This window comes from Cetorhinus maximus, chromosome 2, assembly GCF_964194155.1.
Source record: "Cetorhinus maximus chromosome 2, sCetMax3.hap1.1, whole genome shotgun sequence".
Classification (NCBI taxonomy): Eukaryota; Metazoa; Chordata; class Chondrichthyes; order Lamniformes; family Cetorhinidae; genus Cetorhinus; species Cetorhinus maximus.
Genome location: NC_135880.1, coordinates 5281050 through 5353138, shown reverse-complemented (window position 1 = coordinate 5353138; position 72089 = coordinate 5281050). Strand labels below are relative to the sequence as shown.

At 47.1% G+C, this 72089-nt stretch overlaps 1 protein-coding gene across 1 annotated transcript; it reads right to left on the bottom strand.

Moving 5' to 3' along the window:
* Positions 1–26867: 26867 nt before the first annotated feature.
* Positions 26868–65544, bottom strand: c9 (complement component 9). The gene is made up of 12 exons (XM_078560447.1): positions 65386–65544; positions 63550–63676; positions 62699–62843; positions 56111–56252; positions 52770–52908; positions 51909–52115; positions 49951–50191; positions 41808–41960; positions 37966–38144; positions 30063–30294; positions 29199–29345; positions 26868–27003 (listed from the first exon to the last, which is right to left on the bottom strand). The coding sequence occupies exons 1-11, from the start codon at positions 65460–65462 to the stop codon at positions 29200–29202; spliced, it is 1788 nt and encodes a 595-aa protein (XP_078416573.1). The 5' UTR covers positions 65463–65544; the 3' UTR covers positions 26868–27003; position 29199.
* Between the last annotated feature and the right edge of the window lie 6545 nt (positions 65545–72089).

Here is a 72089-nt window from a genome sequence, read left to right as displayed (position 1 = left end):
ATGGGAACACCACCATCTGCAAGTTCCCCTCCAAACCACTCACCATCCTGACTTGGAAATACATCGCCATTCCTTCACTGTCATTGGGTCAAAATCCTGGAACTCTCTCCCTAACAGCACTGTGGGTGTACCTACACCTCATGGACCGTAGCGGTTCAAGAAGACGGCTTACCACCACCTTCTCACGGGCGATTAGGGATTGGCAATAAATGCTGGCCCAGCTAGCGACCCCCACATCCCATGAATGAATTAAAAAAAGCAAAAACATTTAATGAAAGGAGACCTAATTTCAGTAAGGTGAAAAGTTGACTGGAATCAAAAATTGTTATTGCTGAATAAAGAGACAAGCTGTCAGAGCTTTTCATCTTGCACTCATCAGGACAGTTCGCAAGAATACCAATAGTAAGGGAAACAATAATTTACACTGCATGAGAAGAGAATGTTGATTGGTTGGCAAGTGGACTCTGATTAGTAGAGGTGTTGCCATGGAGAATGCACCAGGGAATAGTTAACTGCCAAGCTTTTGTTCAAATTTAAACCAGGCAGGTCGACTCTGATTTGTCAGGGCATTGCAAAACTCAAAACATAGTGTTCAATATTAGATGTAATTCCACAATTGGACAACAATTACTAAACAATCCCAACTGTGCTAGGAATTCCACTGAAAACCAATTTAAGATTATCAGTCAGGTACACAGTGTGGCTCCTTTCGCATGCCAGAAGCTACATATACTCACACACAGGGCCCTGTCCTTTTCAGACAGAAGAAGAACGTCCAGGCATTGGGCCTTTTTCAACTAAATGAAAGCTCAGGGGACAGCCATTCCTTGTTCATTCCACATGGCAATGCCTTGACCAATCAAAGCTGACTTGCCTAGTTTGAATTTGAATCAAAGCTTGGCAGTTAACTGTTCCATGATGCATTCTCCCTGCCAACACCTCAACCAGAGTCCACTTGTCAACCAATAAACACTCTCTTCTCATGAAGTATAAATTGTTGTTCCCTTTACTACTGATATTCTTGTGAGTACAAGACAAAAAGCTTCGACAGCGTGTCTCCATTTTCAGCGATACTCAGGTTCTGTCCTGCCAAAAATTGTTAGGCAGTACAATAATTGATCAACGGGAGGCCTTCAAAGAGGATACAGAATAGACACATTCCCATGAGGGAGAAATGAAGGACATCCAAAGCTAGAGATCCTGGGATGACTAAAGATACGGAGTGAAACAGAAATAGAAGCCATGTGATTAATTGGAGGAGAGACAACTTCAATGGGGTAAAAATGGACCTGGCCCGGGTAAATTAGAAGCAAAGATCAGCAGTTAAAACTGTAACTGAACAATGGGCTGCCTTTAAAGAGGAGATAGTCCAACTACAATCAAGGGGAGGTGATGGTGTAGTGGTATTGCTGCTGGGCTAGTAATCCAGGGACACAGAATAATGCCCTGAGGACCGGGGTTTGAATCCCACCATGGCAGATGGTGGAATTTGAATTCAATAAAAACCTGGAATTAAAAGTCCCCCTCTAATGATGGCCATCATCGATTGTTGTAAAAGCCCATCTGGTTCACTAATGCCCTTTAGGGAAGGAAATCTGCTGTCCTGACCTGGTCTGGCCTGGCCTACATGTGACTTCAGACCCACAGCAATGTTGTTGGCTCTTAAATGCCCTCTGAACAAGGGCATTTAGGGATGGGCAATAAATGCTGGCCTAGCCAGGAATGCCCACATCCCATGAATGAATTTTTAAAAATTCCCTCGAGAGGGAAAGATGGGGCAAACAAATTCAGACGGTCCTGGATGGTGAAAAAGATAGAGATTAAGTTGAAGCAGAAAGAGCATGCTTATATCAGGTGGATAATAAAATGGTGAACAAAGCCAAATATAGAAGGTTCAGAGGGAAATTGAATAAAAACAAAGCAAAGAGAGATTATGAGAAGAGACTGGTAGCTAACATAGGAGGGAATCCAAAATTCTTCTATGGGTATATAAATAGCAAAATGGTGGCAAAAAGAGGAGTGGGACTGATTATGGACCAGAAAGGGAATCTATGCATGGAAGTGAGGAATGGCTGAGGTATTAAATGAATTCTTTGTATCTGTCTTTACCAAGGAAGATACTGCATAGGTCATGATGAAACAAAAGGTAGTTCAGATACTTAGGTTGGTTTTAAATTGATAAGGAGGTGGTATTGGATAGTTTGCCTGTAATTATAGTTGGTAAGGAACCAGGACCGGATGAGATGCATCCAAGGATATTGAGGAAAGTGAGAGTGGAAATTGCAGAGGCAACGGCCATAATTTTCCAACATCCCTTAGACTCAGGGGCGATGCCAGAGGACTGGAGAATTCCAAACATTACACCCTTGTTCAAAAAAGGCTTTAAGGATAAGCCCAGCAACTGCGGACCTGTCAGCTTAGCATCAGTGGTGGGGAAAGTTTTAGAAATGGTGATTCAGAATGAAATTAATATACACTTGAGCAAATGCAGGTTTATTAAGGAAAGCCAGCATAGATTTGTTAAGGGCAAACTGTGTTTAACTAACTTGCTGGAGTTTTTTGAAGAGGTAACAGGGAAGATGGATAAGGTTGATACTGTTAATGTGGTGTACATGGTCTTCCAAAAGGCATTCGATATGGTGCCGCACAAAGGACTTGTGAACAAAGTTAGAATTCATGAAATAAAAGGGACAGGAGCAACATGGATACAAAATTGACTGAGTGACAGGAAACAGGGTATTTTATTTTTCAGACTGGGAGATGTTTTATAGTGGAGTTCCTCATGGGTCAGTCTTAGGACCCTTACTTTTTATCATATGCATTAATGATCTTGACCTTAGTGTACGGGCACAATTCCAAATTTGTGAACGACACAAAACTTAAAAGCATTGTAAACTGTGAGGAGGATAGTGTAGAACTTCAAAATGACATAGACAGGTTGGTGGAACGGGCAGACAGTTGGCAGATGAAGTTCAGTGCAGGCAAATGTGAAGTGATTCATTCTGGTAGGAAGAGAATAGAGACACAATATAAAAAAAGGGGTACAATTTTAAATGGGGTGCAGGTGAGGAGGGACCTGGGTGTATATGTGCATAAGTAATTGAACGGGGTAGGACAGGTTGAGAAAGTGGTTAATAAGGCATACAGTATCCTAGGCTTTATTAATAGAGGCATAGAACACAAAAGCAAGGAGATTAAATTAAACTTTAAAAAACATTTTTTTAATTCTTTCACGGGGATGTGGACATCACTGGCAAGGCCAGCAATTGTCATCCTTCGCTAATTGCCTTTGAATGAGTGGCTTGTTTGGCCATTTCATAGGGCATCAAGAGTCAACCACATTGCTGTGGGTCTGGAGTCAAATGTAGGCCAGACCAGGTAAGGACGGCAGATTTCCTTCCCTAAAAGAGCATTAGTGAACCAGATGGGCTTTTACAACAACCAAAGATAGTTTCATGGCCCCATTGCTGAGACTGGCTTTCAATTCCTGATTTTTCAATTGAATTTAAATTCCACCAGCTGTAGTGCTGGGGTTTGAACCTGTGCCTCCAGAGCGTTAGCCTGGGTCCCTGGATAACTAGGCCAGTGGCATTACCACTACGCCACCATTTACTCTACTCAACTGGTGCGTTGCACCCAATCCTGGGTGCCACACTTTAGGGAGACTATGAAGGCATTGGAGAGTGTGCAGAAAAGATTCACGAGAATGGTTCCTGGGATGAGGGATTTCAGTACATGGATAGATTGGAGAAGCTGGGGCTGTTCTCCTTAGAGAAGGTTGAAAGGAGATTGATAGAGGTGTTCAAAATCATGAGGGGTATGGACAGAATCAATAGGGGGAAACTGTTCCCATTGGTGGAAGGATCGAAAATGAGAGAGCACAGATTTAAGATGTGTGAGCGATACTAGGTGAGTTGTTCTTGCAGGGAGCTAGCACGGACATGACTGGCTGAATGGCTTCCTTCTTTGCTGTAACAATTCTATGGCTTTGTTTTATGTCTTAGGTAAATGAGTTCGTTGGCCAACCGAACACTAACTGCCCGCCCTCCTATGTTCTCACCAGTTGCTGCTTGCAATCAATAACGGGGAGAGACTGATATAAGAATAAACAATGATGGTTTATTGAGACATAGGGCAGAGCACCAGGTCATACGTGCTCACTCAGAAACCTCCATAACTTGACTTACAGTTCCCAGTTGCCTGTGCTGTACAGAGATTTTTCAGCACTGTCGCATGTTCAGTACACTTGCATTCTCTTAAAGGGACAGAGTGCCTCACTTTACCACATTTTGCTAATCATAAGGTTGGTCATGCAGGAGAGAATCAAGCTGAATAGAAACATAGAAACTAGGAGCAGGAGTAGGCCATTTGGCCCTTCGAGCCTGCTCCGCCATTCACTATGATCATGGCTGATCATCCAACTCAAAAGCCTGCTCCCGCTTTCTCCCCATATCTTTTGATCCCTTTCGCCCCAAGAGCTATATCTAACTCCTGCTTGAAAACTCTAACTCCATCTTGAAAACAATATAGAATATAGAAAGTACAAAGACCTTCAAAAGGAAATGAGAATGACAGTGAGAGGTTATAAGAATAGTTTCATGGCTAACATAAGAGGAAATCCAGAAACTTTTCATAAAGATATAAATAGTAAAAGGGTAGTCAAAGGATGTGTAGGGTCACATAGGAGAATTTCCTGTGCAGGCAGAGGAAGTGTAGAGTGGTCCTGGCAGAACCCTAACTGGGCATCAGTGAGCAGGTTATTGCTAAACAAGTACCACTTGATAGCACTGTTAATGACCCCTTCCATCACTTTACTGATGATCAAGAGTAGACTGATGGGGCAGTAATTGGCTGGGTTGGATTTGTCCTGCTTTTTGTGTACAGGACATACCTGGGCAATTTTCCACATAGCTGGGTAGATGCCAGCGTTGTAGCTGTACTGGAACAGCTAGCGGCACAGCAAGTTCTGGAGCACAAGCCTTCAGTACTATTGCCAGAATATTGTCAGGGCCCATAGCCTTTGCAGTATCCAGTGCCTTCAGCTGTTTCTTGATAAAATGTGGAGTGAATCGAATTGGCTATTCTAATGTACTCCTAACATTCTCCCACATTCTATCCTCCATAAACTTGAGGCCACCCAAAACTCTACTGCTCATATCTCAACTCTTACCAAATCCTGTTCCCCTATCACCCCTGTGCCTACTGATCTCCATTGGCCCCCAGTACAGTAATGTCTTGATTTAAGGGCAGAATTTTTCACTCGGTGGGCGTGCGAGCGCCCGACCTCATCAAGCGTGAAATAATACATGAAGATGTCTGCCGAGCGTGCTGATGTTAATGCGCACTAATGCGATATTTCGTTAGGCGGGCACGCGATGCAGATGGAGGCACGCCTGCCATTAATTAAGAGGCTGTTTAAGGCCCTTCACACACCAATTGTCTCCGATGAACGGCCATCGCATTGGGAAAAACGGGCAGGCTACAATTAACAAAAGCTCATCCACGTGCAGGATAAGAAGGGTCAGTGACATTGTCAATGCGGGTAGTGAGGAGTTTTGGATCTAACTTGCTGCTGGTTGCTTTTGTGGACTGGACATCTTCTTCTCGCTTCACAGTTGCATTCCAAGCATTTCTAGGCTTCATTTCAGGACTCATTGGTGTCTTCCAGGCCCCTGGATGATTCGGACCGTGTGGACATTTCCAGGTATCAGGCAGCCTTCCCTTACCCTGGGAATGGGGATTGGGGTCTCCGCTGGAGGCACCTCCTCTGAGGAGGGAGAGAGGGGCAGAAGGGAGAGGAGGCCATGTGTCCCAGTGCAGCCTCCAGGGGGGTGACCTGTGGGGGGAGAGGCGCAGGCACAAGGGGCGCAGGGCCAGCAGGTGGTCCAAGGCGGAAGGGGCTACAGAAGACGTCATTATCCTGCTGCCAGGGTTTACAGGCAGCGATGCAGCTACCTCAATATGTCTGAGGTGTAATGCCCCCGTCTCTCAAGGGAAACAGTGACTGCCATCTGTCAGATGCTCGGGCCTGAGATCACTCCAACTATATGGGTGGATACCCCATGCCATTGGCTCTGAAGGTCATAGTGGCCCTTAGCTTCTATGCCTCCGGCTCTCTTCAGGGCTCAGTGGGGAATCTGTGTGGAGTCTCCCAATCAGCTGTCCACAGTTGTGTCGAGCTGGTGACAGAAGCACTGTTCAGCCGGGTACTGACCTTTATTCATTACTGTACGGACGAGGCCAGCCAGGCTGAGCGAGCCAGAGGCTTTGCAGCGATTGCTGGCTTCCCCCGTGTCCAGGGTGCTATAGACTGTACACATGTGGCCATCAAGGCGCCAGCAGGTGAGCCCAGTGCATTCGTCAACAGGAAGGGCTTCCACTCCATGAACGTGCAGATAGTGTGTGATCACAGGATGCAGATTCTACAAGTCTGTGCAAGGTACCCAGGCAGCTCCCACGACGCCTACATCCTCAGACACTCCCAGGTGCCGGGGCTCTTCAGTGCTCCAGCCCAGCTGGATGGATGGCTGCTGGGTGACAAGAGCTATCTCCTCAGAAAGTGGCTCATGACACCTCTCTGCCATCCAGGAACAGAGGCTGAGCAGCAGTACAATAGGAGCTACACCTCCACAAGGGCTGTAGTAGAGAGAACCATAGCGCTTTCGTTGCCTGGACTGTTCAGGGGGTGCTCTCCAGTACCCCCCAGAGCGGGTGCCTCTGATAGTGGTTGCATGCTGTGCTCTCCACAATCTGGCCCTGGCAAGGGAGGTGCCCAATGCAGGAAGATGATCTTAACACAGCTGCACAGGCAACAGATCATGAGTCCAGTAGTGAGTCCGAGGACGAGCATGGTGTGGAGAACGCTGAGGGTGTGGACGCTGACCTGGGCAACCTCCAGGGAGGCAGGGACACCAATGCCACTTTTGATCCAACGCTCCTTCAGCTAGGCTACCAAACAAGAACCACCACCACATGCCAGGGCTGCAGGCTCCAGACTCGATCCCTGGCAGGCCCAGTTCCTTGGCCAAAAACATATGCTCTGTGCCAGTGCAATAAAATTTCAGGAGACACACGTCCATCATTACATAATGGCCTACACTGCACCAACAGAAGAAATGAAGCATACAGAAGCCAATAGCACAAAATAACATCTAATTTAATTGTGAATATGAAACAGAGCTGAAATAAACATTAACCAGTGTTTTTAATCACACTGTGAAAATATTCAAACCAAAATGGGGAAACAAGATATCATCAGTGATAAGCCCGTCTTGTGCTTTAAGTTTATGTTTGCGGGTGCGACATTTTGGTGCACCCCCCTCGCTGGCACTGGCATTGGAGACAGCCTGCTCACTCTGCTGTCCTGTTGGCCTCAATGACCTTGGCGGGCGTCCTCTGGCCAGTGGAGCCTATGCTGGCCCCACCTGGGAGGGAATGGCCAGTGCCATGCCTGGCATCTCCCCAGTCACCGCAGCCTCATCGAATGCCACAGTCACTGGCAGATGGGCGGAGGAGCTGCTACCCTCATCCGGAGCGCCCTGAGAGGAGCCCGCAGAGACGACAGGCAGCTCGTGCGCCAACGCGAGGTTGCTTTGGGCCTCCCTGCTCACCACTGATGGCTGGGCACCTAGCTAGGATACAGGGTGCCCAATCCATCTCTCACACTGACAGTGACCACCTGAGGTCATTGCCGGTGTGAGGACTTGCAGGTCCGAGTGCATCCCCAGGAACCCCTGCTTGTGTCCCTGGAGCAGCCTCTCCATAAGAGTCACCACTCTCTCCATGGAGGGGACAGTGCGCTCGGCCATGAGGGTTGCTGCATTTCTCATTCTCCGCATGGACTCCCCCACAATGGAGACCATGGCATGCATTCCCTCATGCATCTCTGCCAGATCCTCCCGCACATCCCGCTGGACATCCAGCAGCTGCTGCCTAATGGACGACTCCAGAGGCCCATCATCAGCCATTGGCTGAGCATTGTGCTCATCCCCAGCAGCCCTCCGACTGCCGGCACCCTGGGCACTCTCTGCCTCCGCCTGCACCTCAAGTGAGTGTGAAGTGCCCTCACCAATATGAACCGAGGCACTAGGTGCTGGTATCTGCGCTGGTGCCTGCTTGGCAGAGGGGGTATGACGCATGTGCGTGCTCAGCATGGTGGTCCTCCGGGGTCAGGGGTGGGCCTTCAGGCTCCTCCTAGCGACCGCCTGCTATTGAGCCTAAAAAGGACAAGAAGGACATGTCATTAGTTTAAGTCATGACCCTGTTACTGTGCATGCCAGACACCCTGCTGAGACAGAGATATACATCATGGTGCCCTCGTCTTTCCATTCTCAATGGGGATTCCAGGTTCGAGGCTCACATCAATATGCAGACTGCACTAGAACAACTGCAATAGTCGACATTCTCACCTCAATGCACTGCACCCTTACCTTCATCTGGCACTCCCACCTCACCGTGGCTGCTTGACCGAGGTGCATGGTGCCTCTCGAACTCCAGTGCCTCCTGCTCGTACTGCGTGAGGGTTAGGAGGTGTGGGGATCCCCTGCCAGGACCTCTCAATATTGTTATGGGATGTTTTCTCCTGAAAGGACAGAGGAGCATTGATCAGTCCACCCTCTACCTGCAGCGCCATTGCAGGCTGGCCAACCCCACCTGAGGAATATCTCACAGGGCTCAGCTGATCCGTGACCCTGGAGCCACAGGACACTCAGTCCCAGCAGCCAGGGCTCACCCCCTGGGCCAGTTCCTGCCTCATTGACATGTGCCACTCACACTCTAACACCCCTGAAGTCCACAGGGGGATGGGCAGCTCTTAACTGTTCTGGAAAGTGACCTATGCCAACACGATGCTCACCCTTCCCAATCGCAGCACATTGTTGAAGCGCTTCCGGCCCCGGGAGCACCTCAACATGTCGTGGCTGCTGACCCTGGATGCCACCTCCTCCCAGGTCTTTTTGTTGAGGTGTTGGGGGGGGGGGGCTCCTCTTCATGTCTCTGAGGACAAGGGTGGAACCTCCTCCAGGAGGGCTGCGAGGCATTCAGCCAAGAAACGTGGGGCTGAGTGCCCCAATGTCCTGCCCTCCCACCTGCCATGTCCACCCGCAACGGAATCCATCTTCAGTTCAGCTCCCTTCTGTGACAGACTTCCAGAGGCTGCCTGGGCTGCTTTTGAATTGGCCGCCAGGTTGCCATTGAACCCAGTGGACATCATGCCCCTGCTCCTGACCAGCGCCGCTGCCCGCCCCAGCTGAGCCCACATGCCAAGAGTAAAATTCTGCCCTAAGTTTTTCTTCCTTGTTTTCAAATCTCTCCATGGTCTTGCCCCCTCCCCATCTCTGAGCACCACTACCCTCTGAGATATCTGCCCTCCTCTAACGTTGGCCTCCCTGAACATCCCTGAATTTAATTACCTCACTATTGGTGGTCATGCCTTCAATTGCCTGGGATCAAAGATCTATAATTCGTCCACTACACCTCTCGACCTCTTTACCTCTCTCTTGTTCCGTCTCCTATAACCTCCTTAAAATGCCCCTGGAATCCATCCACTGGCAAGGTTTTGGCTATCTTCCCTAATATCTCCTCAAATGTAGTAATCTCAGGATTACTCCCAGTTCCAAGTGCTAGTGAGAGCAGGAATAAGAGGATAGACCAAATGAACACGTGGCTGGAGAGATGGTGTAGCCGGGAGGGATTCAGATTCTTGAGGCACTGGGACCGGTTCTGGGGAAGGTGGGACCTGTACAAACCGGACGGGCTGCACCCAGGCAGAGCTGGGACCAGTGTCCTTGTGGGGCTTTTGCTAGTTCTGTTGAGGAGTATTTAAACTAGTGTGGCAGGGGGATGGGATCCCAGGAGTAGGATCAGATAGGTCAGATTCAGATCAGAAAAATGGAGGTAGAACATTAGCTAGGGACGTTGTGATAGACATGGAGTTACAGGAGAAGCAAAGTTTACACAGTGTCCAGTAAGGGAAATTGACGGGGTTAAACTGTTTATACTTCAACGCAAGGAGTATTACAAACAAGGTAGATGAGTTAAGGGTGCAGGTAGACACATGGCAGCAGAATGTCATTGCTATAACGGAGACCTGGCTAAAGGAGGGACAAAACTGACATCCCAATATCCCTGGTTATAGAGTCTTCAGACGCGATAGAGTAGGAGATAAAAAAGGAGGTGGGGGTAGCACTAATGGCTAAAGAGTCAATTCCAGTTGTGAGAAGGGATGATATACTAAATGGGTCAACAAACGAGGCTTTATGGATTGAGCTTAGAAATAAAAAAGGGGCAGTCACACTACTGGGACTATACTACAGACCCCCAAACAGTGAAAGGGAGATAGAAGAACAAATATGTAGGCAAATTTCTGCTTGTAAGAACAAGAGGGCAATAATAGTAGGAGACTTCAACTATCCCAATATCAACTGGGATTCAAACAATATAAGGGGCACTGAGGGAGAAAAATTCATGCAGTGTGTCCAGGAAACTTTTTTCAACCAATTAGTAACAAACCCAACGAAAGGAGATGCAATTCTAGACCTAATCTTGGGGAACGAAGAAGGGCAAATGGGTGAAGTGACATATCGGGGACAGTGATCACAATTCAGTCAGATTTAGCATTACCATGGAAAAGGACAGAGATAAGGCAGGAGTAAAAGTCTTGAACTGGGGGAAGGCAAATTTTGCAGAAATGAGAAGGGACTTGGCTGAGGTGGACTGGACAGCACTGCTGGAGGATAAAACAGTGAAAAACCAGTGGGAAGCACTAAAAAGCGAGATCCTAATTGTACAAAGTAGACATGTCCCCTACAAAAATAAGAGTGGTACTGCCAAATTTAGGACTGTCTGGCTGTCTAGAGGAATACAGGGGAAGATCAAACAGAAAAAGAAAGCGTACAATAGGCACAAAGAACTAAGCACTGCAGATAGCCTAGATGAATATAGGAAGTGCAGGGAGGAAGTAAAAAAGAAAATAAGGAAATCAAAGAGAGGGCATGAAAAAAGATTAGCAAGTAAAGTTAAAGATAACACAAAGATGTTTTACCAATATATTAATGCTAAAAGGTTATTTAAGGAAAAAGTGGGACCTATCAGAGATGAAGATGGAAACTTGTGTGTAGATGCAGAGGCTGTGGGAAGGGTTTTAAATGAGTATTTTGTCTCCATGTTTACAAAGGAAAGGGAGGATGTAGATGTAGTAGTCCAGGAGGAACACTATGAGATATTGGATGGGATAGTCATAAAGAGAGAGGAAGTACTCGAAGGGTTGAAATCCTTGAAAGTTGATAAGTCACCAGGGCTAGATGGATTGTTTCTGAGGCTGCTGAAGGAAGTCAGGGAGGAGATAGCAGATGGTCTGAGGATGATTTTCCAATCTTCACTAGATACAGGGGACTGGAGAAATGTAAATGTCGTTCCATTGTTTAAAAAGGGATCAAAGGAAATGCCAAACAATTATAGGCCAGTTAGTCTTACATCGGTGGTGAGCAAATTAGTAGAATCAATCCTGAGAGATAGGATTAACTGTCATGTGGAAAGGCATGGACTAGTCAGGGATGGTCAGCATGGATTTGTTAAAGGAAGGTCTTGCCTCACAAATTTGATTGAATTCTTTGAGGAAGTGACAAGAAGGGTTGATGAAGGTAGTGCAGTGGATGTTGTGTACATGGATTTTAGCAAGGCATTTGACAAGGTCCCACATGGCAGATTAGTCAGGAAAGAAAAAGCCTATGTGATTCAGGGTAATGTGGCAAACTGGATAAAAAGTTGGCTTTGTAACAGGAAACAAAGGGTAACAGTTGATGGATGCCCTTGCGAATGGAAAGTTGTCTCAAGTGGTGTTCCACAGGGCTCGGCGTTGGGACCCTTGCTGTTTGTGTTATATATTAACGATTTGGACGTGAACGTGGGGGGCACGATTGGGAAATTTGCAGATGACACAAAGATTGGCCGCGTAGTGGATAGTGTAGAGGATATCCATAATCTCCAAAACGATATAGATGGGTTGGTGAAGTGGGTGGTAAAGTGGCAGATGGATTTTAACATAGAGAAGTGTGAGGTCATACATTTAGGGAGGTCAAACAGTTACAGGGATTACACAATAAATGGGAATATACTAAGAGGGGTAGATGAAGTGAGAGATCTTGGCATACAAGTACACAGGTCCCTGAAGGCAGCAGTTCAAGTAGACAAGGTTGTGAAGAAGGCATATGGAATGCTCTCCTTCATTGGCAGAGGTATAGAATATAAAAATAAGGATATAATGTTGGAATTGTATAAAACACTGGTGAGGCCACAACTGGAGTATTGTGTGCAGTTCTGGTCACCACATTACAGGAAGGATGTAATAGCTCTGGAGAGAGTGCAGAGGAGGTTTACAAGAATGTTGCCAGAGTTAGAAAAGTGTAGCTATGAGGAGAGATTGGATAGGTTGGGGTTAATTTCCTTGGAACAAAGAAGGCTGAGAGGTGACTTGATTGAGGTGAACAAAATTATGAAGGGAATAGATAGAGTAGACAGGATAAAATTGTTTCCCTTGGTGGAGAATTTTAGAACCAGGGGACATAGATTCAAGATAAGTGGCAGAAGGTGTAGGGGGGACATGAGGAAGAACTTTTTTACGCAGAGGGTAGTGGATGTCTGGAATTCACTGCCCAAGTTGGTGGTAGAGGCAGAAACTTTAAACTCTTTTAAAAAGTACCTGGATCTGCACCTTAAGTGCTGTAAGCTGCAGGGCTATGGGTCGGGTGCAGGAAGATGGGATTAGAAAAGGCACCTGGGTGTCCTCGGGCTGTCATGGACAAGATGGGCCGAATGGCCTCCTTCTGTGCTGTAACTTTTCTACCGTTCTATCTCCCATGTGGCTCGATATTAAATTTAGTTTCATTACACTCCTGTGAAGTGCCTTTGGCATATTTTGTTTTGTTAAATTAGCTATATAAATAAAAATTGTTGTCGACAGCAAAAAGATTGCAGGGAACTGGAAATAAATCATTCCTGAAATAAATCGTCTCAGACTATGGCCCTTCCAGATAAGCTCCTATTTATAAACTTTCACTTCCCTCCTCAGACCCGGTCCTCTGCTTGTGATTCCTCTTTGAAACTCTTCTCTTTCCACCACCAGAATTTGATCAATGTTTTCACACTCAGCACTTCCTCAGTTCAACATTATGAACAGGTTCTCCGATTGTGACACCACTAACACACCCTCTGTAATGACTGGGATGGGAGGACTGCCTGAATCATCAAGTATATTACTTGATATCGCTGCTCCACAGGCCATACCATTCATTTAAAGGTTTAATTTTTCTCGCCGAAATGGCCAATTCTGTACCTATATCTCTAGTACCCAGAAGAAAAGAGACTCTGACCAGGCTTTTTTCAAAATACTCAATGATTCATTTATTTTAAAACAAATCTTCTTTCAACAGGTTGCAAGTGCTGGTTAACACACAATTGTAGTCAGGAAGTATAACTATCCATCTCTTCCTAAAGAATACCCCCTACTGGATGGATGGCTGCTGGATACCAAGGGCTATCTGTTGAAAAGGTGGCTCATGACTCCTCTCTGCCAGCCAAGAACAGAGGCAGACTAGTGTTATATTAGGAGTCATGCCTCCACAAGGGCAGTGATAGAGAGGAACATAGGTCTTCTGAAGATGTGCTCCCAATGCCTGGACTGTTCAGGGGGAGCACTGTAACACTCCCCAGAGCGGGTGTCACTGATAGTGGTTGCATGCTGCACTCTCCACAATCTGGCTCTGTCAAGGGGGTGCCCACTGGAGGACAAGGATCTTGACACAGCTCCACAGGCCACTGACAAAGAATACAGTGGTGAGTCAGGAGGGGAGCCTGGTGAGGAGAACACTGAGGGCGTGGAGGCCGACCTCTGGATCTTTCGCGGAGGCAGGGATGCTTGGATCCAGCGCTCCTTCAGCTAGGCTGCCAACGCTTCCACCTCATGCCAGGGCTGCTGCCTCCATCCTGGATGTCGGAAATGACCCTTTCATTTGAATCCAAAATCCACTCAGTGCCTGTGCAATAAAGTTCAGAGCCACTCACGTCCAGCATTAGATACTGGCGTGCCCTACACCAGAAAAAAAAAGATGAAGCATACTCAGGCCATTAAGACAAAAGCAAAATTTATCTCATTTTGACACTCACAACAAATGAACATAAATATATCTGGTGTCAATGGTCACACTAGTAAACATATAAACAAAACATTACAGAACAGAAGATCACCCGTGAACAGTCCCTTTAGTGCTCATGGTGCCTTAAACTTACATTTGCGAGTGCTACGTCTTGGTACCCCCCAAGTCACTGGCAGCGTCACTGGAGACAGCTGCTGACCCTGCTGTCATTTTGGCCTTGATGGCCTTGGCAGTCATCCTCTGGCCAGTGGAGCCTGTGCTGGGCACACCTTGGAGAGAGTGGCCAGTGCCATGGTTGGCATCTCCCCAGTCATCGCAGACTCATCAGATGCCATGGTCACTGGCAGAGGGGTGGAGGAGCTGCTGCCATCATCCAGAGCATCCTGAGAGGAGCCCACAGAGACAACAAACAGCTTGTGAGCCAATGTGAGGTTGATCTGGACCTCCCTGCTTGCTGTTGATGGACAGGGACCTTGCTGGGATACTGGGTGCTTCATCCATCATCCACACTGGCCCTGACCTCCTGAGGTCATTGCCTGTGTGAGGGTTTGCAGGTACGAGCGCAACCCTTGGAGCCCCTGATTCTGTCCCTGGAGGTGCCGCTCCATGAGAGTCGCCACTCTGTCAATGGAGGAGGCAGTGAGGGTCAACGCAGTGCTCATGCTCCAGAAGAGTTCCTCCACAACAAATGCCATGGCATGTATACCCTCATGGATCTCCGCCAGATCCTCCTGCACATTCCGCTGGACATCCAGCATCTGCCGCTTAATGGAATCTCCAGAGGCTCATCATTTGCCTTTGAGTCAGCATCGTCCTGGTCTCCAGCAGTCCTCCAACTGCTGGTGCCCTGGGCACTCCCTGCCTCTGCCTGCACCTCAAGCGAGTGTGAAGTGCCCTCATCACTGCGCACCGACCTTGTAGCCGATGATCTAATGCCCACCAAGGAGCTGGTATCTGGGCTGGTGCCTGCTGCAGAGAGGGGATGTGACACAGGTGCATCTAAAGCCCTGTGGTCTTCTGGCATCAAGGGTGGCTCTTCAGGATACTGCATTCATGGGTGAGCTGGTGATTCTAGGGGAGAACAACGATATGTCATTAGTTTAGGTCATCACACTGTCACTGTACATGCCAGGCACCCTGGTGAGACAATGGAGATCTGCATCATGGTGCCCTCACCTTTCAGTGATCAATGGGGACTCCAGGTTTGAGGCTCCCATCAATAATGAGACTACACAAGAATATTTGCACAATCCCGACACTCTCACCTCTGTGCACTGCTCTCTTACCTTCGTCAGAGAGCCCTGCCTCTCCACGACTGGCTGACAGAGGTGGGTGTCAGCACTCCAGCTCCAAGGCATCCATCTCTTACCTCGTCAGAATGAGGAGGTTTGGGGGGCCTCCGCCTGTCTTAGTTCTTTCGTTGGTGTTATGGCTTCTCTTAATATCAGAGGAGCATTGATTTGTCCACTCTGTACCTGCAAACTCCTCCCCCCCACACTCCGGGACACCTTGCAGGGCACATTCGAGTCATGGCCCTTGACCCGCAAGGCACTCAGTACAAACATCCAGGGCTCACCTCCTTGGCCAGCACCAGTGTCAGTGAGAGTTGGCATTCAGGCTCTAACACCCCTGAGCTCCACGGGCAGACAGCCAGCCCTTAACACTTCACCACACTGATCCATGCCAACACAGTACTCACCCTACCTGAGCACAGCAGATCATTGAACCTTTTGAGTCTGCACCCATGTGCACCGCACGACATTGTGGTCGCTGACCTCGGCTGCCATCTCCTCCCAGGCTGTTTTTGTCAGGTGCAGTGGCCTACTCCTGCCATCCCTGGGTACTAGAGTGTCCTGCCTGACACCCACCTCCTCCACAAGGACCACAAGGCACTTGTCCATGGAGCTGGGGGGAGCTGAGTACCCCGACTTGCTCTCCCGCCTGACGCCTCCAGCTGCCGGTGATGCCATTGTTTGAATGAAATGATTTCCTGGACAGACTCCAAAGATTCTCCCCTGGCAGCCTTCAGGGAGCTGCCTCTGCCGGTTTTAAAGTGCCCGAAGGGTCACCATTGGACCCAGTGCCTGACAAGCCCCCACCCCCACCCAGCCCTCCCTGACCATTGATTGGCCATCCAGTGTGAAATTGCATCCACAATGTGACCACAGCCGGGAGCGGACTCTACATCCGCTTCTGCTCCCGCCATCTTGGCGCACACGCCAAGTATGAAATTCAGGCCATTATGTTCTGAAAAATTTTAGATATAAAATTGGAACCTTGATCTGACTGGATCTCTACCGGTACTCCACATTGATCAAAAAAACTGGGTTAACTTCCCGTCCAATATTTTAGCTGTTGTGGTCCTTAAAGGGATGGCCCCTGGAAATCAAGTTGTCGTAACCTTAAGAGTAAGGATATACTGATGTCCTGCTTTCGTTTTTGGGAATGGCCCCACACAGTCTGCTAACACCCTACTGAATGGTTCCTCAAAAACTGGCATGGGAATTAAGGGTGTCAGTTTGACTGCATGTTGTGGTTTTCCTACCATCTGGAATGTATGGCACATTTTACAAAAATGCATCATGTCCTTATGAAGAAACAAAACAAAAATAAAAATACCTGGAAAAACTCAGCAGGTCTGGCAGCATCTGCGGAGAGGAACACAGTTAACGTTTCGAGTCCTTATGACTCTTCAACAGAACTAAGGAAAAATAGAAAAGAGGTGAAATATAAGCTGGTTTATGGGGGGGGAGAGGGGGTGGGACAAGTAGAGCTGGATAGAGGGCCAGTGATAGGTGGGGATAAACAAAAGATGTCAGACAAAAGGACAAAGAGGTGTTGAAGGTGGTGATATTATCTAAGGAATGTGCTAATTAAGGGTAGAAAGCAGGACAAGCAAGGTACAGATAGCCCTAGTGGGGGTGGGGTGGGGTGAAGGGATCGAAATAGGCTAAAAGGTAGAGATAAAACAATGGATGGAAATACATTTAAAAATAATGGAAATAGGTGGGAAGAGAAAAATCTATATAAATTATTGGAAAAAAAAGGCGGGGGGGTGGGGGATCGGAAAGGGGGTGGGGATGGAGGGGAGAGTTCATGATCTAAAATTGTTGAACTCAATATTCAGTCCAGAAGGCTGTAAAGTGGCTAGTCGGAAGATGAGGTGCTGTTCCTCCAGTTCGCGTTGGGCTTCACTGGAACAATGCAGCAGGCCAAGGACAGACGTATGGGCATGAGAGCAGGGTGGAGTGTTGAAATGGCAAGCGACAGGGAGGTCTGGGTCATGCTTGCGGACAGACCGAAGATGTTCTGCAAAGCGGTCACCCAGTCTGCGTTTGGTCTCTCCAATGTAGAGGAAACCGCATTGGGAGCAACGAATGCAGTAGACTAAATTGAGGGAAGTGCAAGTGAAATGCTGCTTCACTTGAAAGGAGTGTTTGGCCCTTGGACAGTGAGGAAAGGGGAAGGAAAGGGGCAGGTGTTGCACCTTCTGCGGTTGCATGGGAAGGTGCCGTGGGAGGGTCCCCCGTGTCCTCACTTATCACCCCACCAGCCTCCGCATTCCAAGGATCATCCTCCGCCATTTCCGTCAACTCCAGCATGATGCCACCACCAAACACATCTTCCCTTCACCACCCCCGGTGGCATTCTGCAGGGATCGTTCCCTCTGGGACACCCTGGTCCACTCCTCCATCACCCCCAACTCCTCAACCCCCTCCCATGGCACCTTCCCATGCAACCGCAGAAGGCGCAACACCTGCCCCTTTACTTCCCCTCTCCTCACCGTCCAAGGGCCCAAACACTCCTTTCAAGTGAAGCAGCATTTCACGTGCACTTCCCTCAATTTAGTCTACTGCATTCGTTGCTCCCAATGCGGTTTCCTCTACATTGGAGAGACCAAACGCAGACTGGGTGACCACTTTGCGGAACACCTTCGGTCTGTCCGCAAGCATGACCCAGACCTGTCTCTTGCCATTTCAACACTCCACCCTGCTCTCATGCCCACATGTCCATCCTTGGCCTGCTGCATTGTTCCAGTGAAGCTCAACGCAAACTGGAGGAACAGCACCTCATCTTCCGACTAGTTTTCCCTCCAGCGTAATAGTAAATCTGGTGTTGGGGGGGATAATTCCAGTTGGGCCTTACTCCTGTTAGTGGGATGCAAATGGGTTCATGTCGGCTTCCAGTGGGATTCACATTCCGCCATCGTGGACACCACTGGATGATCCCACTCTGCTTTCATGCCAGTGAAAACCGATTTTTTGCCTTCTCGCCATGTTGTTCCCCCCATCGCCTGCCATGATGCCCAATGCCAACAGGGCTGGAAAATTCCGCCCTCCGCCTGTGACGCCCCGACCCGCCCTCCGCCTGTGACGCCCCGACCCGCCCTCCGCCTGTGACGCCCCGACCCGCCCTCCGCCTGTGACGCCCCGACCCGCCCTCCGCCTGTGACGCCCCGACCCGCCCTCCGCCTGTGACGCCCCGACCCGCCCTCCGCCTGTGACGCCCCGACCCGCCCTCCGCCTGTGACGCCCCGACCCGCCCTCCGCCTGTGACGCCCCGACCCGCCCTCCGCCTGTGACGCCCCGACCCGCCCTCCGCCTGTGACGCCCCGACCCGCCCTCCGCCTGTGACGCCCCGACCCGCCCTCCGCCTGTGACGCCCCGACCCGCCCTCCGCCTGTGACGCCCCGACCCGCCCTCCGCCTGTGACGCCCCGACCCGCCCTCCGCCTGTGACGCCCCGACCCGCCCTCCGCCTGTGACGCCCCGACCCGCCCTCCGCCTGTGACGCCCCGACCCGCCCTCCGCCTGTGATACCGCTCACCCACCCTCCTACAAGGCACAAGTCAAGAGTGTGATCGATATTCCCCACTTGCCTGGATGAGTGCAGCTCCCACAACACTCAAGAAGCTTGAAACCATCCAAGACAAAGCAGCCCCCGCTTGATTGGCACCACATCCACAAATATTCATTCTATCCATCACCGACACACAGTAGCAGCAGTGTGTACCATCTACAAGATGCAATGTAGGAACTCACCAAGGCTCCTTCGACAGCACTTTCCAAACCCACGGCCACTACCATCTAGAAGGACAAGGGCAGCAGATAGATGGGAACACCACCACCTGGAATTTCCCCTCCAAGTCACCCACCATCCTGACTTGGAAATATATCACCGTTCCTTCACTGTCACTGGGTCAAAATCCTGGAACTCCCTCCCTAACAGCACTGTGGGTGTACCTACACCACATGGACTGCAGCGGTTCAAGAAGGCAGCTCACCACCACCTTCTCAAGGGCAATTAGGGATAAATGCTGGCCTAGCCAGTGAAATCCACATGCCTTCCTAATTACTTGCTGTACCTGTGTACTAACGTTTTGTGATTCATTTACTAGGACACACTGTACCACCGAGTTCTGTAATCTCTCTCCATTTAAACAGTATACTGCTTTTCTATTCTTCCTGCCAAATTGGCAAGTTCACATTTTCTGACATTATATTCCATCGTCCAAATTTTTGCCCACTTACCTAATCTCTCTATATCCCTTTGCAGACTTTACCCCGCTTGGCAACTTACTTTCCTGCTTACCTTGGTGTTATTGGCAAATTTAGCTACCATACATTCGCTCCCTTCATCCAAGTCATTCATATGGATTGTAAATAGTTGAGGCCCCAGCACTGATCCCTGTCGGACCCAAGTAGTTAAGCTTGCCAACCTGAAAAGACCCATTTATCCCTACTCTCTGCTTCCTGTTGGCTAACCAATCCTTTATCCTTGCTAATATGTTACCCACTACACCATGTGCTCCTACCTTGTGTTGTAAGCTTTGCTGAGGCACCTTATCGAATGCCTTTTGGAAATTGAAGTATCTACAGGTTCCACCTTGCTTGTTACTTCCTCAAAAAACTCTAATAAATTAGTTAAACACGATTCCCCTTTCACAAAGCTATGTTGACCATACCTGATTTTAAGTCTCCTGCTCTAACCTCCCTAGTGATGGATTCCACCAACTTCCCAATGCCAGATCTTAGGCTACCTGGTCTATAGTTTCCTGCTTTCTACCTCCCTCCTTTCTTGAATAATGCTGTAGCATTAGCTATTTTACAATCCACTGGGATCCTTCCAGAGTCCAAGGGAAAAATCCCCCCCCCACCCCACCACACCCCCACCTGTTGGGGGGGTGGGGAAGTGTGGGAGCGGGCGTGGGGCAGGCACGCCTCCTATTGGGGGCATGCCGCCATTTTACATGTCACATGAGTTGGGACATGTCCATAAGTTTTATTGAAATCTTTCTTAAAAATTTAAATTTTTTTTTTTTTGTAAAAATATACTTTATTCATAAAATATCTTCAATCACATTCCAAACCATTTCAAGAACAACATTACAAGGGTACAATCCAGGTTAAACTTTTACAAGATGTATCACCAGGTGCATCAGTACAAACAATATTACAGTCATTTACAGCCTTTCATTTTGATCTGTACAGCCCGAGGGGCTCTAAACAGTTCCCAGTCTCTCGGTGCGCTGTGGTAGAAAGGTCTTAGACAGCGACCCTTCCCCATTGCGCCTTTGCGGCAGCTGCCCCAAGCTTTAGTGCGTCCCTCAGCACGTAGTCCTGGACTTTGGATTGTGCCAGTCCGCAACAATCGGTCGGGGACAACTCTTTGTGCTGGAAGACCAACAAGTTTCGGGCAGACCAAAGCGCCTCTTTCACCGAGTTGATGATCCTCCAGCTGCAGTTGATGTTTGTCTCGGTGTGTGTCCCTGGGAACAGCCCGTAGAGCACAGAGTCCTGTGTCACAGAACTGCTCGGGATGAACCTCGACAGCAACCACTGCATCTCTCTCCAGACTTTCTTTGCAAAGGCACAATCCACAAGGAGGTGGACAACGGTCTCTTCCCCACCACAGCCACCTCGAGGGCAACGTGCAGAGGGGGTGAGCTTCCTGGCGTGTAGGAAGGATCTGACGGGGAGGGCCTTTCTCACCACCAGCCAAGCTACGTCTTGGTGCTTGCTGGAAAGTTCTGGCGATGAGGCAATCTGCCAAATGACTTTGACAGTCTGCTCGGGGAACCATCCCACAGGGTCCACCCTCTCCTTATCCCTCAGGGCCTCTAGGACGTTACGTGCTGACCACTGCCTGATGGACTTGTGGTCAAAGGTGTTTTTCTGCATAAATTTTTCCACCAGGGACAGGTGGTACGGCACGGTCCAACTACTTGGAGCGTTCCGCGGCAGCGTGGCCAGACCCATCCTTCGCAACACCGGGGACAGGTAGAACCTCAGCACGTAGTGACACTTGGTGTTTGCGTACTGAGGGTCTACGCACCGCTTGACGCAGCCACACACAAAGGTGGCCATCAGTATGAGGGCGATGTTGGGCACGTTTTTTCCCCCTTTATCTAGAGGCTTGTACATCGCGTCCCTGCGGACACGATCCATTTTCGACCTCCAGATAAAGCGGAAGATGGCTCGAGTGATCGCCATCACGCAGGAGTCTGGAATGGGCCAGACCTGCGCCACGTACAGCAACAGCGAGAGTACCTCACACCTGATGACCAGGTTCTTACCCGCAATGGAGAGGGAGCGTCGCTCCCACATGCCCAGTTTCCTTTTCACCATAGCCACTCGCTCCTTCCAGTTTCTAACGCATGCCCCGGTCCCTCCGAACCATATCCCCAGCACCTTCAGGCCGTCAGCCCTGACAGTGAAGGGGACAAAGGATCGGTCAGCCCAGTTCCCAAAGAACATGGCCTCGCTCTTCCCACGATTTACCTTGGCTCCCGAGGCCAGTTCGAACTGGTCGCAGATGTGCATCAGTCTGCGCACCGACAGCGGATCCGAGCAGAAGACGGCGACGTCGTCCATGTACAGGGAGGCTTTCACCTGAGTGCCTCCACTGCCTGGGATCGTCACTCCTCTTATGCCCGGATCCTTCCTGATGGACTCGGCAAAGGGTTCTATGCAACACACGAAAAGGACAGGCGAGAGAGGGCAGCCCTGCCTGACTCCAGATTTAATCGGAAAGCTATCTGTTTCCCACCCATTGATTGAGACTGCGCTACTGATGTTAGTGTAGAGCAGTTGGATCCAATTTCGAATTCCCTCCCCAAAGCCCATTTTGGAGAGCACATCCCCCATGTAGGTGTGCGATATTCTGTCAAAGGCCTTCTCCTGATCCAAGCTGATGAGGCAGGTATCCACACCCCTGTCCTGTACATAGGCAATCGTATCCCTGAGCAGCGCCAGGCTGTCAGAGATCTTCCTGCCTGGCACAGAGCAGGTCTGGTCAGGGTGAATCACCAATTCCAGAGCGGATTTGACCCGATTGGCGATGACCTTGGACAGAATCTTATAGTCCATATTCAACAGTGAAATGGGTCGCCAATTTCTAATTTCCTCCCTTTCCCCCTTGTGCTTGTAGATGAGGGTGATGATGCCCTTCCTCATGGATTCTGACATACTACCGGCCAGGAGCATACTCTCGTACACCCCTAGCAGGTCTGGGCCGATCAAGTCCCACAGAGCCGAATACAACTCCGCCGGCAAGCCGTCGCTTCCGGGAGTTTTACTCTTCTCGAAGGACTCGAGGGCCTTAGTCAGTTCATCAGGAGTTAGCGGTTTGTCTAGGCTCTCCCGCGTACTGTGGTCTAAGACCTCCGTGATAGAGGACAGGAAGGACTGGGAGGCCGTGCTGTCCGTGGGCTTCACGTCATACAGTCCGGCATAAAAGGATTTGCTGATCCTCAGAATGTCGGACCGGGATGACTTTACTGAGCCGTCTTCTTCCTTCAGGCTGCTGATCACAGAGCGCTCTCTGTGTACCTTTTGGAAGAAGAAACGTGAGCACGTCTCATCCTGCTCCACGGAGCGGACTCTGGAACGGAAGATGATCTTGGAGGCCTCCGAGGCAAAGTGCGAGGCTTGCTGGCCCTTCACCTCTTGGAGCTCCTCCTTGACATCGACCCCCATCGACTGCAGCCGGAGCAGATTCTGCATCTTTTTCTGGAGTCGGGACATTTCCCTCTGTTCCTTTCTAGCTTTCTGGGTGCCTTTGAGGATGAAAAACCTCTTGATGCTTCCCTTGATCACTTCCCACCAGTGTGTCAGGGACTCAAAGAGGGGTTTCACGGTTCTCCAACCTTTGTAATCCCTCTTGAGCTCCTCAATGTTCTCTGGGGTCAGCAGTTGCACATTTAGCTTCCATGCCCCCCTGCCCACCCTCAGGTCCTTCTCCAAGTGGCAGTCCGCCAGTAGGAGGCAGTGGTCAGAGAAGAACACCGGCTTGACGTCGGTGGATCTGACTGTGAATGCACGGGACACAAACAGGAAGTCTATCCTGGAACGAATGGACCCGTCTGGCCGCGACCAGGTGTATCTACGCTGCGCTCCATCTGCAGGGTTGCTGAAGACGTCGTGCAGCTTGGCATCCTTAACTGTTTCCATCAGGGATCTGGACGTAGCGTCCAATCTGCTTCCGGCCCTGCCGGATCGTCCAGCCGCATCGATGATGCAGTTGAAGTCCCCGCCCAGAATGACCGGCCTGGAGGTCGCCAGCAGCAGTGGGAGCTGCTGAAAAACCTCCAGCCGCTCAGCCCCTTGTGCCGGGCCATACACGTTAATTAACCGGAGTGGAGCGTTCTTGTACATTACGTCTGCTACGAGGAGGCGCCCGCCCACCACCTCCTTGACCTCGGAGACGGTGAAGTTGCCTCCCCGCAGCAGAATACCCTGGCCGGAGGAACGAGAGTCGTTTCCGCCCGACCAGATCGATGGCCCGTGGGACCACCATCGTGACCATTGCCTGTAGGAGCTGAGGTGCGGTATCGCACACTCCTGCAGAAACAACAGGTCAGCTTTGACCTTGGCTAGGTAGTCCAAGGTCGCAACACATCGCGTAGTAGATTTAATGCTACGCACATTTATGGATACAATCTTTAAACCCATTTTAAAGCATTTATTCTCCTACCAAACCCACTGTCTCTGAGAGTCCCAGACCTTTAGTCTGCTCCTTCATACCCGTAGTGAGCTCAAATTCCTTCACTTTGGATGGGCTGAGGTAGATCTCCTTGGCCGTGTTCTGCTCCGGTGGCATCTGGAGGTTCACGTAGAGAGCGGGTTTTGAGATGACCTTTGCTGGAGAAGCTTCTCCAAAACTCACCCCCTCTGGGGTGTTGCTGTTCCCGGCTTCCTGGAGCTGGGGTGCGATGATTGCCTCACTGCTCCCAGATTCCAGGGGCTGTGGTGCACTGGCCTCCTCAGGTTGCAGGCAAAGTTGGGGTGCGCTGGTCTCCTTGTTGTCTCCAATTTTCTGGAGCTCGGGTGTCTCGTCCTCCAACGCCCTGGAGCTTTGCCGCCTCTTCTGTCGGTGCCGCTCTGGCACTTCATCATCCGAAGAGCTGCTGCCCTTGTCATCCGTGTCGGATGGGAGACGAGAGACGCCTCTTGCCGCTTCTCTGGGAAACGCCTTTGCTTCTTCTTCGCTCCCTCTTACTTTTCTTGTTCTTCACCGTCCGCCACTCCCCCTGCTGCTTTTCCACTGCTGCCTCCTCCTCCATTGATTCGCTGTCCTGAGGACTGGGAGGTTCAGGGGGTAGTGCTGTTGATTGGCTCTCTGTTGCCTCAATCTCTTTCTCCACCTTGTCTCTCTCTGTGTCCTCCTTTGTCCCGTTGAGCTCCCTGGGGGCCTTGGTGGTTGGAGTGACACGGAACATTTCTTCTGCTTCCCCCTGGTCGGCTTTGGCTGCCTGTGCGTAAGTACGGCAGCGTTTGGGGCAGGTCCTGTAGAGGTGACTTGCCTCGCCACACAGGTTGCAGCACTTGGCCTGTTTGCAGTCTTTTGTCTGGTGCCCTTCCTGTTTGCAGATCTTGCAGAGGGAGGCGCTGCAGTTGGCCGCCACATGACCAGCCTTGCCGCATGAGCGACAATGCTTGGGTTGCCCAACGTAGACCAGGTAGCCACGGTTTCCCCCGATAGCGAAACTGGAAGGAGGGTGGAAAATGGCTCCCTTACCATCGGTCTTTAGCGTGACCTTAAACAGGCGTTTGCCTGTCCAGATCCCCAAGTCGTCTCGAATCTCGGTGCCGCTCCCCACCTTATCGAAGTACCTGGTGAGGAAGGTGACCACGTCGGCGACAGGGACGAAGGGGTTGTACACATGCACCATCACCTCACGTTCCCGTTGCATCGGCAGAGAAAAGTGCGGCTCCGCCGTCAGGATCTTCATCTCCGGCAGGTCTCTCTTCTCCTCGAACACCCTCAGGAGCCGGACGCAGTCTGCCACCCGCACGAAACCTCATCCCGCCCATGATGAGGTTTCACGCTTTTTCTGAAGCCCGCCAGGGCTCCCAGCCTGGCCCACCAACCTTAAAGTTGGACGGGCAGGTCCATTAATGAGGTTAATGACTTTGTCAATAGACTCAATTGGCTATTGACAGGTCGGCGGGTGCACAGCAGATTCGGCTGCGCCCCCGCCGACCTGAACATGGAAATGATGCGGGCTGGCGTCGAGAGTTCTGCCTGACATCATTCCGCATAATGTTACGTGTCGGCGAGTGGGCCCCGCCCCCGCTCTCCAAATGGAAGATCCTGCCCGAAGGAATTTTGGAAGATTATATCTATTATCTCTGCAGCCACTTTTTTTAAGACCCTAGGATGCAGGCCATCTGATCCTGGGGGACTTATCAGCCTTTAGATCCAGTAGTTTGCCCAGTACCTTTTCCCTGGTGATGGTGATTGTTTTAAGTTCCTCCCTTCATTTCACCTTTTGATTTTCAAGTATCTTATTTCCTTGTTCTATATTATCAATTCCCAGGCTCAATCTCTGGAGGACAAACACCTACTTTAGTTACTCTTTTCCTATTTAAATATTTGTAGAAGCCCTGACTATATGTTTTTATATTACTAGCTAGCTTTCTCACATACTTGCTTTCGCCATCTTCATTATTTTTCAGCCATTCTTTGCTGATTCTTAAAATCTGACCAATCTTCTGACCTACAACTAAACTTTGCAGAGTTTTCTCACTTGTGACAACCCTAACCCACCCTCCGACAATGACACCCTAACTGACTCTTCAACGGTAACACCCCTGTAGAACATAGAGGGAGATTTACTCTGTATCTAACCCCGTGCTGTACCTGTCCTGGGAGTGTTTGATGGGGGCAGTGTAGAGGGAGCTTTACTCTGTATCTAACCCCATGCTGTACCTGTCCTGGGAGTGTTTGATGGGGACAGTGTAGAGGGAGCTTTACTCTGTATCTAACCCCGTGCTATACCTGTCCTGGGAGTGTTTGATGGGGACAGTGTAGAGGAAGCTTTACTCTGTATCTAACCCCGTGCTGTACCTGTCCTGGGAGTGTTTGATGGGGACAGTGTATTGGGGGCTTTACTCTGTATCTAACCCCGTTCTGTACCTGCCCTGGGAGTGTTTGATGGGGACAGTGTAGAGGGAGCTTTACTCTGTATCTAACTCCGTTCTGTACCTGTCCTGGGAGTGTTTGATGGGGACGGTGTAGAGGGAGCTTTACTCTGTATCTAACCCCTTGCTGTACCTGTCCTGGGAGTGTTTGATGGGGACAGTGTAGAGGGAGCTTTACTCTGTTTCTAACCCCGTTCTGTACCTGTCCTGGGAGTGTTTGATGGGGACAGTGTAGAGGGGGCTTTACTCTGTATCTAACCCAGCCCCAGTTCGATGCAAAAAATGAACAAGTATTCTTCAATTAAAAATGTTTATTGTCGGTGTGAGTATGGAACAGGAATGCTGCTATTGATAGGTGTGGATCTCTTGATGTTGATTGATGAGATGCCTGAACTGAGCTCACTTTGCAGCTTCCACTCACACAGTGGCCTGAAATTGAAAAGGAAATTGGACATCAATTGGACTTCTGGCAATAGAATAAGTGGGTGATCTGGATTCTGCTGCACATAAGACACCTCTCCCTTTCTTATTTCCATTGAAGTCATGGAGGAAACTGCACAATGAACTCCTCAATCAACATCAGGTAAAGTCAAGAATACTGTTCACCACTAAGTCTCAAATCTTCCTGCAGAGAACTGAAAGAACAGACTGAACTCAGCAGAAATAAAGATTGCAAAATACAAAACAGCTGCCAACTCACTATTACCAGTTTCACAATTTGCAGACTGAGGTTCGAGCCCAGAGAGTGGAATGAGATATAGAGAGAGAGAGAGGGTGAGGGGATGTATGGAAAATATAGATAAGGAGAGGAAGGGTGTGAAGGATAAACGCAGGCAGATTCAAGAGGGAGAGGGAGAAAAGAATAGACAGAGGAGGGAGAAAGAGACAGAGGGTGAAAAAGATATAGAGGAGAGAAAATGAAAGCAGAGATGCAGATCATCATAGGGAAAGTAAAGACAGCTAATAAGTATCAACAACACGCACATCCCGAAACTGAACTATTAACAGGTATAGTTAGACAGAGAGATTGGAGTGGGAAGGGTAGTGGAGGGAAGGGGAGGGAGAGAAAAACAGAGAGCAAGAGAAAACTGAGAGTGGGTGAGAGAGAGAGAGGGAGAGGGGAAAATAGAATCAAGAGATTTTCATTTCTTTATGGGCTGTATTTATGCCCGATGCCAGTGACTGGGGTAGAATTTTCCCTTACGTGGCTGGAGGAGAGGGGTTAGGTGGGGGGTGATTGGCAAGCTAGTGAAAAGCTGGATTCTAACAACATAAAAATAGGAGGAGACCATTCCGCCCCTCGAGCCTCTTCTGGCATTCAATTAGACCATAATTGATCTGTATCTCAGTTCATCAACTTGTTTTGGTTCTGTAACTCTTAATACTCTTGACTCAAAGAAATGTGGTGGTCCCAACATTTTACTAAACAATGATACTAAATCATACCAACTCAACCTAGTGTCAACCCCCAGTAGATATAGTCTTGAAAAGACTGTAATAGATAATCTAAAAAGATGGGGTGATGATGGCCTAGTGATCCACGGGCCCAGGCTAATGCTCTGGGGACATGGGTTCAAATCCGTGGAATTTAAGTTCAATTAATAAATCTGGAAGGTAGGAGAAATAAACACGAGAGGACATGGCTTTAGGGTGAAAGGGGAAAGGTTTAGGGGGAACATTAGGGGGAACTTCTTCACTCAGAGTGGTGAGAGTGTGGAACGAGCTACCATCTGACGTGGTAAATGCGGGCTCACTCTTAAGTTTTAAGAATAAATTAGAGGTACATGGATGGGAGAGGTCTGGAGGGTTATGGACTAGGTGCAGGTCAATGGGACTAGCGGAATAATATTTCGGCACAGACTAGAAGGGCCGAATGGCCTGTTTTCTGTGCTGTAGTGTTCTATGGTTCTATGGTATAGCTAGTCTCAGGAATGGTGACCATGACAACCATCATTGACTGTTGTAAAAACCCATCTAGTTCACTAATGCCCCTTTGGGGATTAGGACCCACATGTGACTCCAGACCTACAGCAATATGGCTGGCTCTTAACTGATCTCTGAAATATTCAGTTCAAGGGCAATTAGGGGCGTGCAATAAATGCTGGCTTCTCCAGCAGCACCCCTACATATCATGACAGAAGACTTGGCTGAATGATCAGCAATTTCTGCACACTCATCTCTCGTTCATCAGGTTGTGAGTTCAGTCCAACTCGGGCGACTTGAGCACAAAATCTATACTGACACTCCAGTGTTAGTACTGAGGGAATTAAACCAAGGTCCTGTCTTCCCTCTCAGGTGGACATAGACGATGGCACTATTTCGAAGAAGAACAGAGGAGTTCTCCTCAGTCTCCTGACTGATATTTATACCTCATCAGACAGCCATCATTATCACATTGCTGTTAGTGGGGGCTCACTATGTTCAAATTTCCTCAGAAATTCCTATATTACAATAGTGACAACATCAGAAGTATGTCATAGGCTGGCAGGTCGTGAGGTCATGAAAGATGCTGTATAAATACAAATCTGCCTTTTTTGATCCCTGGGTCCCTGGCAATGGTCTCCGCTTGTTGCCCTTGGATACACTCACACAGCCACACGGGTTTCTATATCGGAACTTTTTACCTCAGCAGTAGCGGGTGCTCTCGTTCTCCCCCGGGCACGCGGTGCCCCCTCCTTGTGTGCCCAGGCACTGCCGGGTACGGACTTGTTGGCTGTTGGTGCAGTCGGACCACCCAGACCAGCAATTCCATTGCCCATCTGTGTAACCTGCTGCTTACGGAAGAGAAAGGACACGTTTTATTCTCTCTGCACACATCCACTAGCACTTCTTTACCCATATCGGGGGAATATGGGCGACACAAGCGAGGCTGGCATTTTTTTGCCCCGTTGCCAAGGCGTGGTGAGGCTGCCACTTTGGAACGCTGCAGCCATTGCGGTGAAGGTGCTCCCTCACAATGCTGTGTGTGGGGTCTTTCACCAATCCACAGCAAGGAGCGATATTGACCCCTCAACATTCTTGTTCCCTTTTATCCCTCACTTTCTCGTTCCATCTTTTCCCCATTACTCAAGCTCCCTCTCCACCGCCCTCGGCTGTTCCCCTTGTCCCAGTTCTCCACCTCCCCCGTTACTCTGTCCCCGCCTCTTGCTTGGAGTCAGTTCAGCTCCAGGTGTAAATGGCGCTGCCCACTCTGCTGGGTTTGCTGTCATCTTGTTGCAAATGGGGTTTGTTTATATGAAATTCCAGTTTCTCCTCTGTAAGCAGATCCCAATGTAACCAACTCTCTCAGACCCCAGGTCCCTGAAACTTTGGTTGTTTGACTTGATGAGCGTGGGGTGGGGAGGGGCTCCTAAATCTCCTGCCACACCTTCAGCAGGGCTCTGTGGAGAGAATATCATTGACCTGAGACCCTCAGAGACCCGGGTGAACCACTGCCTCCCCACCCCTTCCCCCGATGGTTTTTCAGTAGAGTCAAAGTGCCAACTTACCTTTCCCTTTATATAACGGTTTTGCTGTTTCACAGGCTATACCCTGGAACTTGTTGCTGCACAAACACCGACACTGTCCGTCCAGTTGTAGCACTGTGCCACCGTTCATGCACGGGGCACACTTACACACGCTGTACTCCGCTTCATAGTCAGAGGTGGCCCGAAGCAGATTCTGTCTGATCACCGAGGCATCCCTCATCGTGGCTGGAACTAGACTGTAGATTGGCACCGACTAGCAAAGGTAAAACAGCAGCTTTAGTTACTGACATGAAGGCAGGACGAGACCAGCTGGTCAATCTAACCAGCCCCACACAACAAGGCGGCTGGACCATCATGAGTGCACACTGAATTACCATCCCCTTCTGCATACCGTATTACTTTTTATCTACTTTTCCATTCCACATCTGTCTCCATATCCTCGTAATTGCCCTTATTCAAGTGTGAGACTCTAGTTTCAGGCCCACCTTTCCCATCCCCAAATATTGTGATCATTCTTGCCAGGAATATCCTTTATTGAGAGGTCATTAATTACTTTTTTAATTCTTTCATGGGATGTGGGTGTCACTGGCTAGGACAGCATTTATTGCCCATCCCTAATTGCCCTTGAGAAGGTGGTGGTGAGCTGCCTTCTTGAGCCGCTGCAGTCCATGTGGTGTAGGTACACCCACAGTGCTGTTAGAGAGGGCGATCCAGGACTTTAACACAGTGACAATGAAGGAACGGCAATAGAGTTCCAAGTCAGGATGGTGAGTGGCTTGGAGGGGAACTTGCAGGTGGTGATGTTCCCACGCATCTGCTGCCCTTGTCCTTCTAGATGGTAGAGGCTAGGGTTTGGAAGGTGCTGTTAAAGGAGACTTGGTGAGTTGCTGCAGTACATCTTGTAGATGGTACACACTGTTGCTACCGTGCGTAAATGGCAGAGGGAGTGAATGTTTGTGGATGTGGTGCTAATCGAGTGGGCTGCTTTGTCCTGGATGGTGTCAAGCTTCTCGAATGTTTTTGGAGCTGCACTTATCCAGGCAAGTGGGGAGTATTCCATCGCACTCCTGACTTGTGCCTTGCAGATGGTGGACAGGATTTGGGGAGTCAGGAGGTGAGTTACTCACTGCAGGATTCCTAGCCTCTGACCTGTTCTTGTAGCCACAGTATTTATATGGTTAGTTCAATTCAGTTTATGGTCAATGGTAGCCCTCAGGATGTTGATAGTGGGGGATTCAACGATGGTAATGCCATTGAATGTCAAGTGGAGATAATTGGACTAATTAATTAATTCTGTCGCATTGCACATTACCAGGTATAAAATATTCTCTTCCCTGGTTCGTTCCAGAATGTCCCTCCTCACACCTTACTTTTCCTCCCCCCAACCCTTTCCCCTCACTAACCCCTTCCTCCACTAACCCCTCCCCTTACCCAAAAGGGAATTGGATAACCTGAAGGGATAAAACTTTACAGGGATACAGGGAAAGATCTGGGGGCTGTCGGATGGAGTTTTCGAAGAGCCTGCAATGGCATGATAGGCTGAATGGCCTCCTCCTGTACATATAACTAATTCTATGTTTCTATTGGTGCCCCACTCAGCCTCTGCTGCTGTAGAGTAACTAAACCCAGGTCCTTGAATCTATCCCAGTAACTGAGTTTCTTTAAGCCAGGAATCATTCTCATAGATCTCGTCTGGATCATTTCCAAGGTCACTATATCACCCATGAGGGAGAACCAAAACTGGGGACAGTACAGCAGAAGCAGTCTGACCAGCAACGTATGATCAAATGAGAGTGTAGAAAATTTCCATGCAAGGCCAGCATTTATTTCCCATTCCTAATTGACCCTTGAGAAGGTGTTCGAGAGTTGCTCCATTTTAGCAGAGTCCATGAGAAATGGCAACAGGACCTGTGTCTTAGTGAATGGTATAACTAGGGCTATAGAGTGGGCTTTAAACTAAACGAGGGGGGCGGGGGGATGTTCATGTGAGGGGGGGTTTGTAAAGTTAAAGAGAAAGGACAAGGCAATAATGCAGAGGAGCAATATGGGTAATAATAATCAGAATGTGACAGGAAGGGACAGAGCTTACAGCATAAGAATAGGTCAGAGTAGGGAAAAACCAGTAAAAAGACAGAATTAAAGGCTCTTCCTCTGAATATACACAGCATTTGTAACAAGATGGATGAATTGATACTACAAATAGAATTAAATGAATATTATATGATAGCCATTTCAGAGACACGGAGAAGAATTATCCCCCGTTGGGGGGGAAGTTCAGGAGTGGGCACGGGCAGGTGCGCTTCCGATCAGTGCCCCCAATCGGGGGCGCACCGCCATTTTACACGGGTGGGCCAATTAAGGCCCTCCCAGCTTGATGTCCGCCAGGGAGCGTCCCGTGGTTGGCGGGGGGGGGTTCCCTCAGTCGAGAATGCACTCTTTCGTGCATGTATGCGAAAGAGCGCACTGATCTCCCTGAGGCTAAGTGCTGCCTCAGGGAGGTCGGCTCCAAATGTAGAAATGGTAAAGGTACAAAAGCAAAATTTCCCTGACATGTCCTCTCAAATGACACTGCCACATGAGTTGGGACATGTCCATCAGTTTAAATCAAATATTTATTAAATTTTTAAAAACCCGCCTGTGGATGAGGTTTCATGCTTTTTCTGAAGCCCGCCAGGGCTCCCGGCCTGCCTGACAAACCTAAGGTTGGACGGGAAGGTCCATTAATGAGATTAATGACTTTGTCAATAGACTCAATTGGCCATTGACAGGTCGACGGGCTCACAGCTGATTCAGCTGCGCCCCCACCTACCTGAAAATGGAAATGACGCAGGGTGACATTGGGAGTTCCGCCCGACGTCATCCCGCGTCATTTTATGCGTCGTTGAGCAGGCCCCGCCCCCCGCTCAGTGACCTAAAGATCCTGCCCATGGTTGCCAAGTGACCAGGGCTTGGATCTGAATATTTAAGGTTATTTAACATTTTGGAAGGACAGTAAGAAAGGAAAAGGAGGTACTTTGGCTCTGTTAATAAATGATGAGATCAGTTTAGCAGTGAGAAATGATCTTGGTTCTGGAAATCAAGATGTAAAATTAGTTTGGGTGGAGATAAGAAATAACAAAGGAAAGGAATTACCAAGGGAATAGTTTATAGACCCTCTGACAGCAGCTACATTGCAAGGGAGAATATAAATCAAGAAATAATGGGGGCTTGTAAGAAAGGTACTGCAATAATTATGGGAGATTTTAATCTGCCTATAGATTGAATGAATCACATTGGCAAAGTTAGCCCAGAAAATGCATTCATAGAATGTATTCAGGACAATTTCTTTGAATAATACATTCTGGAAGCAACCAAGAACATTTTAGATAGGGTAATGAGTAATGGGACAGGATCAATAAGTGGCCTCATAGCAAAAGGCCCTCTAGGTAAGAGTAACCATAACACGACAGAATTTCATATTCAATTTGAGGGTGAGAAATGTGGGTCTGAAAGTAGAGCCTTAAACTTAAATAAAGGCAATTACAAGGGTATGAAGGCAGAGTTGGCTAAAGTGAAATGGAAAAATAGTTTAATAGGTAAGACAGTAGTGAAGTAGTGGTAGGCATTTAAGGAAATATTACATAATTTTCAACAAAAATATATTCTATTGAGAAAGAAAGGCTCTACGAGAAGGATGCAGCATCCATGGCGAACCTAGGAAGTTAAAGATGGATTAAATTGAAAGAAAAGATGTACAATGTTGCAAACATTAGTGGTAGTTCAGAAAATTGAGAACATTTTAGAAACTAGCAATGGATGAATAAAATAATAATAAAGAGGGAGAAATTGAAGGATGAGAGAAAACTAGCAAGAAATATAAGACACAGTGAAAGCCTCTACAAGTATATAAAAAGGAAAAGAGTAACTAAGTGAGTGTTGGTCCCTTAAAGGTGAAATTGGGGAACTAATAATGAGAAACAAAGAAATGATAGAGATTTTGAACAGGTATTTTGTATCTAACCTCACAGTAGAAGATTCAAAAAGTTACAGTTCTTTGAGGATGTAACAAGAAGGGTGGGTAAAGGAGAACCAGTAGATGTAGTGTATTTGGATTTCCAAAAGGCATTCGATAAAATGCAATATAAGAGGTCAATGCACAGGGTAAAAACTCATGGTTTTGGGGTGACATATTAGCATGAGCAGGGGATGGACTAACTAACAGGAAACAGAGAGTCAGGATAAATGGGCTATTTTTGCACTAGCAAACTGTAACTAGTGTTACTAGTGTCACAGGGATCACTGTTGGGGCTCAATTATTTACTATCTACAATGATTTGGGTGAAGGAATCGACTGTATTGTAGCCAAATTTGTACATGAATCACAAAAAGTTAGCATGCAGGTACAGCAAATAGTTAGGAAAGCAAATGGGATATTGGCCTTTCTTGCAAGGTTGAGGATGGAGAATAAAAGTAGGGAAGTCTTACTACAACTGTACAGAAATTGGTAAAATAACAACTTGAGTCCTGTGTACAGTTTTGGTCTCCTTACCCAAGAAAGGATATTCTTGCATAGGAAGCAGTTCAGAGAAGGTTCACTAGGCTGATTCCTGGAATGAAGGGGTTGTCTTATGAGGAAAGATTGAGCAGGTTGGGCCTATACTCATTGGAGATGAAAAGAATGGGATGTGATCTTATTGAAATTTAAAATTCTGAGAGGGCTTGACAGGGTGGATGCTGAGAGGATGTTTAGTCTCGTGCAGGAATCTAGAACGAGGGGGCAGAGTTTCAGAATAATGGGTCTCCTATTTAAGACGGAGATGAGGAGAAATCTCTTCCCTCAGAGGTTTGTTAATACTTATAGTTCTCTTCCACAGGGAGCAGAGAGGCGAGGTCATTGAATATATCCAGGGCTGAGTTAGACAGATCTTTGAACAGCAAGGGAATCAATGGTTATGGAGGCAGGCAGGAAAGTGGAGTTTTCTTTTTATCCAATCACGGGATGTGGGTTTTGCTGGCTGGGCCAGCATTTATTGCCCATCCCTAGTTGCCCTTGAGAAGGTGGTGGTGAGCTGCCTTCTTGAACCACTGTAGTTCATGTGGTGTAGGTACACCCATAGTGCTGTTAGGGAGGGAGTTCCAGGATTTTGACCCAGCGACAGTGCAGGAACAGCGATATATTTCCAAGTCATGATGGTGAGTGACTTGGAGGGGAACTTCCAGGTGGTGGTGTTCCCATCTATCTGCTGCCCATGTCCTTCTAGGTGGTAGTCGATGTGGGTTTGGAAGGTGCTGTCGAAGGAGCCTTGGTGAATTCCTGCAGAGCATCTTGTAGATGGTACACACTGCTGCTACTGTGCATCAGTGGTGGAGGGAGTGAATGTTTATGGATGTAGTGCCAATCAAGTGGGCTCCTTTGTCCTGGACGGAGTCCAGCTTCTTGAGTGTTGTGAGAGCTGCACTCATCTAGGCAAGTGGGGAGTATTCCATCACACTCCTGACTTGTGCCTTGTAGAAGGTGGACAGGCTTTGGGGAGTCAGGAGGTGAGTTACTCATTGCATGATTCCTAGCCTCTGACCTGCTCTTGTAGCCACGGTATTTATATAGTTGGCCCAGTTCAGTTTCTGGCCAATGGCAACTCCCAGGAAGTTGATAGTGGGGGTTTCAGTGATGGTAATGCCATTGAACATCAAGGGGCGATGGTTGGATTCTCCCTTGTTGGAGATGGTCATCTGACGTGAATGTCACTTGTCACTTGTCAGCCCAAGCCTGGATATTGTCCAGGTCTTGCTGTATTTCGACATGGACTTCAGTATCTGAGGAGTTGGGAATGGTGCTGAACATTGTGCAATCATCAGCGAACATCCCCACTTCTCACCTTTTGATGGAAGTAAGTTCATTGATGAAGAGCTGAAGATGGTTGGACCTAGGACACTACCCTGAGGAACTCCTGCAGTGATGTCCTGGAGCTGAGATGACTGACCTCCAACAACCACAACCATCTTCCTTTGTGCTAGGTATGACTCCAACCAGCAGAGTTTTCCATCTGATTCCCAATGACTCCAGTTTTGCTAGGGCTCCTTGATACCACACTCGGGCAAATGCTGCCTTGATGTCAAGGGCAGTCACTCTCACCTCACCTTGGGAGCTCAGCTCGTTTGTCTATTTTGTGAACCAAGGCTGGAATGAGGTCAGGAGCCGAGTAGCCCTGGCAGAACCCAAACTGGGCATCATTGAACAGGATTTGCTAAGCAAGTGCCACTTGATAGCACTGTGGATGACCCCTTCCATTACTTTACTGATGATCAAGAGTAGACCGATGAGGTGATAATTGGCTGAGTTGGATTTGTCCTGCTTTTTGCGTACAGGACATACTTGGGCAATTTTCCACATAGCTGGGTAGATGCCAGTGTTGTAGTTGTACTGGAACAGCTTGGCTAGGGGTGCGGCAAGTTCTGGAGCACAAGTCTTCAGTACTATTGCCGGAATATTGTCAGGGTCCATAGCCTTTGCAGTGTCCAGTGCCTTCAGCCGTTTCTTGATATCACGTGGAGTGAATCGAATTGGCTGAAGACTGGCATCTGTGATACTGGGGACCTCCGGAGGCGGCTGAGATGGATCATCCACTTGGCACTTCTGGCTGAAGATTGTTGTGAATGCTTCAGCCTTAACTTTTGCACTAATGAGCTGGGCTCCTCCATCATTGAAGATGGGCTATTTGTGGAGCCTCCTCCTCCAGTGAGTTGTTTAATTGTCCAACACCATTCACGATTGGATGTGGCAGGACTGCGGAACTTAGATCTGATCCATTGGTTGTGGGATCGCTTAGCTCTGTCTATCACTTACTGCTTCTGCTGTTTGGCACGCAAGTCGTCCTGTGTTATAGCTTCATCAGGTTGACACCTCATTTTTTGATATGCCTGATGCTGCTCCTGGCATGCCCTTCTGCACTCTTCATTGAACCAGGGTTGTTCCCCTGGCTTGATGGTACTGGTAGAGTGGGGGATATGCCGGGCCATGAGGTTACAGATTGTGTTCGAGTACAATTCTGCTGCTGCTGATGGCCCACAGCACCTCATGGATGCCTAGCTGTGAGTTGCTAGATCTGATCGAAATCTATCCCATTTAGCACGGTGGTAGTGCCACACAACACAATGGAGGGTATCCTCAATGTGAAGGTGGGACTTAGTCTCCATAATGACTGTGTGGTGGTCACTCCGACCGATACTGTCATGGACAGAAGCATCTGCGGCAGACAGGTCAAAATCAGATGAGTCACAATTTTATTGAATGGTGGAGCAGGCTCAATGGGCAGAATGATCGACTCCTGCTCCTATTTCTTATGATCTTATGATCTTATGGTCTGATTCAGCAACATTCAAGAAGAAAGTTTAAAGAGACCATACATTCCTTTTGAAAGGAGAGTTCAGGTTGTACCTGAAGTTTCAAGCGTTATCAGAAGGAACTGACGGAGTTGATCTGAATTCATATACCAGGAAACATAAGAGAAAAACACTAACACAAAAGCAAAATGCTGAAGATGCTAGAGGTCTGAAATAGAAACACAATATGCTGAGAAAACTTGGCAGGTCAAAACTGAGATTGATAGATTTTTGTTAACCAAAGATATTAATGGACATGGGGCAAAGGTGTGGATATGGAGTTAGGGAGCAGATTAGCCATGATCTCACTGGATGGTGGTTTGAGGGGCTGAATGGCCTCCTCCTGGAGTGTTTGATAGGACGGTGTTTGATGGAACAGTCAAGAGAGAATGGACTCAGCTCCTCACTCCATTGAGCCAATTGAGAAGAAAAGGTGTCCGTGTCTTTGACTGGAGGAAATATCAGGTGCCGTTGTCTTACTGCCGAGAAACCCGTGGAGCTGCCCTCCACACATCCTCCTGATACAGTTTGTCCAATACCACGGGGCCAATGCCTGTGTTCTTACCTGCTGCCTCACTAAGGCAGGTGAGTGTATGAGTGAGCTGGCCCAGTCAGTGTAGACAGAGACATCGAGGGGCTCCTTTCTCTCAGACAGGAGAACGTTGAGCCTGGCGAGGAAGGCTGTGTTCCCGCCATTGACAAACGACAGCACGTCCTTGATGAGCTGATTTTCCGGATTCAGGGCTGAAAAAAGATGACCATTTTAAATCCAGAGAAAGAACTGAAGAGATTTTGTATCTGCTGCACCTCATTAATTATCAACAGGATGAAGAAGCCTGAAAATTGGTGACCCTGTCATGGGACTTAGTAAGTACTCACCTGTCCTATGATCATAGATTTGTGGCCACAGTACCTATAACCAACTGGAGATGCTGCAGCAAGTCACCAAGCATTCATCACCTGGGATCTCTACCACCTAGGACAAGGGCCGCCGATACATGGGAACACCATCACCTCCAGTTTCCCTCCAAATCACACACACTATCTCGACCTGGACATGGCTCACCGTTCCTTCACTGTCGCTGGGTCAAAATCCTAGAAATCCCTCCCTAACAGCACTGTGGGTGTATCCACACCACATGGACCACACTGCTTCAAGATGGCAGCTCACCATCACCTTCTCAAGGGCAATTAGGGATGGGCAATAAATGATTGCCTTCTCAACGAAGCCCACTTCCTGGACAAAGAAATAGACAAGTTGCAAAAAAATGTTTTGGATTGGGGGAGAGTGGATTTTAGTAAAATAAGGCAGGATCTGGCCAAGGTAGACTGGGAACAGATACTTGTGGGGAAATCTACAGAGGAGCAGTGGGGGGTGTTCAAAAAGGAAATGGGGAGGGTACAACATGTTCCCTCTAGGGTGATAGGAAGGAGTAACAAGCCCAGAGAACCATGGATGGCCAGAGATATTCAGGTTACGATGAGAAGGAAAAGAGAGGCTTTTAGCAGGTACAAGGGAAGCAAATCAGCGGAGGCATTAGTGGAGTACAGAAAGTGCAGGGTGGAGCTTAAGAAAGTAATTAGGAGAGCAAAGAGGGGATATGAGAAAGCTCTGGCTGGTAAAAGTAGGGAAAATCCCAAGATATTCTATAAGTATATCAATGGGAAAGGGATAACCAGGGAAAGAGTAGGGCCTATAAGAGACCAAGGGGGCAATGTATGGGTGGAGCCAGAGGACATCGCTAGTGTTGAATGAATACTTCACATCCGTCTTCACCCAAGAGAATGAGGATGAAGGTATCGAACTCAGGGAGAGAGTCTGTGAGGTTCTTAAGCAAATTGATATAGGGAGTGACAAGGTATTGGAGGTGTTGGCAGGCTTAAAAGTGGACAAATCTCCAGGTCCAGATGATTTGTGTCCCAGACTGCTGAGGGAGGCAAGGGAGGAGATCACAGGGGCTCTGACCCAAATTTTTAATTCCTCTCTGGCCACGGGGGAGGTGCCAGAGGACTGGAGAACAGCTAATGTGGTTCCGCTATTTAAGAAGGGTTGTAGAGATAAGCCAGGGAACTGCAGGCCAGTGAGTCTCACGTCAGTGGTAGTGAAACTATTGGAGAAAATTCTGAAGGAGAGTATCTATCTCCACTTGGAGAAGCAAGGTTTGATCAGGGATAGTCAGCATGGCTTTGTCAGAAGGAGGTCATGACTAACAAATTTGATTGAATTTTTTGAGGAAGTGACCAGGTGTGTAGATGACGGTAGTGTAGTTGATGTAGTTTATATGGATTTCAGCAAAGCCATTGACAAGATCCCACATGGGAGACTTATAAAGAAGGCAAATGCTAGGTTTGGAATCCATCCAGGCCATTCAGCTCCTGACTTCATTACAGCCTTGATCCAAACATGGACAAAAGAGCTGAACTCCCCAGGTGAGGTGAGAGTAGCTGACCTTGACATCAAGGCCGCATTTGACCCAGTGTGGCGTCAAGGAATATATGTGCCTCCATATATATTTGTCATTTATATAAACGACGTAGATGACTATGTGGGGGGTAGGATTAATAAGTTTACGGATGACACAAAGATTGGCCGGGTGTTTAACAGTGAGGTTGAGTGTCTTGGGATACAGGAAGATATAGACGGGATGGTCAAGTGGGCAGATAAGTGGCAGATGGAACTTAACCCTGAAAAGTGTGAGGTGATAAACTTTGGAAGGAGTAATTTGACAAGGAAGTATTCAATAAACAGCATGACACTCGGAAGTTCTGAGGAACAAAGGGACCTTGGCGTGTGTGTCCATAGATCTCTGAAGGCGGAGGGACATGTTAGGTGAAAAAGGCATATGGGACACTTGCCTTTATCAATCAAGGCATAGATTACGAGGGAGATTTACTCAGTATCTAACCCCGTGCTGTACCTGTCCTGGGAGTGTTTGATTGGGACAGTGTAGGGGGAGCTTTACTCTGTATCTAACCCCGTGCTGTACCTGTCCTGGGAGTGTTTGATTGGGACAGTGTTGAGGGAGATTTACTCTGTATCTAACCCCGTTCTGTACCTGTCCTGGGAGTTTTTGATTGGGACAGTGTTGAGGGAGCACTACTATGTGGAGATGGTGGCCTAGTGGTATTGTCATTAGACTGGCATTCCAGAGACCCAGAATAATGTTTTGGGGTCCCAGTTTCGAATCCCGCCATGACAGATGGTGGAATTTGAATTCAAAAAAAAAATCTGGAATTAAAAGTCTAATGATGACCATTGTCGATTGTTGTAAAAACCCATCTGGTTCACTAATGCCCTTTGCGGAAGGAAATCTGCCGTCCTTACCTGGTCTGGCCTACATGTGACTCCAGACCCACAGCAATGTGGTTGACTTTTAAACACCCTCCGAACAAGCACAATTAGGGATGGGCAATAAATGCTGGCCCAGCCAGTGACGCCCACATCCTATGAACGAATAGAAAAAACCTCTATCTATCCCCGTGCTGTACCTGTCCTGGGAGTGTTTGATGGGGACGGTGTAGAGGGAGCTTTACTTTGTATCTAACCCAGTGCTGTACCTGTCCTGGGAGTGTTTGATGGCGACAGTGTAGAGGGAGCTTTACTCTGTATCTAACCCCGTGCTGTACCTGTCCTGGGAATGTTTGATGGGGACAGTGTAGAGGGAGCTTTACTCTGTATCTAACCCCATGCTGTACCTGCCCTGGGAGTGTTTGATGGGGACAGTGTAGAGGGAGCTTTACTCTGTATCTAACCCCGTGCTGTACCTGTCCTGGGAATGTTTGATGGGGACAGTGTAGAGGGAGCTTTACTCTGTTTCTAACCCCATGCTGTACCTGCCCTGGGAGTGTTTGATGGGGACAGTGTAGAGGGAGCTTTACTCTGTATCTAACCCCGTGCTGTAACTGCCCTGGGAGTGTTTGATGGGGACAGTGTAGAGGGAGATTTACTCTGTATCTAACCCCGTGCTGTATGTGCCCTGGGAGTGTTTGATGGGTTAGTGTAGAGGGAGCTTTACTCTGTATCTAACCCCGTGCTGTACCTGTCCTGGGAGTGTTTGATGGGGACAGTGTAGGGGGAGCTTTACTCTGTATCTAACCCCGTGCTGTACCTGTCCTGGGAATGTTTGATGGGGACAGTGTAGAGGGAGCTTTACTCTGTATCTAACCCCGTGCCGTATCTGCCCTGAGAGTGTTTGGAACCTGTGCTGTCGACTGTTCAATTCTACGGCACAAACTTGCCTCTTTTCACATGTGTCTTTGTATCTGATGGGTCACCACAGCAGATTGCTTTAAAGCTCCTTTCGCTGACTACTCAATAACCTGACAGGTCTGATCTCAGGGTCAACATCAGCTTTTGTTATCATCAAAAATACGACATTTCCAAATAATCCTGATCCTCATACGTACATGATTGTGCTTTCGTGACCTTCTTACAATTGTCAGCATTGGTAGCCATGCTGATTGTAGAGCTGGTTGAGTTCTTGCCTTTCATGAAGCTTTGGTCGATGTTGAAACTGGCATGAAACCCCAGGCATTTCTTCACCTGTTCATGGGTGATATCTACAAATATAGAACGAGACAGGATATTAAAGTATAAGGTGAACCTTACTGATAGCATAGCTGAATCATACTGACCGGTGCGGTGGGAAATGGTCCAGATAGTCCCAGGCTGCAGTCCTGGCCTGCTCCAATTTAGCTCAGCTTAGATCGCATTGCGCTCCCTGGCTCCATTGGCTCCAGGTCCACTTTCAAATCCCTTCATGCCCTACAACCCTCCAAAATATCTTCTAATTTGGACCTCTTGATCATTCCCAATTTTAAACCCTCCACCATTGACTTCTGTGCCTTCAGTTGCCTGAGCTCTAGGCTCAGCAATTCACTCCCTGAAAGTTTCAGTGCTCCACTACTCCTTTAAGACACTGTTTCAAACCGGCCTGTATGACCAAGCTTTCTGTCATCTATCCTTGTGTGGCTCAGTGTCAAATACTGTTTGTTAACACTGCTATGAAGCACCTTGGGATACTGTCATGACTCACTGGGGATAGTGCGCTGTAATATCCAGCCCCACTGTTCCCCAAGCTGTGACAAATGTGGAAAAAGTTTGACCAAACCACCAGATTGCCCCAATTCTGTTTAATTTGGGTTAACAGAATGCAAGCACCAGGTTTGTAAACTTAATAAGTAAATAACTGTTTATTGAACAAATTCATTAACCAGTGGCAAAAGAAAGAGATATGAACTGCTAATTTCTAACACTATAACTCAAACTCTACCCATACACACACATACAAGACACAAGACACACAAAAAACATGGATTTTAAGGGTGGGATAAAACAGCTCAATAGCACCAATTCTGGAGTACAGGATTCGATGGACTGATTTTGATTGATGCCTTCCAAATTCCTTTCAGTTCTTGTTGATGACATGAGCTAATCTTCTAGCATTTTCAGTATTTAGTTCATTGGTTAAGCACTCGCCTTTCAATGTCTCTAACAGTGATTTTCCCCTTTGCCTCTTGATCGGGGTTTTCAGACAGAGAGAGCAGATTATAGAGACATGAGAAGAAAAAGCCAGCTAGCTATTATTATGGAATTACTGGAATCTTCCACATATAGGAGAAAGAGGTTTTAGGTCTTGTTCCTTTCAGGCTAGGAGCTACTCTGCTCTCACAGAAAACCTGGTCACCTGGTCAGGAGCCAATTAAAATGCTGTTGTCAAATGCCCTTGGCCCAGGACTCCTTTCCAGCACCATCCTGCCTTTCATGTCGCACTCTGTTCCAGGACTGCAACATTGTATAATCTTTCATCCTGTTCCAGTGGATATGCCTTTCAACTTGCAGCCATTGTAATTTTAGTCCCCAGTCCAACATAAAGTAAAAAGATATGTTCCTTACATGCCTCCACCCTTAAAACAGATGAAATGCCATTTCAAAAATGTGTTTCATCACAAGGTATATGCCACATTGTCAACAAAACATGAGACTTACTCTCATTCATCCTTCCTCCCCCTTATACAATCTTATACAATCTTCAGCATTTCTTATCCCTTTAACTTATGTTAGCATTTTACACCTGGGACAATGCATCTGCGATCACATTATCGTTACCGGCAATGTGAACAATCTTTACATTGAATGGTTGAAACAATAGACACCATCTAAACAATATCACATTTTGAGAACTTTCCAATGAACGCCAGCGGATTCTGGTGAATGTAGATTAGTGTTTCTTTGTTATCATGTCGGACGTAAACTTCAAAGTGTTGAAGAGTCAACAATGATGTTTTTCTACTATGGAGTACTTCCTAAATAACCTTATTAGATCTTTCCTTGTTCCTTCCTCTAAATACGAGAACACACTGTCTAACTGTCTCAGTATTGTTGTATTTGCTAGTCGAATTGTAGGAGATTTGCTCTGTGAACTGTCTACTTCTCCCTCTACCTTACTTTTACTGTCTCTGTCATCCTCCACTATTCCTACCACCTGGCACACTTGCTCTGTCTTATCATCTTCTCTGCGATGCTATTGCTTTAACATGTTTATGTGACGTAATCATTTCCTCTTCCGACACTCAGCAGTATCTATCAGATAAGTCACTTTACTAACTCCTCTAACTATCTTGTAGGGGCCACTGAATTTCGCTTTCAGGGGTTCACCCTGCAAAGCTAATAATGCCAATGCTATGTCTCCAGCTTGGAATGTTCTAGTCATAGCATGTTTGTCTGCCCAATCTTTCATTTTGGTTTGGGAAATTTTTAAGTGCTCTCGTGCTACTTTACATGCCCCTGAGTCTTTCTAGAAACATGGACACATAATCCAACATGGAGGATTCATCTTTCTGCTTTTGGAACTTTTCCTGAATCACTTTTAATGTACCTCTTATTTCATGACCATAGATCAACTCAAATGAACTAAATTCAGTAGATTCATTCGGAGAATCTCTGGTGGCAAATAATAAGAAATCAAATCCTTTGTCCCAATCCTTTGGGTATTCATGGCAATAGGCCTTAATCATGGTTTTGAGAATCTGATGGTATCTCTCTAAAGCTCCCTGTGTCTGTGGGTGATAGGTGGTAGACTTTAGTTGTTTGACACCCAAATTTCTGATTATGTCCTGGGAAATTTTAGACATGCAGTTAGAACATTTGTCAGATTGTATTTCAATTGGTAGGCCATAATGAGTGAAAAACTGAGTTAACTTTTCCACTACCACCTCAGCTGTAAATGTCCTTAAAGGAATACCTTCTGGAAATCAGGTTGTCATATCCATGATTGTAAGGATATACTGACGTCCTGCTTTTGTTTTGGGTAATGACCCTAAGCAATCTATTAATACCTGACTGAATGGTTCTTTAAAAACTGGTATGGGTATTAAAGGTGCTGGTTTGGTTACATGTTGAGGTTTACCTACTACCTGATATGTATGACATGTTTTACAAAATTGCACTTCGTCCTTATGAAGAATTGGCCAGGTAAAATGTCTGTTTATTGATGGTTGGGTTTCCTGTATTCCTACATGCCCTGCCACAGTGATTTAATGTGCTACTTGCAATATCTCCTAACGATATTTGGGCGGTACCACCATCTGATGAACAACCATCCATTCCTCATCCACAGGTCTGTGAGGGTGTCTCCACTTCCTCATCAGAACTCCTTCAGCCTCAGCTTCAGTGTGAGCTGACTGTGCTGACTTGTTTAACTCTGGATCTGCTTTCTGAGCCTCAATTAATGAAGACCTGCCAAACACTTCCTTTGAGTTATCCTCATCCTTAAAGAAAGTTTTGGCAATTCTAACATCTGCTCGTGGTATTGCTTTGACCCCTAGCGATGGACTTTGTTTATCCATTGCTCTGGTCACCACACACAATGGAAAAATACCAGCGACTTGTTCTTGTATCTGTTACGTCTCTTTAGCCTTTCTCAGGCTTTCTGTAATTATGGGCGAAGTTATAATCTTCCCTCCTGTCAAATCATTCCCAAAAAATCAACTACATCCACAGGTAATTTCTTAACAACTCCTACAACCACCGAACCAGACAACAAATCACACTCCAGTTGCACTTGGTACAATGGAACTGGGATATACTCTCCACTTACCCTGTTTACCAATACTTTAGCTTTCATTGAACTCCCTGGAGGGAAAACTAGGTCCTTCTCCAGCAAAAGGGTGGGAGTTGCCCCTGTGTCCCTTAATTTGGTTATGGGTTTAGCTGCATCATTTGATAAAAAGGGATTATCTTTCCTCTAGACAAAAAACTCTTTATATCTCTCATATACCATATTCACTTCACCTGCAGTGTTTACCTCCAGACCCTTATTTATAGTTAAAGCTACAATTTGATCTGCGGCATTTTCTTTTTGAGTTCCCTTTTTGGACTCACTCATACGAACTCCAATAAATCCCATGGGCTTCCCTCGCATTCAACCCCTTGGTCTTCAATATGGGTTCTTATTACAGAAGGCAGGGAGTTTTTAAATTCTTCCAAGAGAATAGTCTTTCTGAGAACTTCATAGGTAGTTTCAAATTCTAATGTTCGCATTGACCTGTGAAAACTATTTTGCTTAATCCTTTCAAATTCAATGTAAGTTTGCCCAGGCTGTTTCCTTAAATTTTGAAACTTTTGTCTGTATGCTTCAGGGACCAACTAATATACACTCAAAAAGGCATTTTTCACCACATCATAATCCCTAGAAACCTCCTCTGACAGTGAAGCATACATTTCCTGTGCTCTACCCATCAATTTGCTCTGCACGGACTATGTCCAGTTTTCCTTTGGCCAGTTCACCTGTTTAGCTATCTTCTCAGAGGAAATAAAGAATGATTCAACATTCCTTTCCTCAAACTTCAGAAGAGCCTTCACAAATTTAAACATCTCCCCACTGGGTTCTGATCTGGAAATAAGTCCTTACCTCACCTACTGGTGTCTCTTTTTAACTGCCAGCATTCTAAACTGGAATTCTCTGTCTCTCTCTCTTTTTCTCTTTCCTCCTTTTCTAACCTCACCATTTCTAATTCCCTTTCTTGTTTTCTTTCTCACGGCTGCCTTTCTGCCTATCCTCTTTGAAATGCTCTTTCTTTTTTCACTGCAATTCCATCTTTTTCATTTGCAACTGGATTTGAGCGCATTCCAATGAACCACCCTTTGGAGAACTCAGTCTCTCGGGTATTCCCTCCAATTTCAAATGTTGTACTACCTTTTCAATTATCTCTGCCTTCCTAGCTTTGGCAGGCAATCATACTCTTAATTTATTCGCCAATTCGATTAAACCTGGCTTTTGGGATCCCTTGTAAAATTGTCAGGAACATCTCTTCCACCTGCAGGAAAACCTTAGCAGTTTCCAGTGCCATCTTATTTTTGACACTACAAACCTGATGTTTCCTTTTAGCTTTTATTACTTACTAACTCTACACCCAAATCACCGTCGTCTTTTGTTCCAAAATATCCCAGACCCAAGCTCCAAAACTTTGTCAGGGCTCGCTGGGGATAGTGCGCTATAATATCAAGCTCCGCTGTTCCCTGAGCCGTGATAAATGTGAAAAGTTTGATCAAACCACCAGATTGCCCCAATTCTACTTAACAGTTTAATTTAGGTTAACAGAATATGAGCACCAGGTTTCTAAACTTAATAAGTAAATAACTGTTTATTGAACAAACTGTCATTAACTAGTGACAAAAAAGAAAGAAATATGAACTGCTAATTTCTAACACTATAAGTTAAACTCTACCCGCTTCTTAAATCCCTATACACACACATACAAGACACATAAGACACACAAAACATGGATTTTAAGGGTGGGATAAAAAAGTTCAATAGCACCAATTCCGGAGTACAGGATTCGATGGGTTGATTTTGATCAATGTTTTCCAAATTCCCTTCAGCACTTGCCTTTCAATGTCTCTAACAGTGATTTTACTCTTTGCCTCTTGACAGAGGCCTTCAGAGAGAAAGCAGATTATAGAGATATGAGGAGAAAAAAAACAGCTAGTTATTATTGTGGAATTACTGGAATCTTCCACACACAAGAAAAAGAGGTTTTAGGCCTTGTTCCTTTCAGGCTAGGAGCTATTGTGCTCTGCTCTCTCACAAAACCTGGTCATCTGTTCAGGAGCCAATTAAAATGCTGCTTCCTTAGTCCAGGGCTCCTTCCCAGTACCATCCTGTCTTTCATGGCACACACTGTTCCAGGACTGCAACATTGTATATATTTCTCATCCTGTTCCAGTGGACATGTCTTTCAACCTGCAGCCAATGTAATTTTAATCCTCAGTCCAACAGAAAATGAAAAGATATGTTCTTTACAACAGTCCAACAGGAATAAAAAGTTATGTACTATACTATGTTAAAGGCACTATATAAATCCAAGTCGTTCTTATAGTAGCTGTGTTATTTGAATTAGACCTGTGATCCTGTGTGTCAGATAGAATTGTCCTAGAATTGAAAGTTAGTTTCCAGGAGATGGCTGAGAGCCAATTCAGGAGAATAATCATACAAACATTAAAAAAACTGTTATTATTTTTTTATTTAATCATTTTCATGTACTGGTGTTAAGTATATTTTAAATTTAGAGGAAATGGTTGTTGTATAGTCAAGAATAACCTAATTGGATATCGAAGAGTACATTCCCAGTTGGCTGTGGGGAAGCAGATGGGGTATTACTTGGAGAATGGACTAATGGCAGGAATGTGGGGAAGGGTGGTACGAGGTGAGAGGTCAGCTGATGAGAGCTCTAGTACAGAGTGAGAATGATGTCATTTACCATCTAGCATCATCAGCTGCCAAGTTTTGTGCTTGTGCGATTTGAATCTTGTGTTCCAGCAATGTGTTAACAATGGGATGGGCTCAAGAGTCTGTTCGTAAAGGAATTGTTAGAGATATCTCAACACTGAAAGATAAAAAAGGCTTGAATTTACGGAGTGACTTTCACAATCACCAGTCATCTCAAACTGCTCTATAGCTAATGAAGTAGTGTTGTGAGCTCAGCACTTGGCAGAGAGCTTGTATTTGTGAGGTGTCCCTTTAAACCCAAAGTGAAACTAAAAAGCTTCTGGAAAGGGGGGATAATTGGGCTTCTTGGTTACGGCATCATTTTTGAGAAGTTAAACTCTGGCTGAGATTACCACGGGGATGAAAGCTAAAAAAAGAGAGCCTAATTAAAGCTAATTGGGCTGGTGACAGGTTCCAGCCTGTTCTACTCTAATAGGACACAGTTGAGAACATGGAATTCATGTGAAGAGAAGCAAGCAAAGCTTCCTACAAAAAATTCAGTCTTCTGTTTGGTGGTAAGCAGAAAGTAGAACTCCAGAAGCTCTTGAGGAAGCGATGCAGATGCAAGCTAAAAGGGGGACTGAATCCTAAAAGTGGGGCGAATAGCTCAGGCAGGCAAAAGAGCTGAGAATTTGTATCAGAGGATCAGACCGTGAATTAGGTGTGTTAGTAGTTTGGTCAGTTGAAAAGGGAGGCCGGAAAGCTATGCCATCAGGACTGATGTGACCCGGCGTGCGCGGTGTTGATGTTAACTGTATCTGGGAACTTCGGATGGGGCACGGCTGCCGGTGAACATGTGTGAAAAGCCAAATTTCGATTGAGTGGGAAAGTGAGAGATCCTATGCGCCGGAGGCCAAGTTAGAGAACTTTGAAATGGTACACGATACCACAAGTATGTGGGAAGTGATCTGAATGCTTGCAGTTTTCATAAGATATATCTTTGTTTTATCAACTGTTTAAAGCGAAATTAATCTAATTGAGTGAAATACCATTTGCCTGTTAAAGCATGCTTAATTTTATGTTGATTTTGGGTTTAACAGTTATGTAAAAGTTTTAAAAATGAAGTCTTGTCCATCAATTCCTTTCATTGGCATTGTTCCTTTCTTTTCATGTTATTGGTCTCCACAGGGATTGTAACAGTAACTACTGTTGTATTGTAGGAAATGTGGCAACCAATTTGAGCATAGCAAACTTCCACAAATAGCAATGAGATAATGACCAGGTAAGCTCTGATGAAGCTCTGACCAGCTCTGAAGAGCCATGCGGATCCAAAACAATAACTCTGTTCCTTTCTCCCCAGATTCTGCCAGACCTGTTGAGTTTTTCCAACATTTCCTGTTTTTATTTCAGATTTCCAGCATGCACAGTATTTCGCTTTTATTATAAATGACCAGATAATCTGTTCTTGTGATGTTGATTGAGAGATAAATATTGGCCAGGGCACCGGGGACAACTCCCCTGCTTTACTTGGAAATAGTAACATGGGATCTTTTGTCCCCCTGAGAGGGCAGACGCAGCCTTGGATTAATGTTACACACAAAAGACAGACAGCACAGCACTCCCTCAGTGTTGCACTGAAGTGTCAGCCCTGATGCTGTTTTGTATTCAGATCCCAGAGTGGGTCTTGAACTTGGAACCCTGCAACTTAGAGCCAAGAGTGTTACCCACTGAGCCACAGCTGACACCCTGAACATTAGGGACCAAACTGAGCATCAACAGGGAATTGGGTGAATAGGAGGAAACTGTAACTTAGCTTTACATTGTGAACAAACTTGACTTACGTTCTCTAACCCTGTTGGACTTGTCCAACACGTATATAAGTTGATAATCACCACCCAGAGTTCCAGAAGAGGCGTAATGTGTGCCATAGTCTTCCAATATTTTAAAATACACTCCCTTGTCATATTCTGTGGGCAGATTCTTTAGATCGATAATAAAATCTTCTTCAAGTTCGTAACGATTTCTTCGCATCTGGAACTTTGCCAGCTGCATTTGACCTTTTACCCGGAAGTATTCATTATTCTAGATTTAAGAAATTTTTAACAAACGACCTAATTATTTCATAACGAAACTTAAATCTTACAAACAAGATATGAGGAAACGGTGACCAGTCTCAATCTGTCCCCCATCATTACCCCCCAGCCCAATCCAAATTGCACTCCCCTCCTCTGCCCACACCCCCAAACCAATGCTCCAGCCTCCCTACACACTCCGCCCCCCCCACCAGACACTGCCCATGTCACTCCCCCAGCCCATACTGTTCCCCCACTTCCACCCCTCCCACACTACACCACCTCCTAAACCACTCCCCAGAACTGAAATACTCCCCTGTCCCACATGCACTGCTTCCCCACTCACACCCTGTATAGCCCTCGCCCACTCGCCCTCCACGTACACTAGCACCATCGCCACACCCCCTCATCTCTTCCTGTCTCAGTCTCTGGACTCATCTCATCCTCCTTGAGTCAGCCTCATGCTCTCTGTCAGGGCCCGTCCCTCCCTCTCTCTCCTCATCCCTCCCTCTCGACTCTCCCTTTTCCTCAGTTAGTTCCTCCCTTGCTGTTTTGTGTGTGTGTGTCTGGGGCAGTTTCACTCCCATGTTCTCTCTTTGCCTTTCTTGCTTTACTCTCTCTCATTCTCTCCTCCCACTTTTTCTCACTCTTATTTATTAGCCTGTTTGATGAATATCTTAGATTTATCTCAGAATAATGCAGAGATGACTCTGGTTCTAAATCTACAGCAGCCTCTTTACAATACCTACAGGATTTTCTATGTACATGTGGTCCCAGTCAAGACCAAAGCCTTTTCTCTTTAGAAGCATCTTTGCTTAATAAGCTGTCTTGCTTCACTCACAGGTTTAAGCAATCAAGTACAATTGTGTAGACCAGAGAACAGAATAACAATCAAACACAGATGAATAAAACCATTGAACAGCATACCCCACCTCTCTCTACCTTCCTCTCACTTGCCTGGCCTTAATCGCTCTCCTCTCTCTCTTTCTTTCCCCAAGCTCTCTCTCCACCCATTCTCTCCCCATGTGCAAGCTAATCTCTCTCCCCCATACTCTTATTCTCCTCCATGTCCAACCTCACCTCCCGTCTCTCTCTCTCTCTCTCTCCCCCGTGCTCTCTCTCTCTCTCACTTGCCCCCTCCCCCATGCACTCTCTCTCACCCTCCGTGCTCTCCCTCACTCCCTCATTCTTGCTCTCTCTCTACCCCCATGCTCACTCTCTTCCCCCCTCTGTGCTCACCCACTCTCTCTCCCCATGCACTGGCTCTTTCCTTTGAGCGCTTGCGCTCTCCCTCTCCCCCTTGTGCTTACTCTCTCCCTCTCCCCATAATCTCTCCCGTTCCCCTGAGTTCACTCTCTTCCCTGTGCTCACTCTCTCTTCCCCATGCTTGCTCGCTCTCTCCCTCTCCCCCATGCTCCCTCTTTCTCTCTGCCCTGTGCTCGCTCGCTCTCTCTCTCTCTGCAATGCTCTCTCCCCCATGCTCTCTCACTGTACTCTTTATTCACCCCACTCTCTCCCCAATGTTCTCTCTATCCCCCCACTTTGTCCCATGGTCTCTCCCTGTTTGCTCTATTCTTCCACTTTAATTCTGCGCTCGGTCTATCCTCCACTCTCTCCCTCTGTCTCTCCCTGTCCCACTCTCTCCCCCTCTCTCTATCCCCCACTCTCTTTCTGTCTCTGCCCCACCCCCTCTCTCCCCTTGTGATGCCTTTAATATGGGACTGTACCTGTGACTGATTGAGACTTAACAGAATCTCGAGATTTCTTGATTTGTTGACATTGAATCCGATATGAGCCGTGGGATTTGCTATCTGAGTGTTTGTTCTATGAGAGAACCCAATGTTGAAATTTGTTGTAGAATCTTCCATGATCTTTGTGACAACTTCAGATGAGCTTTCATACACCTCAGTTGTTAAGGCTTGATCAGCTCGAGTCTGGAAGAATCAAGTCAAACCACTGGATTCACTTGGGGATCAAGAATATAATCATAGAATCAAAAATGGTTGCAACACAGGAGGAGGCCATTTAGCCCATGGTGTCCATGCTGTCTCTCTGGAAGAGTAATCCCCTTGTGCCATTTCCCTGCCTTTTTCACGTAGCCCTGAAAATTTGTCGAGATAATGATCCAATTCTCTTTTGGAAGCGTCGATTGACCCTGCCTCCCCCACGCTCTCAGGCCGTGCAATCCACATCCTAACCACTCACTGTGTGAAAACATTCTTTTCCTCATGTTGTCATTGTTTGGGTGTCCTCTGGATCTTTCCACCAATGGGGACAGGTACACCCTCTTCACTCTGTCCAGACCCCTCAGGATTTTGAATACCTCTATCAAATCTCCCCTCAAACTTCCCTTCTCCAATTCGGAAAACAATCCCGGCCTCTCCACCCTCCAGAAAAGCTCAGGGATCCCCCCCCCCCCAAAACCAGGCAAAGCCCACCCAATCCATAGGGAGATTCCTCCCACCCCATTGATTCTTCCCATCCAATAACTGAACCCTTCCACCCCACAGACAGACCCCAATCTCTGCGGGTATGTTTGAGTCCCTGCCACTCTCTTATGTCACACCGTCGGGAGGCTTTCATCTTACCTGAAAGTGGAAACTTATGATATTCCAGGGAATTCGGAAATGGGTCCTTCTGTTTCCATCATAGGCTTGACTACAATGACCGTTGTAGAATCTGTTATTGAAAGGACTTCTCCTGGGCTCCATTCCAAAGATATTCACTCTGGAAATCAACGTTCACATCAGTGAATAACTTCAAATCAGCTCATAGTGTCAATGGCTGTGCCCTCTCCCTCTAGGCTCACTCGCTTGTGATCCCTCCCTCTCTTTATCTAGACTTTCACTCGCATTATCTCTCTCCCTCACCCTCCAGACCTCCAGACCCCCCCTCTTTCCCTCACCCTCCAGACCTCCAGACCCCCCCTCTTTCTCTCTCCCTCGCCCTCCAGACCCTCTTTCTCTCTCCCTCGCCCTCCAGACCCTCTTTCTCTCTCCCTCGCCCTCCAGACCCTCTTTCTCTCTCCCTCGCCCTCCAGACCCTCTTTCTCTCTCCCTCGCCCTCCAGACCCTCTTTCTCTCTCCCTCGCCCTCCAGACCCTCTTTCTCTCTCCCTCGCCCTCCAGACCCTCTTTCTCTCTCCCTCGCCCTCCAGACCCTCTTTCTCTCTCCCTCGCCCTCCAGACCCTCTTTCTCTCTCCCTCGCCCTCCAGACCCTCTTTCTCTCTCCCTCGCCCTCCAGACCCTCTTTCTCTCTCCCTCGCCCTCCAGACCCTCTTTCTCTCTCCCTCGCCCTCCAGACCCTCTTTCTCTCTCCCTCGCCCTCCAGACCCTCTTTCTCTCTCCCTCGCCCTCCAGACCCTCTTTCTCTCTCCCTCGCCCTCCAGACCCTCTTTCTCTCTCCCTCGCCCTCCAGACCCTCTTTCTCTCTCCCTCGCCCTCCAGACCCTCTTTCTCTCTCCCTCGCCCTCCAGACCCTCTTTCTCTCTCCCTCGCCCTCCAGACCCTCTTTCTCTCTCCCTCGCCCTCCAGACCCTCTTTCTCTCTCCCTCGCCCTCCAGACCCTCTTTCTCTCTCCCTCGCCCTCCAGACCCTCTTTCTCTCTCCCTCGCCCTCCAGACCCTCTTTCTCTCTCCCTCGCCCTCCAGACCCTCTTTCCCTCTCCCTCGCCCTCCAGACCCTCTTTCCCTCGCCCTCCAGACCCTCTTTCCCTCTCCCTCGCCCTCCAGACCCTCTTTCCCTCTCCCTCCAGACCCTCTTTCTCTCTCCCTCGCCCTCCAGACCCTCTTTCTCTCCCCCTCGCCCTCCAGACCCTCTTTCTCTCTCCCTCGCCCTCCAGACCCTCTTTCTCTCTCCCTCGCCCTCCAGACCCTCTTTCTCTCTCCCTCGCCCTCCAGACCCTCTTTCTCTCTCCCTCGCCCTCCAGACCCTCTTTCTCTCTCCCTCGCCCTCCAGACCCTCTTTCTCTCTCCCTCGCCCTCCAGACCCTCTTTCTCTCTCCCTCGCCCTCCAGACCCTCTCTCTCTCCCTCGCCCTCCAGACCCTCTTTCTCTCTCTCTCGCCCTCCAGACCCTCTTTCTCTCTCTCTCGCCCTCCAGACCCTCTTTCTCTCTCTCTCGCCCTCCAGACCCTCTTTCTCTCTCTCTCGCCCTCCAGACCCTCTTTCTCTCTCTCTCGCCCTCCAGACCCTCTTTCTCTCTCTCTCGCCCTCCAGACCCTCTTTCTCTCTCTCTCGCCCTCCAGACCCTCTTTCTCTCTCTCTCTCCCTCCAGACCCTCTCTCTCTCTCTCTCTCTCTCTCTCTCTCCCTCCAGACCCTCTCTCTCTCTCCCTCCAGACCCTCCGTCTATGTCTCTCTCTCACCCTTGCCCTCCAGACCCTCTCTCTCTCTCGCCCTCCACACCCTATGTCTCTATCTCTCGCCCTCCAGACCCTCCCTCTCTAGACTCCCACTTTCTCTCCCTCTCGAGACTCTTTCTCTAGACTCTCTCCCTAGACTCTCCCCCGACTCTCACCATCTCTCTCTCTAGATTCTCACCATCTCTTTCTAGACTCTCTCTCTTCATATATGGCTTCTCTTCCTGCTGCTGTATTACATAAACGAAGATTGTTTAATTTTTAAAAAAAAAATCCTAACCTTCCCTGGTAAGGAAATACCAGTAAAGGTGGGAAATGACTGGTGTGGCCTGAACTGAAGTTCCATTTTAAGGCACACAAGAACAGAGCGGACCAAGCTTTACTGGTTTTTCTTTGGTTGTACCTTTTTAACTGGCCTCCCTGTTGTGAGCTTTGGTGCACAGACACACTGGCCCCTAATCTCTGAGTTTATTGGAGTTGTAAAGAGCAGGGTGGGGGTGGGAGAAGCGCAGGGTGGGGTACCCAGAGATGTGCTAGGGAACAGCACCCCCAGCCCTGCTGCAAGTCCCCCGGTAACAATTGCCCAGTGATTGCCTGGGAAGTACACACTTGCGTTGGGCAATTGCCCTGCAATTAGGACCATCGAAAAGAAGATTTAATCGCAAATCTCAGATGGTTCTGACTGTCTTACAGTTATAGTTACACTGGGAAAGTTTGAAGAATGAAAACCACTTCTAACTCTCGGGTAACGATAGTACTGACTCCACACCTCCCCCCCCCCCCCCCACCACCACCAAACTCCCACCCCCTGAACCCCACCATGGAACTCCCCATGAACACTTCACCTCCTGACTGACCACCAACCCCACTCTCCCCCTGGACTGACCTCCCCCGACTGACCCCTGCCCACTGACCACCCGACACCCCACTCACCTTCCGACCCTCAAACCTCCACTGACCATCCAACCCGGCCCCCGACCACTGACCACCCATTCCCCCCAGCCAACCACCCACACTACCCACCCGAACCCCCCAACTGATCCCCCGGCAAACTCCCTCAACTGACCACCCGACCCCCTCCCTGACAGACCCCCCTCCCTGACAGACCCCCATCCGCTGACTGCCTGACCCCTCCCCAATGGACCCTCTTCCAGTGACCACCCAACCCTCCCGCTCAAACGTCCACCCACAGGCCAACCGATTCTTCACACTGACCTTCCAATCCCGCTCCCCCCAACCCTACTTCCTGACAGCACCTACCCCAATCCTATCCACTTTCCTGACAAACTTACCTTCTACCTGGCTTCTGAAAGTGGTTGGACCTATAAATGTGTTTGCTTTACGTCAGCTAGTGCCATTAAAAAAGGGGGCGTGGCTTCCTTACCTCCATCTTTCTAGCCCTTGACTGAAGGCCTCAGGAACACACTGCCCTACACAATTCCCGCCTGGCCAGAGTCGGAAGGTTGGGCTAGAAAGGATCACCTGGATTTCCAGGTAGGAAACTAGGAGCAAAGTGGTAATTCGACTCAGATTGCCACTCTGCAGAACTTCAGGCCCATTGTTGTGGCTTACCCTGACCCCGCAGTGTCTCCTATTTCCAAAGGATCCAAAGTTTTCCGACAGGTAGGCCTATATGACTCACAGTCATCCTCATCAGTGTAGTCACCACAATCATCATCATTATTACACCTTAGCCTCCTGCTGATACAGTGTCCTGGAGAAAGAACAAACACAGATCACTCCTCAATATTGTAGTGTAAGGGTCTGACACATAGAAGGTTAATGTGGGACTGAGCACAGTGATGTAAGAGAACACATGACTTGCACCTGGGGGTCAGTGTATTATTGGACAGAGCCGTGTGCAGAAGCAAAATGGAGACAGTTCCTAGCTTGAATCCTTCACTTTATATATGTACATAGTCCTTGAAGTTATTAAAAAGATGCAGTTAACTTACTTAAGACTTTAAAGACTTGATTAGGACCTACTGAATGGTATCCAACACCCTACAACATAGCGGCAGTGAGTGGAAAAACCCAAAACCTCACAAAAAATGCTGGGAAACTAAAATCCTGCAAGATGGAAGAAAAATTTGAAGAAGCTATCTGACCTGAAGAGAAGCTTGAGAAGCAGGAATGCAGGGAATAGTCCCCAGGGAAAAAGCTCCAAAGAAAGGCTTGGAAGCTGAAGGCAGAAATTTAAAATTCCTCACTTCAGCAGAAGACACCATGGGATTTCTTGAAAGTCCCGAGTGCAGAGTCAGCAGACCTAGCAGGGGTGAGCTAAAACTTTCTAATTCCAGGATACAGCAAGACCCGATAAACTTTTAAATAGTTCAGTGGTCAGAGATTCCTGTTTAAAACCTCCGGAGAAACTAAGTTCCCGAGTCGGCGCCTGAATGTCGGTGTCCGAGCTCGCTCCAAAAAGGAAAAAAAAAATGATTAATTTGGAAGAATCATGATTAAAGAAACAGCTTTGAAGACCAGCAAAGGCCAGTGAAGTAGGTCAGTGGATGAAAGCGTGACTATACTCTCAAAGAGCAGAGCGTTTTCAAAACTGGACACCAACAGCGGCTTTTGGAAACTCCCTCTTGATGTAGAGTCCAGCCTGCTGACCACATTCATTACCCCTCTTTGGCAGATTCTGCTTTAACCGCCTGCCGTTTGGAATCACGTGGTCAGAAATATTTCAGTGTATGATGTTGACCATTATGCAGGGCCCACGGTGGGGGTGTCACTTGCCATGTGGACGATGTATTGGTTCAGGGTACAATGGTGATGGGACATGGCAAGAGACTCACAGCAGTCTCAGAGTGCCTGCAGGATGGAGGGCTGACGCTGAATGAGAAATGTGATTTCTTCAAAGCATCAGTTCAGTTCCTGAACCAGATCTTCAACTATAAAGGCATCATGGCAGACCCACAGAAAACTAACGTTATTAGCGAGTTTCCATCTCGGATGAGAATCCCTTCCTTTCTTTTTTATTATCTTAGATACTCACAATCGCTGGGCGATAGAAAGTACCGGATCTGATTTATCCTCGTCACCAGTTTGTTATAGAGTTGATTTTCTGTGCAACTTTTCTTGGTGGAAACAATGGACTTTAATCACAAGACAGCAGCAGCAGCTACATGTGTGTATCTAACTCTATAACTAAAAAAGAACTTCCTTTGAGGTTCCTTGCGCTGCTAACCCATTGGTTTACATAGATCATGTGATCTTACAACACAGGATAATTCTTAGAGCTACAGCCCTTTGTTTATCAAATTTACTATAATAACCCATCAGTTAGAGATTGTGTTTGGTGTGAGATATATTTTATCAGCCAATGTAAGGATTCTCCGCAGTGAGCCACAACTCTTCATATTGATTATTCACATATTGGGCAGATGAGTGTACTTCCAATTGTAACAGACACCTAGCCCATTTATAAGAAGTTGCTGATGAGATCCTTTAACTGATGCACTCTTGGGTCCCAGCTGTTCACATTATATATTGGTGTAATATTTCCAAGTTTGCTGATGACACAAAGCTAGGTGGGAATGTATATTGTGAGGAAGATGTAAAGTGGCCTCAAGGGGATTTGGACAGACTTAGTGAGTGGGCAAGAACATGGCAGATGGAATATAACGTGGAAAAATGTGAGGTTATCCACTTTGGTAGAAGGAACAGATGTGCAGAGTATTTCTTAAATGATGAGTGTCATGAACACTTTAATCACTTCAAGGACTAAGAACATTCTGGAAGAATTTGTGTTTGAAAGACACTGTCCCTTAAAGAGTCAATGCAGGGACACTGATTGCAATTTTAGGATAAGGCATCTTTTACAAGAAAGGGTAATTAAGCAGTTGATAAGAAGGCTCGAAACTTCTTGTTCCGGGTGGTCTATGTACAAAGGGGCTCACATGGTTTCATGGTTCTGAAAAAAAAGCCATGCCTGGAAGACTGTGTTTTTAAAAAGTAGGTTTTGGTCTTGTCTTTGAGAAGAGAAGGACCAACTGCTTGAGAAGGAAAACAGCAGTCTTTTTGCAGGGCAGAGCCAGTCCACAGCCAGAAGTGAATACAAGCTGTTCTTAAGTTGCTACGTGCTGAGATAGAGTAACTGCAAGTATTCCTCAAGCCCGCCTGAAAGGCAGTGCCAAAGTCATTGATTGTTTTGTGAATCAGTGCTGAGAGACCATAGAACCATAGAAAAGTTACAGCACAGAAGGAGGCCATTCTGCCCATCTTGTCCATGCCAGCCCAAGGACATCCAGGTGCCATTTCTAATCCCACCTTCCTGTACCCGGCCCATAACCCTGCAGCTTACAGCACTTAAGGTGCAAATCCAGGTACTTTTTAAAAGAGTTTAGAGTTTCTGCCTCTACCACCAACTTGGGCAGCGAATTCCAGACACACACTACCCTCTGTGTAAAAAAAGTTCTTCCCCATTTCCCTCCTACATCTTCTGTCACTTATTTTGAATCTATGTCCACTGGTTCTAGTATTCTCCATCAAGGGAAACAATTTTATCCTGTCCACTCTATCTATTCCCCTCATAATTTTGTACACCTCAATCAAGTCACCTCTCAGCTGCCTTTGTTCCAAGGAAAATAACCCCAACCTATCCAATCTCTCCTCGTAGCTACACTTTTCTAACCCTGGCAACATTCTTGTAAACCTCCTCTGCACTCTCTCCAGAGCTATTACGTCCTTCCTGTAATGTGGTGACAAGACTGCACACAATACTCCAGTTGTGGCCTCACTAGTGTTTTATACAATTCCAACATTATATCCTTACTTTTATATTCTATACCTCTGCCAATGAAGGAGAGCATTCCATATGCCTTCTTCACAACCTTGTCTACTTGAACTGCTGCCTTCAGGGACCTGTGTACTTGTACGTCAAGATCTCTCACTTCATCTACCCCTCTTAGTATATTCCCATTTATTGTGTAATCCCTGTAACTGTTTGAACTCCCTAAATGTATGACCTCACACTTCTCCATGTTAAAATCCATCTGCCACTTTACCGTCCACTCCACCAACCCATCTATATCGTTTTGGAGATTATGGCTATCCTCTACACTATCCACTACTCGGCCAATCTTTGTGTCATCTGCAAAGTTCCCAATCGTACCCCCCACGTTCACGTCAAATCGTTAACATATAACACAAGCAGCGAGGGTCCCAACACCTGTGGAACACCACTTGACACAACTTTCCATTCGCAAGGGCATCCATCGACCATGACCCTTTGTTTCCTGTTGCAAAGCCAATCTTTTATCCTGTTTGCCACATTACCCTGAATCACATAGGCTTTTAATTTCCTGATTAATCTGCCATGTGGGACCTTGTCAAATGCCTTGCTAAAATCCATGTACACAACATCCATTGCACTACCTTCATCAACCCTTCTTGTCACTTCCTCAAAGAATTCAATCAAATTTGTGAGGCAAGATCTTCCTTTAACAATTCCATGCTGACCATCCCTGACTAGTCCATGCCTTTCCACATGACAGTTAATCCTATCTCTCAGGATTGATTCTACTAATTTGCTCACCACCGATGTAAGACTAGCTGGCCTATAATTGTTTGGCATTTCCTTTGATCCCTTTTTAAACAATGGAACTACATTTGCATTTCTCCAGTCCTCTGGTACCTCCCCTGTATCTAGTGAAGATTGGAAAATCATCCTCAGACCATCTGCTACCTCCTCCCTGACTTCCTTCAGCAGCCTCGGAAACAATCCATCTGGCCCTGGTGACTTATCAACTTTCAAGGATTTCAACCCTTCGAGTACTTCCTCTCTCTTTATGACTATCCCATCCAATATCTCGCAGTGTTCCTCCTGGGCTGCTATATCTACATCCTCCCTTTCCTTTGTAAACACGGAGACAAAATATTCATTCAAAACCCTTCCCACAGCCTCTGCATCTACACACAAGTTTCCATTTTCATCTCTGATAGGTCCCACTTTTTCCTTAACTAACCTTTTAGTATTAATGTATTGGTAAAACATCTTTGGGTTATCTTTAACTTTACTTGCTAATCTTTTTTCATGCCCTCTCTTTGATTTCCTTATTTTCTTTTTTACTTCCTCCTTGCACTTCCTATATTCATCTAGGCTATCTGCAGTGCTTAGTTCTTTGTGCCTATCGTACGCTTTCTTTTTCTGTTTGATCTTCCGCTATATTCCCCTAGACAACCAGGGGGATCTGGATTTGGCAGTACCACTCTTATTTTTGTAGGGGACATCTCTACTTTGTACAATTAGGATCTCGCTTTTTAGTGCTTCCCACTGGTTTTCCACTGTTTTATCCTCCAGCAGTGCTGTCCAGTCCACCTCAGCCAAGTCCCTTCTCATTTCTGCAAAATTTGCCTTCCCCCAGTTTTACTCCTGCCTTATCTGTCCTTTTCCATGGTAATGCTAAATCTAACTGAATTGTGATTACTGTCCCCGATATGGTCGCCAACTGTCACTTCACCCACTTGCCCTTCTTCGTTCCCCAAGATTAGGTCTAGAATTGCATCTCCTCTTGTTGGGTTTGTCACTAATTGGTTGAAAAAATTTTCCTGGACACACTTCATGAATTTTTCTCCCTCAGTGCCCCTTATATTGTTTGAATCCCAGTTGATATTAGGATAGTTGAAGACTCCTACTATTATTGCCCTCTTGTTCTTACAAGCAGAAATTTGCCTACATATTTGTTCTTCTATCTCCCTTTCACTATTTGGGGGTCTGTAGTATATCCCAGTAGTGTGACTGCCCCTTTTTTATTTCTAAGCTCAATCCATAAAGCCTCGTTTGTTGACCCATTTAGTATATCATCCCTTCTCACAACTGGAATTGATTCTTTAAACATTAGTGCTACCCCCCCCTCCTTTTTTATCTCCTACTCTATCGTGTCTGACGACTCTATAACCAGGGATATTAAGCTGCCAGTTTTGTCCCTCCTTTAGCCAGGTCTCCATTATAACAATGACATCCTGCTGCCATGTGTCTACCTGTGCCCTTAACTCATCTACCTTGTTTGTAATACTCCTTGCGTTGAAGTATAAACAGTTTAAACCCGTCAATTTCCCTTGCTGGACATTTTGTAAACTTTGCTTCTCCTGTAACTCCATGTCTATCACAACGTCCCTAGCTAATGTTCTACCTCCATTTTTCTGATCTGAATCTGACCTATCTGATCCTACTCCTGGGATCCCATCCCCCTGCCACACTAATTTAAATACTCCCCAACAGAACTAGCAAAAGCCCCCACAAGGACATTGGTCCCAGCTCTGCCTGGGTGCAGTCCGTCCGGTTTGTACAGGTCCCACCTTCCCCAGAACCGGTCCCAGTGCCTCAAGAATCTGAATCCCTCCCGGCTACACCATCTCTCCAGCCACATGTTCATTTGGTCTATCCTCTTATTCCTGCTCTCGCTAGCACGTGGAACTGGGAGTAATCCTGAGATTACTACATTTGAGATCCTGCATTTTAATTTATCTCCTAACTTCCTGTACTGAGCTTGCAGGTCCTCATCCCTTAGTTTCCCTATGTCATTGGTACCAATGTGTACCACGACCACTGGCTGTTTACCTTCCCTCCCGAGAATGTCCTGCAGCCGCTCCGTGACATCCTGGACCAACCATGTAACGTGAAGCCATTTCAAACTCTCCACTGCCTATCCTTCGCCTATGAATCATTGACTTTAAACCTTTGGCAGAATTCCTCCAGTACTGTTTTTATTTCATTGGTGTGCGCGCATGTGTTTGCACGTGTGTGGGGGACACAACCAGGGGACCCAATTTCAAAATAAGGGGAAGCCACTTAGGACCGAGCTGGGGAGAAATTTTTTACTCAGAAAGTTGCGAATCTTTGGAATTCTCTACCCCAGAGGACCGTGGGAACTCAGTCATGGAGTATGTTTAAAGCAGAGATTGACAGATTTCTAAATACCAATGACGCAAAGGGATATGGGATAAATGTGGGGAAAAAGGCATTGAAGTGGATGATCAACCATGATCGTACTGATTGGTGGAGCAGACCGAATGGCTTACTGCTGCTCCTATGTTCCTACTCAGATAACATCATCACTTGAGCACAGTAACACACACATGCTGTAACACGCTCATACATACATGCACAGGCAGCTACATAAACTCAGACGCTTAACACATAATCTGGGAAATTACCACTGTCACATTGGAAGTTGCTTCCACAGTCGATGAGTGGCTCCTCACAGTTACCGCTGACCGGACAGCTTTCCTCATCAGATAATATGTCTGTGCAAACTCTGCCCCCGAACTGACCAAATCGTAGGATATTCCTGGATCGATACTGGACAGAAAGCAGAGAACATTCAGACTTTCTGAAAGCATTTTAGGAATCTTCTCCACATTAAAAGTGCCCCATAAATCCAAGTTGTTACAAACACCTGCGTCACAACACATAAATTAGCTCAGTGTTTGAATAAATGTCCCTTTGTTAATCCATAGCACATAACAAATGTCTACCATCTAGAAGGACAAGGGCAGCAGATAGATGGGAACACCACCACCTGCAAGTTCCCCTCCAAGCCACTCACCATCCCGACTTGGAAATATATCACCGTTCCTTCACTGTCGCTGGGTCAAAATCCTGGAACTTCCCCCTAACAGCACTGTGGATGTACCTACACCACATGGACTACAGCGGTTCAAGAAGGCAGCTCACCACCACCTTCTCAAGGGCAACTAGGGATGGGTAATAAATGCTGGCCTAGCCAGCGAAGCCCACATCCTGTGAATGAATTTTTAACCAAACACGATTTCATGTAAAGGTTCAGGTGAGATTTGGCACTGTAGCCAATCATCTTTTTTAGTCTTTCACATGATGTGGGCATCGCTGACTGGGCCAGCATTTTTATTGCCCTTGAGAAGGTGGTGGTGAGCTGCCTTCTTGAACTGCTGCAGTCCATGTAATGTAGGTACACCCACAGTGCTGTTAGGAAGGGAGTTCCAGAATTCTGCTCAAGTTATGCATAAAGATAATGTCCATTTCTTACCCGAAGGCCTTTGCATGGCTGACAGGATGACCATTGACCCCAGGTTGAGAGTTCACAGGAGATCTTAGCTGGAGTATTCACGTCTCTCTCTGTTCTCCTCCGATGTGCTTCATTTTCTAGCTGAGCCCTGAAGAATTGACAGACGATAGCCATTGAGCTCACTCCTCCAATCAGAGGTTCCAGACTCTTCTGGGGAAGGAATTGGGGGAAGGGTGGGGGGGGTGGGGGGCAATTTTTAATTGATTTATGAGGAACCTAGGTGAAATGGCAAATCCCTGAGACAGCAGGAAGTTTGGAAAGATGTGGAGAGAGGAGGAGGTGATAAATCAGGAATAATTTGAAAGACCATATTAATCAGGACAACCTAATCTGGAGTGAAGAACACTATAGTGTATTTACAGGGTGGGTTTATGGGGAAGAGGGGTAGAAATGGGTTTTAAAAATGGAGTCTGTGGTGTATTTATTAAAGGTAGGGTATAATGAAATAGTTAAAAGGGATGAGTTGGGGATATTTAAAGGAAGTAGTGTAGGGGTGGAATTTAAAGGGTGACAGTGTAAGGAGATATTTAAAGGGGGTATTTGTAAGTGATATTGAAATGGGGGGAGAAGTGTAGAAGCGTAAGGGGTATTTAAATTGAATGGGTTTAAAGGAAGGGGAAGTGTAAGGGTATTTACACCCTAGCAGAATCAAGTATCGCAGCATTTCTACTTTACTGGCAAACTGTTGTGTGGTTGAACCCAGGAGAGGCTTGGTGCTCTTTCCTCACTCAGTGTTAGTGCCAACAGGGTAGAAACACTCAAACTTTGCCCTGATGTTTGTTACTGAAGCAGACTGCGTCATACTGACCTCAATTCCACTTTTCCAAGTCTCATTGTTGGACAAAGGAAGCTCATTCCCTGTGATCTTTTGTAATGAGGTGCGAGGGAGTGGGCCAGGGAGCACTAGAACTGGGATCAGTCACTGGTTTTGAAATGATGCACATTCCACTCCCAACAAGTGCACTGTTTGATTCTTATGCCATCCACCTTTAAAGGCTATGAGTGGACTTGATTTCCCTCCATCGCTCAGCCAGGGTCCAATGGACAGCACTTTCACCTCTGAATGAGAAGTGTTCAAAGCCCACTCCAGAGACATGAACAGAATCTCGGCTGACAATGCAGTACTGAGGGAGTGCTGCACTGTCCATCTTTTGGGTGTGATGTTAAACCGAGGCCCTGTCTGCCCTCTGTAAATGGACATAAAAGACCCCAAGGTCACTATTTTCAATTGCAGCAGGGGAGTTCTCCCCGGTGTCTTGGCCAATATTTATCTCTCAGTCGACATCACAAAAACAGATTCTCTGCTCATTATCACATTGTCGTTTGTGGGATCTTGCTGTGTGAACATCTGTGGCTGAATTTCCTGCATTCCAACAGGCACTACATTTAAAACTACTTAATAGGCTGTGAAGCACTTCTGGATGTCTCGAGGCTGTGAAAAACACTATATATCAATGGGGAGGTGATGGCTTAGTGATATTGTCACTGACTAGTATTCCAGAGACCCAGGGTAATCCTCTGGGGAACCCGGGTTCAAATCCCACCACAGCAAATGGTGAAATTTGAATTCAATAACAATTTGGATGACTATGAAGCTGATTGTTGTAAAAACCCATCTGGTCTGGTTCACCAATGCCCCTCTAGGGAAAGAAAAGCGTGATTCCAGACCCAGTGTGGCCTGAACAAGGACAATTAGGGATCAGCAATAAATGCTGGACTAGCCAGCATCTCATGAACAAATAAAAAAAAAAGTTTGTCTTTTTTTTCCAACAGCAATTATTACAAACATGCCCTTACCTTTCCTTACCCTCCGACTTAGGCAAAAGTGTCACAGAGGAGAACAGCAAAATAGAGAGAGAAATTATGGTCGTCATCTCTCGAGCTGTCCTGTTGTTGGGTTGTCACACGTCGAGTTGCCTTAGAGCAATAGGACTAAATGGAACACGTCTGTCAATCATCAACAGGGCAACTCCACTCCCACTGAGGTCATTAACTCACTGTAGGTCTATACAGCTGACAGAAAGATAAATATGGGCTTCCGATGGGCAGCAACAGGAACTGGCTCTGCCAACAACTTGAAACAAGAGTACAGAGTGAGCTGGAAAGTCAGGGACAAGGTTTTCTCTCAAAGGTGAATCAAAGCGTGGAACGGGTTGTCTAGGGGAGGGACAATGAAAGAGAAAGTGTAAGTGGGGCTGGATTGTTTCTGGAGGGGCATCCGAGAGAACGGGGTTGAGGAATTTGGCGAGGAGGTTAGTGGATATGAGGAGAAAGTGAGGGGAGGTTAGTGGATGAGAGGGTGGGGTTGAGGGACATGGAGAGGTTGGGGAGAGTGATATAGGGAGAAGGTGGGATCGAGGGTTTTGATGAGAAGATGGGTAGGTGGTGAAAAGGTCCTATACCAGCCTAACGGATTTGGTGAGATGAGACCACCTTTAGTGATTAGGGTGGGGCCCCTGGCTGATTTTCTCATTACAGCTCTGGGACAATAAGAATAAATTTGGTCGCTGCCCACACACCACCCACCCACCCCCCGCTAACTGGGTACAGAGCAGGAGCTGAAGTGGAGACCAACTGCTGAGCCATGGGTGAGCAAAGGGTTAACACTGTTTCGTGGCCATTGTACTTGAGTGCATGTAATGGTGAAAAAAACACAAGTGTGTGATCTGGAGACATAACCAATTGGGATCCAAGTTCTAGAATGGCTACCACTGAGTTGAGTCGAGTTGTAAGGAACCCTGAATGAGTTTCAGTGGTGAAGTCTTGCTTAAAATTGACAGATTGAACAAAAAACCTTATTTAAGCCGGTTGTATCAGAGAAAAGCAAGGAAGTTTTTAAGGCAGAACTAGATAAATTCTTGATAACCATGGGGGTGAAAGGTTACCAGGGGAGGGCAGGAATGTGGAGTTGAGGTTACAATTGGATCAGCCATGATCTTATTGAATGGCGGAGCAGGCTCGAGGGGCTGAGAGGTTTATTCCTGCTCCTAATTCATACGCAAGTTACAGGGAACCTTTACAAAAGGCTGGTTCAGCCTCAGCTGGAACATTGCATCCAATTCTGGGCACCACGTTTTAGGATGTCAGGCCTTGGAGGGGATGCAAAGAAGGTTTACTAGACCGGTACCAGGAATGAGGGGCTTCAATACATGTGGAGAGACTGGAGGAGCTGGGATTGTTCTCAGAATCAATTAATTGCTGCAGCACAAATGGAGGCCATTCAGCCCATCGCGTCTGCACCGGCTCACCGAATGAGCAATTCACCTAGGAGCCATTTCCCCTGCAACCCTGCGCATTCTTCTTTTGCAGATAACAGTCTGATTCCCTTCTGAATGCTTCAGTTGAACCTGCCTCCACCACACTCTCAGACAGCGCATTCCAGACCCTAACTACTCGATTGAACCTGCCTCCACCACACTCTCAGGCAGCGCATTCCAGACCCTAACTACTCGATTGAACCTGCCTCCACCACACTCAGGCAGCGCATTCCAGACCCTAACTACTCGATTGAACCTGCCTCCACCACACTCTCAGGCAGCGCATTCCAGACCTTAACCACTCGCTACATAAAATGTTTTTCCTCACATCACTTTTTCTTCAAATCTATGCCATAGAGCTATAGAGTTAAACATTACAGAAACAGGCCCTTCGGCCCATTGTGTCCGTGCTGGCATCAAGCCCCTATCTATCCTAATCCCATTTTCCAGCACTTGGCCCGTAGCCCTGTATGCTATGGCATTTCCAGTGGTCGTCTAAATACTTCATAAATGTTGTGAGGGTTTCTGCCTCTACCACCCCCTCAGGCAGTGAGTTCCAGATTCCAATCACCCTCTGGGTGAAACAATTTTTCCTCAAATCCCTTCTAAACTTTCTAAAACTATGCCCCCTGGTTATTGGCACCTCCACTAAGGGGAAAAGTTTCTTCCTATGTACCCTATCTATGCCCCTCATAATTGTGTATACCTCAATCAGCTTCCGCCCCTCAGCCTTCTCTGCTCCAAGGAAAACAACCCTAGCCTATCCAGTCTCTCTTCATAGCTGAAACACTCCAGCCCAGGCAACATCCTGGTGAATCTCCTCTGCACCCTCTCCAGTGCAATTACATCCTTCCTATAGTGTGGCAACTAGAACTGCACACAGTACTCCAGATGTGGCCTAACTAGTGTTTTATACAGCTCCAACATAACCTCCCTGCTCTTATATTCTATGCCTTGGCTACCAAAGGCAAGAATCCCATATGCCTCCTTAACCACCTTATCTACCTGTGCTGCTGCCTTCAGGGATCTATCGACATGTACATCAAGGGCCTTCTGATCCCCTTACTTCCTAAGGCCCTACCATTCATTGTGTATTCCCTTGCTAGTTAGTCCTCCAAAAATGCATCACCTCACACTTCTCAGGATTAAATTCCATTTGCCACTGCTCTGCCCATCTTACCAGCCCATCCGTATCATCCTGTAGCCCTCTGGTTCTTGATCCTTCCACCAATGGGAATAGTTTCTCCCTATCTTCTTTGTCCAGACCCTCATGATTTTTAACTGCTCAATCGAATCTCTTCTCAACGTTCTCTTCTCCAAGGAAAGGTCTCAACTTATTCAATATATGCACACAACTGAAGTTCTAATCTGTGGAACCATTTTCATGAATCTTTTCTGTGCTCTCTCAAATGCCTTCACATCCTTCCTAAAGTGTGGTGCCCAGAACTGTACACAATACTCCAGCTGAGTCTGAACTAGTGACTTAAATAAGTTCAACATAACCTCCTTGCTCTTGTACTGTAGGTCCCTATTAATAAAGCCCAGGACTCCATATGTTTTATGAACTGCACTCTCAACCTGTTCTGCCACCATCCATGATTAATGCACACATACACCTAGGTCTATATGGAGTGTACTATAGGCCAGTTAAGGCACAACGGGGTTTGGCAAGGTTGGATGGTATTTATTTTAATGCAAGGAGCCTGACGAATAAGGCAGATGATTTGAGGGCACAAATTAACACATGGAAGTATGATGTAATTGCTGTCACAGAGACATGGTTGAGAGAGGGGCAGGATTGGCAGCTCAATATTCCAAGATATAGGGTCTTCAGGCGAGACAGGGAGGAGGTAAAAGTGGAGGGGTATTGCAATATTGATCAAGGAATCAATTACAGCAGTAAGGAGGGATGACATCTTAGAAGGCTGCTCAAATGAAGCCATATGGGTAGAACTGAAAAACAAAAAAGGAGCAATCACATTGCTGGGAGTGTACTATAGGCCCCCAAACAGTCAGAGAAAAATAGAAGAGCAGATATGTAGGCAAATTTCAGAGAAGTGTAAAAATAATAGGGTAGTAATAGGGGGATTTCAACTTCCCCAATGTTAACTGGGTTAGTCATAATGTGATAGGTTTAGAGGGAGTGGGATTCTTAAAATGCATCCAGGGGAGCTTTTTAAGCCAGTATGTAGAAGGTCCTACAAGAGAGGGGACGGTCCTGGACTTAACTTTAGGGAATGAAGCCGGGCAAGTAATAGAGGTATCAGTTGGGGAGCATTTTGCAGATAGTGATCATAACTCCATTAGATTCAAGGTTGTTATGGAAAAGGACAAGTATGGGCCAGAAATCAGAGTTCTAAATTGGGGGAAGGTCGATTTTAATAAGATCAGATATGATTTGGCCAGAGTGGACTGGGAGCAGCTATTTTTAGGTAAATCTACATCAGAGCAGTGGGACTCATTCAAGAAGGAAATATGGAGAGTACATGGCCAGCATATTCCAGTAAAGACAAAGGGTGGGACCAACAAATCCAGGGAACCCTGGATGTCGAGGGATATACAGGATTGGAAAAAGGGAAAAAGGGAGGCTTATGGCAGATACCGAGAGCTCAAAACAGTAGAAGCCCTAGAGGACTATCGAATGTGTAGGGAGGAATTAAAAAGGAAATTAGGAGAGTAAAAAGGGGGCATGAAAAAACACTGGCAGCTAAAATAAAGGAAAATCCAAAGTTATTTTACAAGCATATTAAGATTAAGAGTAAGAGGATAACTAGGGAAAGGGTTGGGCCCATTAAGAACCATAGTGGTAATTTGTGTGTGGAGCCAGAAGACGTAGGTAGGGTTCTAAATGAATACTTTGTGTCAGTGTTCACAAGTGAGAGGGATGGCGTGGGTATGGAAATCAGGCAGAAGGACTGTGATATAATTAAAGGAATTAGCATAGAAAGGGAGAAGGTTCTAAGTGGTCTGGCAGGCTTAAAAGTAAATAAATCTCCAGACCCGGATGAAATGTATCCCAGGTGTTGAGCGAGGCAAAGGAGGAGGTAACAGGGGCGCTGGCAATAATTTTCAATACCTCTCTGGCCACAGGAGAGGTGCCAGAGGACTGGAGGACAGCCAATGTGGTGCCGTTATTCAAGAAGGGAGGAAGGGATAAACCAGGGAACTACAGGCCAGTCAGTCTAACCTCTGTTGTGGGGAAACTATTGGAAGCAATTCTGAGGGACAGAATTAATCTACACTTGGAGAGGCAGGGATTAATCAAGGACAGTCAGTATGGTTTTGTTAAGGGGAGGTCATGTCTGACCAATTTGACTGAATTTTCAAAGAGGTGACCAGGTGTGTAGATGAGGGCAATGCATTTGACATAGTGTACTTGGACTTCAGCAAGGCTTTTGATAAGGTCCCGCATGGGAGACTGATAACGGAGGTAAGAGCCCACGGGATTCAAGGCAATTTGGCAAATTGGATCCAGAATTGGCTGAGTGGCAGGAAGCAGAGGGTGATGGTCGAGGGGTGTTTTTGTGACTGGATGCCTGTGTCCAGTGGGGTTCCACAGGGATCGGTGTTGGGTCCCTTGCTGTTTGTGGTATATATAAACAATTTAGACTTGAATGTAGGAGGGTTGATCAGTAAGTTCGCAGATGACACGAAAATTGGTGGGATGGTAAATAGTGAGGAGGATAGCCTTAGATTACAGGAGGATATAGACGGGCTGGTCAGATGGGTGATCAGTGGCAAATGGAATTTAATCCGGATAAGTGTGAGGTGATGCACTTGGGCAGGACAAACAAGGTACGGGAATACATGATGAATGGTAGGACCCTGGGAAGTACCAAGGATCAGAGGGACCTTGGTGTGCATGTCCACCAGTCCCTTAAGGTAGCGGGACAGGTAGATAAGGTGGTTAAGAAGGCATATGGGACACTTGCCTTGATTAGCCGAGGCATAGAATATAAGAGCAGGGAGGTTATGCTGGAACTGTATAAAATGCTGGTTAGGACACAGCTAGAGTATTACGTGCAGTTCTGGAATCCACATTATAGGAAGGACGTGATTGCACTAGAGAGAATGCAGAGGAGATTTACCAGGATGTTGCCTGGGCTGGAGAGTTTTAGTTATGAGGAGAGATTGGATAGACTGGGGTTATTTTCCCTGGAGCAGAGGAGATTGAGGGGGGACATGATTGAGGTGTATAAAATTATGAGGGGCATAGATAGGGTAGACAGGAAGAAACTTTTCCCCTCGGTGGAGGGATCAATAACCAGGGGGCATAGATTTCAGGTAAGGGGCAGGAGGTTTAGAGGGGATGTGAGGAAGAATCGTTTCACCCAGAGGGTGGTGGGAATCTGGAACTCACTGCCTGAAAGGGTGGTAGATGCAGAAACCCTCATAACATTTAAGAAGTATTTGGATATGCACTTGCGATGCCATGGCATACAAGGCTATGGGCCTAGTGCTGGCAAATGGGATTAGAATAGTTAGGTACTTGTTTGACCAGCGCAGGCTCGATGGGCCGAAGGGCCTTTTTCTGTGCTGTAGGCTTCTATGACTATGTCCCTCTGCTCCTGCACCTCTTTTAGAATTGTACCCTTTATTTTATATTGTCTCTTCATGTTCCTCCTACCAAAATGAATCACTTCACATTTCTCTGCACTGACCTTCATCTGCCACCTGTCCACCCATTCCACCAGCTTGCCTATGTCCTTTAGAAGTTCTATACTACGCTCCTCACAGTTCACAATGCTTCCAAGTTTTGTCTCATCCGCAAACTTTGAAATTGTGCTCTCACACCAAGGTCTAGGTCATTAATATATATCAGGAAAGGCAAGGGTCCCAATACCGACCCCTGGGGAACTCCACTACAAACCTTCCTCCAGCCCAAAAAACATCCATTGCCCATTACTGTTTCCTGTCATTCAACCAATTTTTTACCCATGTTGCTCCTGTCCCTTTTATTCCGTGAGCTATAACTTTGCTCACAAGTCTGTTGTGCAGCTCTCTATCAAATGCCTTTTGGAAGTCCGTATGCACCACATCAACAGCATTGCGCTCATCAACACTGTAACTTCTTCAAAAATCTCCAACAAGTTAGTTAAACATGATTTTTCCCTTAAGGAATCCATGCGGGCTTTCCTTAATTAGCCCATGTGAATATTAATTTTGTTCCGAATTATTGTTTCCAGATGTTTCCCACCGACGTTAAACTGACTGGCCTGTAGTTACTGGGGCTTATCTTTACAC

Bases quoted from the DNA above. Each gene is read 5' to 3' on its own strand.
- c9 (XM_078560447.1), bottom strand. From the start codon at position 65,462: ATGACGACCATAATTTCTCTCTCTATTTTGCTGTTCTCCTCTGTGACA. The intron at 56,253-62,698 runs GTAATTTCCCAG...TTCTTTCTCCAG, and splicing joins CAACTTCCAATGTGACAGTG to GACACTGTATCAGCAGGAGG. The intron at 29,346-30,062 runs GTAAGTTGGCAC...TTCCGTAAGCAG, and splicing joins ACCGTTATATAAAGGGAAAG to CAGGTTACACAGATGGGCAA.